At 31.6% G+C, this 72,089-nt stretch overlaps 5 protein-coding genes, 1 long non-coding RNA gene and 1 pseudogene across 6 annotated transcripts in view; 4 read left to right on the top strand and 3 right to left on the bottom strand.

The window, feature by feature from the left end:
- Positions 1-9,873: 9,873 nt before the first annotated feature.
- Positions 9,874-10,874, top strand: LOC146887862 (uncharacterized; annotated as a pseudogene).
- A 16,974-nt stretch (positions 10,875-27,848) lies between these two features.
- On the top strand, positions 27,849-30,179 carry LOC114177602 (PPR superfamily protein). Its single transcript, XM_028063016.2, has one exon. The coding sequence runs from the start codon at positions 27,930-27,932 to the stop codon at positions 29,898-29,900; it is 1,971 nt and encodes a 656-aa protein (XP_027918817.1). The 5' UTR covers positions 27,849-27,929; the 3' UTR covers positions 29,901-30,179.
- A 299-nt stretch (positions 30,180-30,478) lies between these two features.
- LOC114177140 (Pectin lyase-like superfamily protein) lies at positions 30,479-34,981 on the top strand. The gene is made up of 9 exons (XM_028062394.2): positions 30,479-30,803; positions 31,033-31,161; positions 31,231-31,401; positions 31,492-31,512; positions 31,630-31,837; positions 32,113-32,194; positions 32,563-32,671; positions 34,167-34,283; positions 34,446-34,981. The coding sequence occupies exons 1-9, from the start codon at positions 30,552-30,554 to the stop codon at positions 34,734-34,736; spliced, it is 1,380 nt and encodes a 459-aa protein (XP_027918195.2). The 5' UTR covers positions 30,479-30,551; the 3' UTR covers positions 34,737-34,981.
- A 16,444-nt stretch (positions 34,982-51,425) lies between these two features.
- LOC114178776 (Pectin lyase-like superfamily protein) lies at positions 51,426-56,342 on the top strand. The gene is made up of 7 exons (XM_028064866.2): positions 51,426-51,842; positions 52,866-52,997; positions 53,735-53,959; positions 54,115-54,159; positions 54,253-54,460; positions 55,034-55,224; positions 55,701-56,342. The coding sequence occupies exons 1-7, from the start codon at positions 51,426-51,428 to the stop codon at positions 56,091-56,093; spliced, it is 1,611 nt and encodes a 536-aa protein (XP_027920667.2). The 3' UTR covers positions 56,094-56,342.
- Positions 52,772-55,119, bottom strand: LOC114178777 (uncharacterized). The gene is made up of 3 exons (XR_003603378.2): positions 54,980-55,119; positions 53,128-53,216; positions 52,772-53,006 (listed from the first exon to the last, which is right to left on the bottom strand). It is a non-coding gene; the product is annotated as an uncharacterized LOC114178777 (long non-coding RNA).
- A 6,674-nt stretch (positions 56,343-63,016) lies between the features above and the next one.
- On the bottom strand, positions 63,017-66,143 carry LOC114175432 (uncharacterized). Its single transcript, XM_085670442.1, has 6 exons — positions 65,747-66,143; positions 64,443-65,663; positions 64,134-64,352; positions 63,979-64,062; positions 63,202-63,870; positions 63,017-63,114 (listed from the first exon to the last, which is right to left on the bottom strand). The coding sequence occupies exons 1-6, from the start codon at positions 66,141-66,143 to the stop codon at positions 63,017-63,019; spliced, it is 2,688 nt and encodes an 895-aa protein (XP_085526568.1).
- A 3,914-nt stretch (positions 66,144-70,057) lies between these two features.
- The window catches only part of LOC114175433 (uncharacterized), a 2,573-nt gene continuing 541 nt past the window's right edge, over positions 70,058-72,089 (bottom strand). The window contains exons 3-12 of the mRNA XM_028060191.1: positions 71,829-71,885; positions 71,584-71,683; positions 71,320-71,452; positions 71,177-71,235; positions 70,981-70,999; positions 70,876-70,890; positions 70,624-70,794; positions 70,474-70,533; positions 70,313-70,372; positions 70,058-70,228 (exon numbers count right to left, since the gene is read on the bottom strand). Coding sequence (XP_027915992.1) covers positions 70,058-70,228; positions 70,313-70,372; positions 70,474-70,533; positions 70,624-70,794; positions 70,876-70,890; positions 70,981-70,999; positions 71,177-71,235; positions 71,320-71,452; positions 71,584-71,683; positions 71,829-71,885 — 845 coding nt within the window. The remainder of the gene's footprint in view (positions 70,229-70,312; positions 70,373-70,473; positions 70,534-70,623; positions 70,795-70,875; positions 70,891-70,980; positions 71,000-71,176; positions 71,236-71,319; positions 71,453-71,583; positions 71,684-71,828; positions 71,886-72,089) is intronic.

The following is a 72,089-nucleotide window of genomic DNA, read 5'->3' as shown; positions in this document are numbered from 1 at the left end:
GCGGGGGACACGTACCGCCAAGCGCTGCCCGCTTCCAATCCGCGTGGAAGTTATGATGAGTCGAACCTTGACTCACATTCAATAATTAAATTTTGGGAATTTAGTCTTATTTTTGCGCTTAAAAATCGTATTTAGTTGCATGCTAAATTTATTATTAGATATTCTTGAGTTTAATAATGCAACTGTAATTTAATTTAGGTCCTCAAAGGTGTAAATAATGAATATTTTAATTCATAAATTAAGTCCCAAAATATGAATTTTAGAGAGAAATAGGTCAAGTACTAAATGCACCCCCAATTCTCATGTTTACACCCCCTTTTTTCCAATTGGAATATCTATTTTTTAAATAAAACATTTCTGGAGCGAGTTGCACTCCCTTTTTTCAGGTTTACACCCCCTTTTGTAATAGTAATTCATTTCTGTTCTGCACCCCTCCTTTTTACTAAGCTGCACCCCTAATGTCACTTAAACTCTAGTCCACCAGATTTCGCCACGTAGCAATTATCCACTTACTAAATTAACCAATGACAGTTTGCCACATCATCAATCCTCCACTAACTCATATCACCAATCAATGTTTGCCATGTCATCATCTCCTTTCCAACACAAACCCTAACCCTAATCTCTCTTTCTCTCTCTTCTGCACCAACCCACTCCGCAACCGCCACACTCCGCAGCCGGCACGACCATGTCTGGTCACCACTGCCCACGTCGGAAAGCCACCGCCCGTCGCGCCCTCGTCGGAAACCTTGCCACCGTTGCTGCACCAATGGTCCGCGACAGCTGCGTCTTCTCTGCACGTCCCGCAGCCACCACCACCCTCATCCGCGCCTGCAACTCACGTGAACAGCCTGCACACCACACGCAGCCACCTTTCGCAGCCCTGCTCGACGCCGTCGCTACCCGAAGCCACCACCTCTGCACCAGCACTAGTCGGAAAATCCACCATTGCAGCACTACTCATGGCCTGCAACAACCACCGCGCCTCGCTGCAGTTCGCCTCTTCCCCTCGCGCCACCACCGTCGTGATCTCATCGTCAACAACATCCCCGTCGTCGCTCGCACATCGAACCACCACTGCCACACCAAGACAGCCCGCGCTGTACAACACCATTGCGACATCGCTACAACTCGTCGGAGTTCGCGAGCGTCATCTTCTTTGTGCGTCCCGCTGCCTGAACCACCATTCTCGAACCAGCCTCGCCGCCATTCACTGCGTCGACCACACTCACTCCCGCGCCATCGTCGACATACATCACAACAGGAATAAACGAGACGCCGAACGGGTCCTCTATCGGAGAACTAGTGGCCCTAAACAGAATCTGTGAAACGCCCCTTGCGGCAACCCTCATGGCAGCCAAACCCTAATTGCAGGAAGAGAACTCTGGCTTGTGAGGGAGACTACTCTGACACGTGGCAGTCTCCACTGGTCAGTCAACGAGTCAACACTGGTCAACTCTGGCAAAGATTTGGTCAACAGTGGTCCAACAAGCTATTTTACCCTATTTCTGGCAGGTGATTCCTCTATAGAAACCCTAAATTACCTACAAGAGGAAGAATCGTTTGGCGGTAGTTCATCGCCGACCAAACAATTTCTGGAAATTTCTCAGAACAATAAATTAAAAGGGAAATAAAATATCAAGCATGATATCACCAAATTCATACCTCATCATACCATTCTTAGCATGCCAATCAGACTTAAGTTAATCAACACATGAAATTATCCTATTTAGCATATCATTCCAATTTAAATTATAGGTAACGCATAAGGTTACTCTTTTTAGCATGTGAATCAATTAAAATAAGATTAGCACGTAAAAGCTCCCCTAACCTAGTCTTCTTTGCTTAGAACTTTGAAAATTCTCCCTTGATCACCAATGGCCCTCTTTGGTTCTTCTCAACACTCTCAATCCTCACAAACACTAAACTTTCGTTCTCCCTTCTGCAACCATTATAACAGCCCACCAAAAAACCCTCTTTCTTACTTCTAATTAGCCTTTTAAAAGTGCTCTTAATGTGGTTTAATGGTCTAAAACGAAAATCCAATTAAATTATGGTTAATGTCCTTTAATTGGTTGTCTTATGATGGTTTTCCAACCGTCTTTGGCTGCTAGGGTTTTCTTCTACCCTTTCATATTCAATCCAAAACTAAGTTTGGCAAAAATAAAGTTTAATTTGGGTTCTCCAAAACTTGAACCCACAACCATGTCAATACCAAGTCAATGTTAAACCATCAAGCCAATTCATGTTTCTTGCTAACTAATATAATTCACATATTATATTATTCCACAACATAATTACACATATTATTAAAACAATAATAATTAATTAATACCCAAGTCCTCTCACACAATTAAAGTACTCTCAACCACTTGAGCTAATACTTTTCCACGTCATACAAACGAGAATTAAATACCATAAATGTTCTTCCTACCCACATTTATTAATTATTTATTTATTTAATTATTTAATTTTTACGGGTCTTACACGAATCGCTGCACTTGGTTGGCTGTTATGGTGGCTAGCGGTTCTGCCTCGATCCACTTGGAGAAGTAGTCGACGGTGACAAGAAGGAATTTGACCTGCCCCTTTCCTGGCACGAAAGGGCCGATTATATCCATTCCCCACTTGGAGAACGACCATGGTGATGAGACGTGGTGGAGCTCCTCCTGATGCATGTGTGTTATGGGGCTGTGCTTTTGACATTGGATAAACTTCTTGACATATACGGTGCAATCTTCTTCAATTGTAGGCCAATAATAGCCGACACGTAGTATCCTTGTAGCCATGGTTTTGGGGCCTGAGTGGTAGCCACAGATGCCTTGGTGTATCTCTTGCATGACATAGTTGGCCTTTTCACGGGTTATGCACTTTAGCAAAGGTCTACTGAAACCTCTTCTAAACAATTCCCCCCAATTAAGGTGTAACGTGCTGTTTTCCGAGCACATCCCTTTTCTTCGTTTGCTGGGGCGGCTCCCTCTTCTAAGTATTTGATGAAAGGTTCCATCCAGGTGTCGGTGGTGGTTGTGTTTAAGCATTGGTTATGTTGTTCGATGGAAGGTGTGGTTAGGATGTGCTGTAGGAGTGACTTGTATCGCCCCTTCTTTTTGGTACTGGCAAGCTTGGAGAGGATGTCAGCTCTGATGTTGTTGCTTCGTGGGACGTGTTTGATTTGGAAGGTTTCGAAATACTCGATCAACGACATTACTATGTGGTAATATTGTGAGAGCGTGGGGTCCTTAATTTGGTATTCACCGTTGAGGTGCCCTATTGTGAGCTTGTAGTCTGTTTTGAACAGGAGTGAGTGTTTAGGCGCCGACGTCTCGTGCCAGGTTGAGGCCGGCTATTATGGCTTCGTACTCAGCTTGGTTGTTAGACGTTTTAATGCTGAAGCGTAGAGGTTGCTCTATGAGGACATTGCCGGGTCCTTCGAGTACTACTCCTGCACTGGCACGTAACGGGTTTGAGGAGTCGTCCACATGCATGGTCCACCAGGTGTCTTGGATGGGGGATTGCTCTTGGAGGTCGTTAGCGAAATCCGCTAGACATTGTCTTTGATGGGCCCATGTGGTTCATATCGGATATTGAATTCTGACAGCTCGATGGCCCAGGAGGATAATCGGCCTGCTAGATCTGGTTTTTGTAGGATTTTCTGTATGGGGTGGTCCGTTCTAATGATGATTGTGTGTGATTGAAAGTATGGGTGTAACTGACGTGCTGTCGTTATTATCGCAAGAGCCACTTTCTCCACCATTTGGTACTGCGTTTCTGGGTCTTGGAGGATGTGGCTGGTGAAGTATATAGGCTGTTGGTTATTGTCTTTCTCTTGGACGAGTGCGGAGCTGACTGCGTTTGTTGATGCGGCTATATACATTACGAGGGGGAGGTTGAGATCTGGTTTAGCTAGGACCGGGGGGGTGGTGAGCAGCTGCTTCAAAGTATTGAAATTTTGTTCGCAGGTGTCATCCCAGACGAACTTGGTTGATTTTTTCAGGAGCTTGATTATAGGTTTGGTTTTATCTGCCAACTTGGGGAGGAAACGTGAGATGGCAGTTAGCCTGCCAACTAGCCGCTATACCTCCTTGATGTTTGTGGGACTTCTCATATCAATTATAGTCTGGCATTTTTCAGGATTGGCCTCGATCCCACGTTGTGTGAGCATGAAGCCCAGAAATTTCCCGTCGTCCACTCTGAATGTACACTTTTCGGGGTTGAGCCTAATGTTGTATGTGTGCAGCGCCTTAAAGACCTCTGCCAGATCTGCCGAGTGTTGCCTTGCGTTTGGGGATTTGATGATGATGTCGTCCACATACACCGCCACCGACTTGCCAAGGAGCGGTTGAAAGGTTGGTATGTAGCGCCGACGTTTTTTAGGCCAAAGGGCATGACCTTGTAGTAAAGGTTGGCCTCCTCTGTTATAAACGCAGTTTTGATCTTGTCTTCGTCGGCTATGGGTATCTAATTATAGCCGGAGTACGCATCAAGGAAACTGAGTATCGCGTGTCCTACGGCTCCATCGACAAGTCTGTCTATGTTGGGTAGTGGGTAGGCGTCTCGTGGGCAGGCTTTATTCAAGTCTGTATAATCTACGCACATGCGCCATTTGTCGTTGGATTTCTTGACTAACACTACATTGGCCAGCCAGGTCGTGTACTGGGCTTCGCCGACGAATCCGGCCTGTTTCAGCTTATTGGCCTCTATTATAGCTGCTTGTCTCCTACTTTCTCCAAGCTTCCTCTTTTTCTGGGAGATAGGTTTTGCGTTTGGGAAGACTGATAACTTGTGGGAGGCTACGTTGGGGTGTACTCCAAGGAGATCTACCGCGGACCAAGCAAAGAGGTCGGCATTTTGTTTAAGAATCTGCTCGATGTGGCGTTCCTCTCCCTCGGAAAGGAATGTTCCAATATTAAGAAAACGGTCTTGTTGTGAGAGTGGGAGTTGTCTTGTTTCCCTTACGGGTTTGACCCGCGCTTCTGAGTTTATTATGGGGTCTAAGTCGTCGCCTGCCAAGGTTGTGCTGGCTCGGGATTGTTCAATGTTGTGGGTTGTCAAGGATGGGTGGGGGAGTTTTAGGCTAGCCATGTAACATTCTCTGGCTGCGCGTTGGTCGTCGTGCACCGTGATGATGTCGCCTTGTGGGGATGGGAACTTCATGGTGAGGTGCGGAGTGGATATGATGGCCCATAGTGTGTTGATGGATGGTCGCCCCAGGAGAATGTTGTAGGATGTGTGGTCGTCGACAACTAGATAGCGGATTGGTATCGTTTTCGTTTGTCTCCCTTCTCCAAATGTTGTGTGGAGATCTATGTACCCTTTGGTTGGGACTCTTTCACGAAGAATCCGTATATGGGTTCGTTGTGGGGAGTTAGGTTTACGAGAGGTATTTGCAGCTTGTTGAAGGTTTTCCAATACAGAATGTGTACAGAGCTTCCCTGATCAATGAGAACCTTTTTCACTGCGAAGCTCTCGACTTCCACTGTTATGACCATGGGGTCGTCTTGGTTGGGGTCGGTGCCTTGGAAGTCTGAGTCGGAGAACGTGATGGGCGGCATTCTTCTTTGCGTTCTGCCAGATACCGTGTGTACTAGTTGGATAGCTCTTAGGTGCTTCTTTCTAGAGGAGGAGGATCTCCCTCCTCCTACGAATCCTCCAGATATTGTGTTGATTGTCCCGCGTAGAGGTGGTTTATCGTCCGCTCGTCTGGGTTGTGGCTACGTTGGTGCCCTTTGTTCCGTATTTTGTGTTCTGGTCGGCTCTCTCCTTGGTTCTCTGCGTTCGACTCTTCAATCACCTCGTCATTCAGTTCGTTTGTGATCATTCCTATCATACTGGGGTCTGGATGGGCCCTCCCCCGTTTCCCTTACGTAATATTTAAGATGCCCAGCTCACACGAGCTCTTCTATCTTATCCCGCAAGGTGTCGCATTCGTCGGTGGTGTGGTCGTTGTTGCGATGGTAGTGACAGTATTTGCTTAGGTCCGCGTTGGGCGGGTTTTGGTACTTTCTGGGTGGAGGAATGAGTTCTACTTGTAAGACTTCGTCAAGTATGCGGGATCTGGGTGCGTTTAGGGGGTCATAATTTGAGAACTTTGCTGGCCTCCGTTCTGAGGACGACTCTGGTCGCGCGGGGCAGGTTCTTTGTTGGTCCTCCTGATATCTGTTCGCACCAGGGGGATTGTGCGTTGCTTTGATAACGCCTCATGTCTTCAACTCTGATAAATATGGCTGCTCTCTTTCTAAGGTCCTACATGCTCAGGGGGGGCGCATGGCCAGTTCGTCAGCGAAAGGTCCTGGCCTGAGGGAGGTCATCATATACATTAGGATGAGGTTCGGGGTAAGGTCCTTGATCTTCATGGCGATGGTGCCGAACCTATCGATGAAGACCCGGAGGGGTTCTCCCTCTTCTTGTCTGAGGTTAAGGAGGGCAATCGTGGTGAGGTCGTGTCGAACTGGGTGGTGAAGGTAGTGGTGAGCGTGGTGAAGGAGTCGATGGTGTAGGGGGGAGGCTCATGAACCACTCTAGGGCCGACCCCCTGAGGGCCACTAAGAACGACTTACACAGCACAACATCGTCCGTGGAGTATAGGCCCACTTGTTGGTGTAAATGGACACAAACTCGTCTGGGTCCGTTGTCCCATTGTATGTGACGGTTGGTGCCTTCCATTTATGGGGTAGAGGTGTCTCTGTGATTCTGTCTATGAAGGGGTGGCGGCGGTTCCTCCTTGAGGCGAAGGAGTTGTAGTTACCGCCTGTTGTAGGCTCGGTGGGCTTGTACTCATTTTCGTCTTTGGTAGGGGGGATATCAACTCTTGAGTGGGGGGGACAGGGTTCCCCAGCCACCTTATCCGCCTTGATCTTCTGCCTAAGGCGGGAGTTCTCTTCCCTCAGCGCTTCCATTTCATCTGCATTTCTCTTCTTATACTCGGTGAACTCTTGCTGCATCCTGGCTTGAGCTTCCAAGATGCGTGAAATCTCCGATGCGGGGCCGGGATCCCTAACTTCAACAGTTGGTACCACAGGGGGGACATCCGCTGTTCTGCTTTGCGTGGACACCATCTCGTTCTGGGGTTATCGCTTTGGATCTGTGAAATACTCTTCGGCCCCACGGTGGGCGCTAATTGTTCTTACGAAACTGAAGTCTGTAGTCCTCAAATCAGTCAAGGGTCTTGAACGTCTGATCTCTTGTCGGTCTTCTCTTGCTTCCAAGGGAATTTAGGGGCGGCGTAGTGGACCTGCAAAAGACATTCTGATGCCTAAGTCAACACTGGTGATGTCAGGGTTTTAGAGAATAATTTAACGCGTAATCAATGCATAGAACAGTGTGCTATTTATACCCTTTTTACCTTTGGGTCCTACCTGAAATGGGCCTTTGGGCCCAATATTCCTCTTTTGGCTATTCTAGGATCCAGACTCAATGAGAGAAATTACCAGGAGGTTCTCCGAGGGTTGGCGATGCTCGGTACTCGGCCATGAGATTCGTTGAAGGCGGTCTACTCTCGAGGAGGGTGTCTTACATAGAGCAAGCGGCTATGGGGTTTTGCTAGAGGTCGTGTTTTCCAGAGGAAGGTGCTTGCATACGATAGGTGGCTGAGACCTATTGAGGGCTGTGTACTTTAAAGGGAGGTGTTCTCGTAGGGTAGGCGGCCATGATGCTTTCCTGAGGGTCGTGTATTCCAGATGGAGGTGTTCTCGCAGGGTAGGCGGCCATCATGTCTGTTGAGGGCCGTGTATTCCAGATAGGGGTGTCTTTGCAGGGTAGGCGGCCATAATGCCTGTTAAGGGCCGTGTATTCCAGATGGGGGTGTCCTTGCAGGGTAGGCGGCCATAATGCCTACTAAGGGCCATGTACTCAGGTGCGGTCGGGACATTTATATTAAAATTTAGTGATCAAAGAATACATTGGCAAGATATGGGTTAATAATGTACAATAATGTAATATGCTAAAAAATCATTTTCAATAAAAAATATTACTATAACATTTATACAAATAATAAATTTGATCTTGAATTGGAGAAAGATAATATTGCTCTATTTTGTCCATCCTCTAGAGTTCCTCTAGAGTTTGTCCGTGGTGCACATGAATTGAGATAAAAAAAAACTCAATCAAAATTTTCCTTAGTGCAAAAGTTCACAACTTTAAAATACCTACAAAAATCCTATAAGGTAGGATCAACACATGAGTCAAGAAGACCGACCTATGGACTTTTTTTTTCAGCATAAAATAATATCATAATATAATACATTTATAGTATAATTTGAAAATTTTAAGGTTTTTTTTATGACATATATAACAAAATTACAAAATATTGAAGAACAACAAATGAAACTCATAATCTTAAAAGGAAATATCCTTTTAAATCAATTTTATAACAAGCCAATTATTGAGAACTTCCACTAAATTTATTAAGTTTTATTATTATTTTTTATCTCTATTGATGTTTCCTTATCCCAATACATTAAACACATAAAATTGGTATTAGTAGTTTTAATAGGCCTATGTAAGCAAGATAATTGTGAGAGAGGGAATGGATATTTCTGTATCAATAAAAAAAACTTTTACACAATGAAAAAAAAGCTTAGTCTAATAGTCGAAATATCAGGAAGTTTAAGTATCATCAAAATTTATACATGTCCCTGATCTCTAACTTCAAAATTCTAAGGTATGTACCAAATAACACTTCCACAATTCACACATGACACTTTCCTTTTACCATCAAGATATTCTAAATTTGTTACCACAGAGCTGCCAAGTTTAATATTATTTGCACTTTAAATTTGATTCTCAAATTGTCGTGCATCTTGACCTCTATTGTTCTTGATTTTTTGCCAAGGTCACCCTTTGATCTTACCTTCTCTATTCCTCCATGCCTAATTGTTGTAGAGGGAAGATTTTTGTGCAAGCATCACCACAGGAGTTTCTCCATCTCACCTGTCAATTTTCTAGAGGCTGCAATTTCAAGATCAACTTCTTCAAACACCCTGCCCTCAAAGATTGATGTTTCAACCCATTGCACCACATAAGTTCCACCCTTGTCCGTGCTAAGTAAGATGTTGAGAAGGAAATTTCTCGGTGATTACCCGTTAAAAATTAAATCATAAGAAAATATTTTAATTATTAAAATAACTGAATTACAAGAACAATTTTATACGTTTTTTACATTATTATAGAAATAATAGTATAAGTGTAGGGATTGTATATATTAATTATAGATACTATCTCTTGTATGTATTTTCTGTTATTCCTTTCAATGAAATACAACCTAGAATTCTTTTTATTTGTTTCCTTTACATGGTATCAGAGCAAGAACGATCCTCTGCTCAATCATTCATTTTTGTATTTTCCTATCTTTGTTTCCATGGCTAAAGATGAAAAAAAATCAAATTCCAATAGTTCTTATTCTCTCCATCATTCTAGCCATCCTGAAATGGTCCTTGTTTCAAAACCTCTAGATGGAGACAACTTTTCGACTTGGCATAGAGCCATGGTCATCTCCTTAAATGCAAAATCCAAATTGGGTTTTGTTGATGGAACTCTCAAGGCACCCTTTACAAATGACAAACTAGAAGAATATGTAGCATGGAAAAAATGCAACAACATGGTATTACTTGGATCATTAATTCTTTGACACATGATATTGTAGATAGTATTATTTTCTACGACACTGCTCATGAAGTTTGGAAAGATCTTCAAAATTGCTTCTCTCAAAGTCATGCACCACAGATTATTCAGATTGAGAGAGATATTGCTTGCTTGACTCAAGATCAAATGATAGGCGCAACCTATTACATGAAGTTAAGGAAATTATAGGATGAGTTGGGCTCATATAGTAATACAACCTGCACTTGTGGAGCAAACAATAAAAGGCGCAAATTGATGCAGTTTATTATGGGGTTGAATGACTCTTATAGGGTTATTCGTAGTCAACTTCTCTTAATGAATCCATTATCTGATGTTACACAAGCTTACTCTTCCATCATTCAAGAAGAAAAACAGTTATATTTGGGCACCGCACGTGACACAATACAAGCTTCAACCATGGTTACTCAAAAGAATGAACCAATAGCCCTTGTTGTTTACCACAAACAATGTCATCCTTCTCGTTTTAATTCAATCGAAAGTCACTGCATTGTTCTCATTATGATAGAGATCATCATACAAAAGAAACATGTTGGAAGCTACACGGTTATCCTCCTAATCACCCAAGGCATGGAGTCACCCAGAATGCTTATTCTAAGCCCAATGAGAATAATCAATTTTCAGCAAATAATGCCACAACGACTCCAGTGATGCAACAGTTGCAGTCCACAATGAATGGATTAACTAAACTACAAGTTCAACAGATGTTGTCTATTATGCAGGGTAATGTATCATCTCCGTCAGCTAATCCTAAGGTCAACAACGTCAATATTCCTTCAGGTTTGTCACCACCCAAACTTATAATTGATAGTGGGGCTACCGATCACATTATTTCTTCACCAATTTTGCTTGTTAACAAAAAAGAAAATACTTCTTTACCACCAGTTGTTATGCCAAATGGTAATCAGGCTCCTATTATCTCTATTGGAACTTTACCTTTAAGTCTAATTGTTTCTTTAACAAATGTGTTTGGGGTACCATCTTGCAAGGTTGATTTAATGTCAATAAGTTAGGTCACGAGAGATTTAAATTGTTCAGTAATTATTTTTCCTTCCAGGTGTATTTTACAGGATTTGATGACGAGAATGACAATTGGTTTGGGTAAACAACAAGGTGGACTCTATTACTTGGTTGCAATGACATCAAATAAGTCACACACTCATGTTCCATCACTTGCAGCCCATGTCACCAAGTCATCTCCTCCTTCAAACACTTCTACCACCTTGTGGCATTGATGACTAGGACATCCATCTCCATCTAGATTAGATTTCATGGCTAAAACTTTGTTAAAATTCTCTTTAGAGTCAAATAAAATTTGTGATGTTTGTACTCTTGCAAAACAGACAAGCCTTCCTTTTCCAAATAGTTCAATTTCTTCCATTAAACCTTTTGAATCACTTCATTGTGATATTTGGGGACCATATAAAGTTCCTTCTTTTTCTGGTGCACGATATTTTTTTTACTGTTGTGGATGATTTTTCTCGCTTCACTTTGATTTTTTTTCATGCATCACAATATATATATATATATATATATATATATATATATATATATATATATATATATATATATATATATAGGTTACATCTCTGTCATGAACTATTACAAAAATATATATTTGTATAATATTAAGAGTTCTACATCAGAATAAAAGATTATCTCTATTTTTAATATCTCATCAATATATTAATATAATTTATCCACGAATAAATCTTCAGAAGATCCACCAATAATATCCCGAACAACTCTCACTGAGCAGGTTCCCCTTCTACTCATGCAACAGGTACATATGAAAATAAATGAAAGGAGTGAGGTTTTTATAAACCTTAACAAATATTACATACACTAGGGCCTAGAATTGGACCTACAACCACAAAATTTGATCTCGTTTTACTAGACATATGAATCCATATTCCACTTCTAATGATCCATTATGAACATCAAAAATTACTTTGGGGAGCGATTAGGTAGTTAAGTATTTCTCATAAAACATTGGTACAATCATAATTATTTCTTTCTCGAGAATATTAGCCATTTATAGACCCATAAAATAGATATATACTCACTACCTAACCTTGGCCATGTTGAGCAGGTATCGGATAGTCCCAAGTTTAGCCTATGAATATCCTAGTCCAGTGCACTATTCTGAACTATCCAGATATTCACCTACTTGGTAAAATTTTCGTAGACCCCATTATGATCCTGGCTTTCATCTCGCACTGTACCAAACTGTGACTTCCCAAATAAAAACACTGTAACACTAGTTTAATCTCAGACTTAATTGACACACTCTTGGATATTTTCAAAGGTCATAAAATGTGATGACTATCAAATCATGTTATTGTATAAACTATACACAAAGAAAATAAAATAAAACAAAACAAAATGTACATGTAATTTTCTTCTATCCAAGTTCACTGAATAAAATAATATTTACTTTTACTTTACATTCATTTATTATTTTTTAATTATAAAATAATGATAAAATAAGAATCAAAGCAAGAACTTTAAATAAATAGTTAGATAAGGATTAGAATGTTATAAATAAATATAATAATAAAAACATAAATTAAACAAAACCAATAAAATAAATAAACATGATCAATGCATAACTGGAAATAAATAAAATAAATTAAATAAATAGGACTTGTACATAAATGAAGATTAAATAAAATAAATTAAATAAACATGTCCAATACATAATTGAGGATAAATTAAATAAAATAAATAAATAGGACCAATTAAATAAAACAAATAAACATGACCAGTGCATCAGTGGAGATAAATAAAATAAAATAAATAAATAGGACATAAATTAAATAAAATAAATAAATAAGACCAATTAAATAAAATAAATAAACAGAATCAATGCATAACTGGAGATTAAATAAAATGAATAATGAGGACTAGTGTATAACTGGAGATTAAATAAAATAAATAATAAATACAGGACTAACAGGAGATTAAATAAAATAAATAATCAGGACTAGTGCATAACTGAAGATTAAATAAAATAAATAAATCAGTGCACAACTGGAAATAAATTAAATAAAATAAGGGAAGGAGATTAGTGCATAACTGGAGATAAATTAAATAAAATAAATAAATATGATCAATGCATAACTGAAGATTAACTAAAATAAATAAACATGATCCGTACATAACTGGATATTAAATAAAATTAAATTAAATAAACAGGATTAGGACCTCTACATGACTGAAGATTAAATAAAATAAAATAAAATAAATAAACAAGATCAGTACATAACTGGAAATAAATTAAATAACTATAAGAGGATAGTAAATGAAAATAAGTTAAAGGGAAGTTAATAAAATAATATATGATTCAAAATAAATAAGAGATTAATATAACACCCATGAATTTATCAATATTAGTAGAAAAAGAGCTTAACCTCACTCTCCCCTCATTTCTCCCTTACCTTATTGATTGAAGGGCACAGTATTAATATTTAATATTTGAAGAGGACTAGGTCTATTTGAATCTTTGCTCTAAACTTTCTCTCTTTGAATTTTTGCTCTAAATTTTCTCTCTCTCTCTCTCTCCTTTTCTTTCTCCCTCTTTCTCCTTTCTTTCTCTTTCTCCTTTCTTTCTTTCTCACTTTCTCACCTAACAACTTCTTCCCTTATATATATATATATATATATATATATATATATATATATATATATATATATATATATATATATATATATATATATATATATATATATATATATATATATATATATATATATATATATGTAAATAAGCCATGCATGTGATCTTTTTTTCCTTTCAAAATCATCATTACTTACATTAATGAAGAGATAATGTTTATCTCTTTATCTTATCTTCTTCTCTATCTTTTTTATTTTTCTTTTCTATTTTTTTTCTTATTAATTAATATATTTTTACCTAATATATATATATATATATATATATATATATATATATTAGTTTTGTTTTCTTCTTATTGTTATTTTCAATAAGTAAAAATTACATCATGATAAAATATATTTTTAATGTTTAAACTACATTTAGATAAAATATGAAACATTAGTAAAAACATAAGATTTTCTAATTTTTTATTTAAAATAAATAATACAGTTTACTAAAAGTAGGGATGTTACAGTAAACTCCCTTCTTATTCACACCTTCGAGTTCAAGTTTTTGGATGTCTTGCTTATGCTACTAATTTTCATGTTTCTCATAAGTTTGCTCCTTGTGCCAAAAAATGTGTTTTTCTTGGTTATCCTCTTGGACAAAAGGCTTACAAGTTATATGATCTCGAAACTCACTAAGTCTTCACTAGACGTGATGTTGTCTTCCGTGAGGATATTTTTTTCGTATGAATCCATTAACACTTCTTTCACCACCATAGACCCTGTCATACCTAATGTTGTCCCAGATAATCCTCTGCCTATGACTCTTCCATACACTCCATCACCACCTATAGAAAACACAATTGTGCCTCCCACTTGTGGTTCCCTTGCATCGTTCTCAACAATCTCATGATCCTCTCGCAGCTTTACGAGATTATATTTGCAATCAGGTAGTGTCCCCTGACCCATTGTCATCCTACTCATCTTTTCCAAATAAAGGTACATGATATCCTCTTTGCAATTTTATCTCTTATGATCGTTATACACCTCAACATCGGTCCTTTATTGCTACTATTACTAATGATATTGAACCTACATGTTATTAACAATCTATTTCACACTCATTAGCAAGAGGCAATGCAATCTGAATTGGTTGCTTTGGAGGCCAATAATACTTGGTCTATTACAACTCTTCCTCTTGGAAAGAAGGTTATTGATTGTCGTTGGATGTATAAAATCAAGCGCAAATCTAATGGTTCTCTTCAATAGTATAAGGCACATCATGTTGCAAATGGATATACACAACTAGAAGGTATCGATTATCATGACACTTTTTCACCTACTGCTAAAATGGTCACAGTCCGTTGTTTATTAACTTTGGTTGCTACTCAACATTGGTCTCTTCATCAGCTTGATGTTCATAACGCTTTTCTTCATGGTGATCTTTCCGAAGAAATATATATGTCCCTTCCTCCTAGTTTTCAACGATATAGGGAGAATCTTTTGTATTGCCTCAACAAGTTCTTGTATGGATTAAAACAAGCTTCTCGCCAATGGTTTGCCAAATTCTCTATAGCTATTCAAGCTGCTAGTTTTATTCAATCAAAAGTAGATTACTCATTGTTTACATGTACAAAAGGTAAGTCACTTACAACTTTATTGATTTATGTCGATGATATTCTCATAACTGGTAATGACCCTATTGCAATATCTAGTCTTAAACAATTCCTACACAATCATTTTTGGATAAAAGATTTGGGTGATCTTAAGTTTTTCCTGGGTATTGAGGTCTTTCGTTCTAAAAAAGGTATTTTATATCACAAAGAAAATACACTTTGGAAATTATCAAAGATGGTGGGTATCTTAAAGTTAAGCCCATGGATTTTCCCATGGAACAAAATACAAAGCTTTCCGTTGAAGGAGGATTATTAAAGGACCCGTCAGTATATAGGCGAGTTGTTGGTCGCTTAATTTATTTGACGATTACTTGTCTTGATATCACCTATGCGGTACACATACTAAGCATATTCATGCACACTCCATGCAAGCCTCATATGAAATCTGCAATGCGTGTGATATGATATTTAAAGAATAATCTAGGTCAAGGTATGTTTTTTCCTCCACAAAATGATTTATCTTTGTGCGCTTTCTGTGATTCAGATTGGGAGGTTGCCCTGTATCTCGAAAATCAACTACATGTTATTGTGTTTTTTTAGAATCCTCCTTCATCTCTTGGCGAACAAAGAGGCAGAAGATAGTTTCTTTATCCTCAGCAAAAGCTAAATATAGAGCATTGACGGGTACTTGTTGTGAGTTGACTTGGTTACGATCATTGTTGAAAGATTTACGAATATTGCATCCTAAACTGGCATTGTTGTATTGTGATAATAAAGTCGCCTTACACATTGCGGCTAACCCAGTATTTCATGAAAGAACTAGACACATAGAGATGCATTGCCACTTCATTCATGATAAGATTCAAGATGGTTCAGTTGCAACAAAATATGATCCTTCCGCTGAACAACTTTGTTGATGTGTTCACTAAATCACTGGGAAAAGAAGCTTTCTCTACCATGAAGCGCAAGTTGGGAGTTTTTTATACACTTTTCAACTTAAGGGGGATTTTTAGAAATTAAATCATAAGACAATATTTTAATTATTAAAATAGCTGAATTACAGGAATAATTTTGCACGTTTTTACATTATTATAGAAATAATAGCGTAACTGTAGGATTGCATATATTAATTATAGATACTCTCTCATGTATATATTTTCTGTTATTCCTTTCAATGAAATACAACCCAAAATTCCTTTTATTTGTTTCCTTTACAGTATCTCAAGTATTGTTGGGAAAAACCCTTGAGAGTTACCATATTAACAAAGAAATAATATAAACACAAAATACACAAAGATATAGCATGGAAACCCCAAAATCGTAGAAAAACCACAAATATTGTCTAAAGACAACCAAATAATAACACAATGTGAAAATTTGTACAATACATAGATTACTCTCTCATGCCCTCTGACCCAAAGTACACCTGCACTATTCAAAGCAAGAATTTAACCCCAACCCTCACAACATTCTATTACAAAAGTATAAGTAATAACAATAAGAAAAGTCAAATACAAGCTTAAAATGTTTTTTACTAGGACAAAGAACATCATGAACTTGAAGCTCATTATATAGTCACTAATACCCACCTTAACTTTATCCCAACTCATTTTATTTTAGGCTTTGGGGGCTAGACCTTTAGAAAAGCTCCATATTCAATAGTCAGAAGGTCAGAAAAATAGGATTTAGTTTTGGAGGGTTCAGGACCAACCCATAGTTCAAGGGCTCAAATGACAACTCGAATTCTCAAATATAATGTTCTTCTTGATATTGCATGAGAAAACTCCATATATATAGTGTGTGAAGAACATTCATGTTGACAAAAGGGAAGATGATCAACAACACATGATAAAAGGAAAGAAAGAATTTTATTTATCTGTATTGTGTATTACTATAAAAGAGGAAAAACAAAAACATATATAGAGAATAAAGAGAAGCAACTAATAAAAAAAAACGACACACAAGCACTATATGCAGCGTTGGGCACCGTGATACATAATAAAGTTTTTTCTTTACTCTAAGACTAATGGACATATGATTTCCTAAATATTCTCGAGGGTACTAAAACATTTTTTTTTTCTTTCTGGATTGTTTAACTCGAAAAAAACATGATACTTTCGAATTGTTTAATTCAAAATGGAACCATGGATGTTTGTGTACGATTCTAAAAAAAATTACAAAAATTTTGTTCAAAAAGTGTTAGAGATTTTAATTGACTAGAGAGATAAGATAAATTTTTAATATATATATATATATATATATATATATATATATATATATATATATATATATATATATATATATATATATATATATATATAAAAGTGGGTATATTAAAAGAAAATGTCTCGTTAACAACCAATTTTAATTTTAGTAACTATAGTGACTAATTTAGATACCAATTTACAAAATAAAAAATTATTGATTACTAAAATAGTCACTATTATGAATAAAAAATTATAACTGGTTTCTAAATTAGTTTCTAAAATTTAGCTATAAAAGGAAATTGGTTACTAAATATTAGTTGCTACCAAGATTTTTGGTACTAAAAAAAATTGTTTCTAAATTAGTCTCTAATTAATTAGTGACCAATTATAATTTTTTATTTATAATGGTAGCTATTTTAATAACTAATAATTTTTTTTATATTTTGTAAATTAATATCTAAATTGATTACTAAAATTGGTTGTTAATGAAACATCAAGTGAGGTTGAGTTAGATTTAAAATTTACTTTTAAATAATATGATATTAAAGTAATGTGAAACATAGTCTAACAAGATTTGTGATCGTTAGACCTGTTGTTTTTATAAAATTAGTTAGACTTAAAATTATTTTAAAAAAAACATTGTTCCAAAAATCTTGTTTTGAAAAACTTGTTACAATAATCTTATTTCATAAATCAAGTTTCATAAAACTTATTTCGAAAGACTTCATAAAAGTAAAATGGTCATTTTAAACTTTATAGAACAGCAATTAATAATTATGGGTGCAGAGAGCAACAGCCTAACACATATTATCGTATCCACTTGTTGTCGAATTAGACATGTGAATAGTTGTCTCAAGGCTAAATGTAGTTACAAGGCAATCCATGAATCTAATACTATATACAATTCTGACAAAAGGTAAGTTTTTCAATTAAATAATATATCTGATCTACTTCTCATTTTAAATTTTTATCTACAAAAGGAATAAACAATGGTGTGTCAAGCTCTCAGAATTTTGAACGTAGAAAAAAAATTGAAAAACAAATTCATCTCTCTCTTTTGTACTTCTCACCATCCGCTCCTCTCCCTCTTTCGTAGATACCACGTAAGGTTTAATTCAAACTTCTTTCTCTCTCTTTCTCTTTCTTCTCACCTTCCGCCTTCTCACTTCTTTCTCTCTCTTTCTCTGTCTCTCTGCCTCCGCCTTCTCACTTCTTTCTCTCTCTTTCTCTGTCTCTCTTGCTCCGCCTTCTCACTTCTTTCTCACTCACAAACATCCTAAAATGTTCATCTTCTTCTTTATCTTCAGGGTTTCTCTGTCTTTCTTAGCTTCTTCTCTAACATCTTCTTCTCTTTTTATATTTACTTTGATGCTCCGTTCATGTTATGTTTCTTTTGTTTACAGGCTTGAACTGAAGAGTACAAACACATGCATCTGACATTTTCCGTTCATCTTATGTTTCTTTTGTGGAGATCTTTTTTTTTTTGCTTTCTCAAGCGAACAAGTATGGTTCTTTTTATATTTACTGAGATCTAAGTGATTCTTGGCTTGATCTTATGTTTCAGTTCTTTAAATGCTTGAAATGAAGAGTACAACTACATCCATCTGTTTTAATCCGTAAAAAACCGAGTATGGAGATGCTTTATATTTTTTTTTAGCTTTCTCAATCAAACAGGTATTTTTCTTTTTATATTTACTTTGATGTTCCGTTCATCTTATGATTTCTTTTGTGGAGATCTTTTTTTTTTTCTCAAGCAAACAGTTATGGTTCTTTTATATTTACTGAGATCTAAGTGAGTCTTGCCTTGATCTTATGTTTCAGGTGTTTAAATGCTTGAAATGAAGAGTACAACCACATCCATCTGTTTTAAACCACAAAAAACCGAGTATTGGTCGAGCTTTATATTTTTTTTTAGCTTTCTCAATCAAACAGGTATTTTTCTTTTTATATTTACTTTGATGTTCCGTTCATCATATGTTTCTTTTGTTTACAGGCTTGAACTAAAGAGTAGAAACACATGTTATATTACACATATGGTTTTATTACGCAGATTTCGTTTTCATTTTGACCTTTCTCAAGCGAACAACTCATATTCTTCTTTTATTTTCTCAGATCTAACTATTTTTTTTCCGATGATGGTATTTTCTAGGGTTGCTACATGTCTAATATGGTTCACTACGACAGATTTAACATCAGGTTTATAAAAAAAATTTATCTAACTATTTTTGGCGTTTATGTACTTTGAACTAACTGTTTCTTATATTTTTCTTCTGTTTACAGGCTTCAAATCAAGATTTCAAACTGATTCAAGAGTCTTTTTCGCTGTACAACTTAACTAGTAAGTAATTTGTATCAAAATCTACCTTTTTCTTTATCAATTTATCTGTATTTTTCCACCTTTTACAAGCAACCCGTTCATCTTCTTCATTTTTCTACCTTCAACTCTCTTGGTGTCATTTTTTTTCGTTCATGGTATTTTTTAATAATGCATTCTATCAGCATATCTCTTTATTGTTACCCGATTTACGTTTTTATTTGGACATTTTTCAAAGAGTTCATCATACACTATATTTTTTCAAAGTTCTACACCAAAAAGAGTTAATCTAACTATTTTTTCTGTTTATTTACTTTGATCTAACTGTTTTTCTTCTGGGTATAGACTTCAAATCAAGATTTCAAAGTCATGCACGAGTCTTTTTCGCTGTACAACTTAACTGGTAAGTAATTTGTATCAAAATACCTTTTTCTTTACCAATTTATATGTATTTTTCCACCTTTTACAAGCAAACCCTTCATCTTCTTCATTTTTTTACCTTAAACTCTGTTTGTGTCATTTTTTTTCGTTAATGTTATTTTTTAATAATGCATTGTATCACCAAATCTCTTTATTTTTACCTAATTTTTGTTTTTATTTGGACATTTTTCAAAGAGTTCTTCACATTTTTCCAATCACCGTTTACTCCATCAAAACCATTTCGTTTACAAAACGTTTTGTATTCCAACCCCTTCAAATATTGCTTCGAATTTTTTCCAAATCAACATGTCAATCAGTATTCAAACGCATTAAATTTTGCACTGCTCAAGATAATGATGAATAAACTGCTCCATCATATGCCACTGCTCCATCATCTACCACACGTTATAATTATTAAACTTTATTCTATTCCAATATTAAATACCCCATCCTGAAAAAAATCAACATTAGTAAATTACATTAAATAATTCTTCTTATACTTTTACGACGCTTCATAATTCTTTTTTTTTAACGTATTATTTTTTAATTCGTATTTATTAACCTGTACTTTTACCAGTTCAGACTGTCCAGTATGTACAGATACTTCCAACAGCTATGACTTCTTAATATTATTTAAGATTTGCATTCCTTTCTAATAATTAATATCTCTTCACATTATTTTTTTAGTATTTGAAAAAAGAGTTTGCGACTTATTTTGAAAAGAGTGGACTTTCTTCTGTTGTTTTACATGGACCAAGGGGCGAAGTGGAGTGTAAATTGATAATAAGACCTAGGTCTGTTAAGATAGGATCTGGTTGGAAAGACTTTTGTGCTTTTCATCAACTCTCTGCAGAGGATCACCCTGAATTGTTTTTTGAAGTTGAAAGTGAAAGAACAAGTAGAGATATCAAAGTTCTTTATCCATTTTTTTGGTATTAAAGTTGAAAATTTTGTATGTAATTTTGTTTGAACTTCTTATATATATCAATATATAAGAAGATTTCAATTGACTCTTATTTTGTATGCAGTTATTATATATCTCAATATAAAAATTATATTTTATTCTCTTTTATTATATGTATTTTCCTTTTTTGTATTAGAATTTGTTCGACTTCATTTTAGTCAATATAAATTATTTTTAATTAGAAATTGAATTAATTAACATTAATTACCATTCCATATAAATTGGAAATTTAAACGTCAATGAAATACAATAACTATTACTTATTAATTATTCTTATTAAAATAATATAAGTTATAAAATAATTAAAATATTTTTCACCATTGTCATACTCAGAAGAATTTAAGATCAAGTTTTATGGAAAAATAAATTTAAAATGACCGTTTAAAAAAACGTTCTGTATTCCAACGCCTTCAAAAAGTGGTTTGAATTATCTCCAAATCAAAGTGTCAATCAGTATTCAAATGCATTAAATTTCGTACTGCTCGAGATAATGATGACTAAACTGCTCTATCATCTGCTATACGTTATAATTATTCAACTTTTTCATATTCCAATATTAAATACTAAATCACCAACCAAGAAACGTTTTATTTTTTTAAATTTCTCTTCATAATGGTTTTCACTTCTCAAGATAAAATTAATTGCACTGTCCAGAGTTATCATGATTGTTTTACGTAATATTATTATCACTAACACGCTTTGATTGCCGGTACCTCTCTTCATATTCAAAGAACGCTGCTACGTCTACAATTTACAACTTATCTTCTTTCAAGGATACTCGTCTGGGTTCATCTGTGTAGATCAGATTTCCAGATATGTATTGGAATATACATCATTCATTTATTATAGTAAGAGAGTGTCATGTCCCAAAAAAACATAATTGGTGGTCTTCATAATTAATGTTTTGAAGCAGAAAGTATCATAAGATGACATTTTAGGAACCTTTACAAAGCTTTTTAGAGAAAGTAACTATTGCTTTTAAAATAAATTAAATTAAAAATGGTAATACAATAAATTAATTAGGATTTGGTGTGGAATTTACAAAATATTACACGATATTTACTGAAATGTTTCGTAGTTTTGAGACTGAATACTTTCAAATATAATTTTCATGTTATTTGATACAATAATATTTACTGTTTAAGAATTATAATAGTGAAGTAAATGGAAATCATAAGTTACAATTTATTTTTAAAAGTATGGTTTACAAGGTAAAATCTAAATTTTCTAAATTTTTCAACAAACAAAATTGAAATAAAGCTCATGCTTCAATAAATATTTATTAAAGTTTAATAAGTTAAATCCATGAATGAAATATATTTGTTTGCTTCCTCATTCCACTCCCACGTCTTAAAAATTTCAGAGTACAAAAACGATTTATAATTTAAAATTAAAAGAATACATAATGATAACTATCAAATATTTTTATATAAATATTAATAGTTTCTCCTTTTTTATAGACAAAATTAGTTATTTTTTTAATTTTTGTTTTAAAAATAATATTACATATTACACTTTTTTTGAATCTGATTAATTAATAATTTCTTATTAATAAAAAATGCAAATAAAATTATTTACTTTAAATACATTTATTTACCAAATTAAAAATTAAAACTTTTTTTTACTTGGCTTGCTAGATATGCTTTTAATAATTTTCAAAAAATACTTTTCATCTTCCAGAAATTAAAAGATGTTGAGGAGAATAAAAACAACTTTTCAGTTTCTTTCAACACTACTTTCAAGATAAAAATTTGTCTCTTCCAACACATCTTTATAATCAATTAGCATTAATTATGAAGAAACCAACAACTTTTTTAGTGTCTCAATACAATGTTATATTTGAATTTATTGTATTATAATTTTAAATGGAAAATATTTTAAAAACTCTACATACCTTCTTGAAAAACTTTTATACGGGGTCCAAAAATCTTCTCACATTTCCATAGAGTAAAAGTCATTTTGAATGACCAAAATCTCTAATTTTATCTAATCTAATATATAATTATATACAATTGCAAAGCTAACAATACTGTTTTGAGTTAATGTGCATTGTCCCAAAATATACATCATTGGTGGTCTTCATAATTAATATTTTGAAGTAAATATGATAAAATAACAACTTTAGAAACTTTTACAAAGTTTCTAGGAGAAGGTAGCTAATTTTTATAAAATAAATCTAATTAAAGAACGTAATATAATAAATTAATTAGGATTTTGTGTGAAATTTAGGGATATTACATGACTGAAATTTTTTGTAGAATCAAGAGTGGATACTTTAAAATATAATATTAAATCTTATTTGATAAGATAATATTTACTATTTCAGAATTTTTATAGTGAAGTAAATGCAAATCATAAACTACATTTTATTTTTATAATAAATACAAATTATAAAGGCATAATCCAAGTTTTTAAATTTTTGAACAAACAAAATTAAAATAAAGTTCTGACTCCATGAATTTGTCTCATTAATGATAACATAGACTTTTAAAAAGTTCAAAGTAGAAGAAAGATTTATAACTAACAAATATTTTTTATATAAGTATTAATATTTTCTCCTCTTCTACAGAAAAATTATGTATTTTATTAATTTATTTTAAAAATAGTCATTACATTTTCCACTTTTCCTAAAATCTGATCAGTTAATAGTTTCCTAAAATTACTTACCTTAAATATATTTAATTACCAAATTAAAAATTAAGACTTTGTTTTTTTTTTACCTAGCTTACTGAAAAATATATTTATATTTTTCAAAATCTACTTTTCATCTTCCAAAAATATAAAGATGTTAAGAATTAAAACAATTTTCCAGTTTTTTCCAACACTACTTCCAAGCTATATTTTTTCAACCTCTTAAAGAACTTTTCAGTTTCTTCCAACCTACTTCCAGGATATATTTTTACGGCTTCTCAACGATGAATGTCTTTGTCATTAAATAACATTAAATATTAGAAACCAACAACTTTTTGTGTTTCTCATTGCAATGTTATATATGAATTTATTGTATTAAAATTTTAAATGAAAAATATTTTAAAAATCTACCTACCTTTTTAAGAGAGTTTTATACAGTTTTCAAAAATCTTCTTAAATTTTAACTAGCTTATTGAATAAATTTTATAGATCAACACTTACGTCTTTCAGTATAAATCTAAAAAAAATATAAAGAATAAATGAAAAAAATTTAGTCTTCCAAGAATTTTGCATTTTGAATTATGACTATTTATTATGAACAATAACAATCATGATTTGTGAGACTCAATGAATCATGAAGTATCAATAAAACACATAATTAGAGTTTAAGACATTCACGAAATATATTATTTATCAATTTTAAGTATATAAAAAATATAAAAATTTTATATCATCATGTTGTTTTTTGAGATGTTATATGCTTCTTTATTTATCGCTAATGATTAATACAAAATGCAAAATCTTCTTTTATTAATGTGCTTGAAAACTGATTGATCTAATATTACTTATTATGGTTGTATTCTTAACTTTATATCAATTATGGTTTTAAAATATTGCATTGAAAACCAAAATCTTCTTCTATTAATGTGTTTGAAAACTGATTGATCTAATAGTACTGATTATGGTTTATTCTTAACTTTATATCAATTTATGATTAAATTTAAATATTAATTTAAGAATAAATTTATATTTATGTAGGATTAATGTAATATTATCATTTTATATTTTTATATAATATTACATTACATTGAATTTACATTGGAAACTATTTTTTTTCATTTAATGTACTTCGAAACTGAACTTTTCTTATAGTTGATTTTTGTAAATTTCAAAATATTAGGTAATATATTCCTTCCGTGTGTTTTTAGAATAAATTTTAAAATTAATTCATTGAAAATAATATCGTTTTTAAGTTGTGAAAAATTAATCATAATACATATAATAATATTAATAAATTTTGGATTCAAATTTGAAAACAGTAAAAGAAAGAGAATGTGATAAAAAAAATTAAATTTAACATTTAAAATGAAAAATATATACAAAAAGTTAATTTTTGTAATAAATACTTTAATATTTCTGATAAAAATATATAAATTCAAATATTCAAAAAATTTGATGACCCATAATGATATAATAATATATTATAAAATATAATAATATGTAATAATGTAAATATAAAATATAAAATATAATAATATTAATAATATTAAAATATAAGGTAAAAAATAAAAATTATAAAATTTTTAAACTTTTAAAGATATGGAAATAATTAACTATTTCAATTTCAATATTATTGCAAGATTAAACTGAAAGCAATTATCAAACTGAAACTTTAGAATGAAAGTGGTACTATTTGACTAATTAAACAAAAAATATACCAATAAAATTTAAATTTTAACATTAAAAAAAATTGTAAAATAGTGTAGGTTTTTCAATAGATTCTTATAATGTCTCTAAACAACTTTCAAATATTTTTAACTTATAAGAAAGGTTCGTATTTTATATATTATCAAAATCTGAAAAATGATAAATTAAAAAAATTTAATGGAAATACATTAATATTCACAATTGAAAACAATAAAAGTTAAAAATATGATATAGAAAATAAACAAGTAATATAATATTTAGGAACAAAAGATCTATGGTTCTTAATAATATAATAATATATTAACATATTAGTCCTAATATAATAATAATAGTAAAAATAATTAAAATATGGTGTAAAATAATAAATAAATAATTGTAAAATTTAAATATGAATTTTTAAATAGTTTTAAATATTTTTCACATATTTTTTGACATTTTACACAAACTTAAACAATAATTTAAAAAATAATTTTTATAACATAGATATCGGTATATCATTACAAGTTAAAATTATACATTATTAAAATTTTTAAAGATATAAAAATCACTAATAATCTCGATTTCAATATTTTTTTTTTCTAAATTAGGATATATATTGTCAAATTTGAAATTCAAAATATATAATAATAAAGTTTGAATTTAAATTCTAAATTTTAAAAGCTATGAAATATGGGAGCAAAGTTAAAATTTGAAATTCAAAATCCAAAAAAATTGTAAAAACAGGACTCCAATAGAACATTACATTTATATGCACGATCTATCATTTGTAGCTTTATATCGTTTACTCTTCACATCTTTTGTATCGTCTAATGTTTGTATCTTTATTAAGTCTACTCAACAATTTCTATATCGTCCATCATTTTTATTATTAGAGAAACAACTATTATATTTTTCTACATTTTTACTCAATATTTCATTCAAAATTAAATTTGATTTCTTAATTTTAATTATCTAAATCTTAATATATTATTTAAAATAGTTATATATAATACATTTTATTAAAAATATATATAAATAACTTAAATACATTTTTATTATAAAATCAATTAAAATATTATTATTGAATTTTATAAAATAAAATTTATATTAAATTTAATTATACTTTTATAATTTCAAATTAATTTAATAAATATACTATAATTTTTAATTTCAAAATTCGATATCCCGTGCGTTGCACGCGTAAAAATACTAGTTAATCATGTTTCTTATATTTTTTGGTACCATGAGAAAGATACCATGTTTTTTCCATTCATAAACAAAATCATGAACAATTTGCTGAAAATTTCAGAAAAATCTGGATCACCGTTAATTCTAAATGCTCTGTAAATAAGTTTCACACACCACCATTTGTTCAATGTGGTTCTCTATTGGAAGGAAGCGTAAGGAGTGGGTTAGCATGTCTTTTAGAATGTGAATGCCATACAAAGGCTTAGGTTGGTGGTAAAGTTATAACATACTTCACTGATTTATCTTCCAAGCATGGTAAATGATTATCACTTTTCTGTATTTACATTGATCACATGAAAATTTTTTAAGTTGATATTGAATTTTTTTTTACTAGAAAGGTGTTGATTATTATATAATTAACATTTTAATAAGCATTGTTATTGATGTAAAGGCTTTTATATTATCAATCCATCATAAATATACTTTTATTATGAAAATTTATTTATACATAATGAATTGGAGTACATTATTATGAAAAAAATACTTACATGCTTGTCGTTTGTCTATTGTTCTGCCTATATTTTGACATTGACTTGAAATATTAAGCATGTACTAAAATATCCCATTAACACTTTTGTCTGAGAAAAAAATGTAAAATGTCATGTTAGTGTAATAATAAGGTGAAATATTAGTATTTTTATTTCATATTAAACGAATATATAAACATATTGAAGTTGTATTGATTAAGGTCCTGTATTCAACTTTAGCATATCAACAAAATCTTTAAGAAAAATTCTCATAAAAAATTTGTTATTTAATTTCTACCAATCTATCATTGACAAAAAGACATATATTAATGAAATAAATGAGAATAAAAACACAGCAAACTTTTCATATGAAAAAAAATGGACTTATTGTAAAAAAATATTTATTTTATAAAATTGATTTAAATATACAAATTAAATTAAAATATGTAAAACAAATTAATAATTTAATTTCAATTTCATGAAAATATTAACTTTTTTTTGTCAATGTTGGAGGAATCAGATTTATAAATAAGTTAACAATAAAACATAATTTTTTTTCCAAACATTAAAATTTAAAAATTATAATAACTTTACACTTAAATCTTTAATGCGTGTTTTGTTTTTCTTTAAGATGAGTTGATTCTTCTATAATTATCAAGAGTCAATTTGATTCTGAGATCATTCAAGATGGATAGAAAATATATTGATCAAAATTTAAAGACAAAAATATAATTTTAAAATAGCTATTTTATTTAAATTTTAATTATTAAAATAAAATTAATTCCAATTTTTAATTGGAATGATTTGATATAAGAGTTTAAAAAATTTACTTTAAGTTAGATATATAATAGATTTATAAGTTATAATCATTTTAAAAATTGTATCCACTCAACACTCCATGAAATGGAGTAATCCGAGATAAGTTGACAGAGGTGTTTGAAGTAAAATTGACTTGTTTTAATTTAACGAGTTATTATTAAAAGGATTTACCATGTTTGTTTTGATGATGTGGTTGCTGGTGAAGTTTTCAAATAAAAAAACTAGAATCTTCCCATTGCAGAGTGCATGTTGTGAGTTACTCATGGTCGTGTTCGTGTTCGTTTTCCTTCACAAAATTTTCCAATTCTCTTAGTCCCAATGTTGACTAAAGCGTGGTGTCAGTGTTGGATGAAAAAGCCTCAGTTCCTCTCCTTCCTCAGACCCATAACAACTATTCCACACACGTTTCTTCCCACTGATTATGTCTACTTAAAGAACCGCGAACTCCACGCTCTCATAAAAGGCAGGGACACCAACGCTGCATTCTCACTGTTCCACAACATGCCATTGCGTGACACTGTCACCTACAACTTGATAATTTCCGGGTTCCGCGAGCAACCAGAACACGCTCTTCGTTTCTACGCCCAAATGGGTTCGCTTGGAATAGGAGAAAGCTCGACCACGTTCTCCTCTGTTGTAGCGGTTTGCACCAAGGCCGCTTTTTTCAGAGAGGGTGTTCAGGTGCATTGCAGGGTGGTCAAGCTCGGATTTTCATGCAACGTGTTCGTTGGTGGTGCACTTGTTGGGTTTTACACGCGTATGGGGCTAAGCGGGGTGGCACTGGAATTGTTTGATGAGTTGCCGGAACGAAATTTAGCTGTCTGGAATGTGATGCTGCGTGGGTTGTGTGAGCTGGTTAGTGTGAAATTGGAAGACTTATTGGGGTTTTACTCTCGGATGCGTTTTGAAGGTGAGGAGCCAAATGGGGTTACGTTTTGTTATTTGCTTTGGGAGTGTGGTAATCAGAGACGGTTGCATGAAGGAAAGACGATTCATGGGTGCGTTTGGAAGGTGGGTGTGGTGGAATCGAACGTTTTTGTTGCCAATGCTTTGGTGGATTTTTACTCTGCGTGTGGGTGTTTGGTTGGTGCAAGGAAGTGTTTTGAAGCCATAGAAAATGAGAATGTTATTTCGTGGAACTCGTTGGTTTATGTTTATGCTGAAAACAGTTTGTTGTGTGAGGCTTTGGAGGTGTTTAGTGTCATGCAGTTGTGGGGGCGAAGGCCATCAATTCGTTCGTTGGTGGGTTTTTTGAATTTATGCAGTAGAAGTGGAGAGCTTTGTTTTGGAAAGCAGGTACATTGTCTTGTAATGAAGATGGGTTTTGATGAAGGGAGTGTGCATGTTCAGTCTGCTTTGATTGATATGTATGGAAAGTGCAGAGACATTGAGGGTTCTGTGGCTGTATTTGAATGCCTTCCCAAGAGAACTTTGGAGTGTTTCAACTCATTGATGACCTCTTTGTCTCATTGTGAAGCCGTTGAGGACATGGTTGAATTGCTTCGTTTAATGGTCGATGAGGGTCTTGTGCCGGATGAAGTAACCATATCAACCACGCTGAAGGCATTGTCAGTGTCTGCTTTATCAAGTTTTACAAGTTTCCAGTCACTGCATTGTTATGCATTAAAATCTGGACTTGGAGGAGATGCTGCAGTTGCCTGTTCCCTCATGGATGCATACTCAAGATGCGGGCATGTGGATCTTTCTCATCGAATTTTCGAGAGTCTTCCTTCTCCAAGTGCTATTTGCTTCACATCCATGATCAATGCGTATGCTCGAAATGGAATGGGAAAGGAGGGAATTGCAGTGCTTCAGGCTATGATTAAGAGGGGACTAAAGCCAGATAAGGTTACCTTCTTATGTGCTCTAAGTGGTTGTAACCACACAGGACTAGTTGAGGAAGGAAGGGTAGTTTTCGAGTCGATGAAATCTCTACATGGGCTCGATCCAGATCGCCGCCATTTTTCATGCATGGTGGATCTTTTATGCCGCGCAGGACTTCTCTATGAAGCTGAAGAGTTGCTTCTACAGGCACCAGGAAAAAGAGACTGCTTTATGTGGAGCTCTTTGCTTAGAAGTTGCAGGGTCCACAAGAATGAAGAGGTTGGAACAAGAGCGGCAGAAGTCTTACTTGAGCTAGATCCAGATGACCCTGCAGTGTGGTTGCAGGCTTCTAATTTTTATGCTGAAATAGGGAAATTTGACGAGGCAAGGAAAATCAGAGAAGTTGCTCTAGCAAGGAAGATGACTAGGGAGATTGGTCATAGTTTAATTGAGATAAGACAGTGACGGGAAAATAGCGTTCCTGAATTGATGAAGCATTTGACACATTATTCACACACGATAAGACAAAATCATGTCAATTTGCTGAGCTGATGGAGATGTTTCCTGAGATAGTAAGGTCTTGTCTATTTGGGCAATCCTACAATCTAAGGGAAAGGTTTCCTTTGGGAGGAGTTCTTGGTGTGAGCATGCCAAATAAATGAGGGTCGGAATTTGGGTTCCCATGTTTAGTGTAACTAACTGGCAGCTTCCAAAAATAGAAAAATATTTTCCCCCTTTTGTGTACCGCATGTTATTATGCCTTTATACTAGTGCAATTTGAGACACAGTGGAATATGCAAAATAGAATCTTAGATTATATTGTCATTCACTTCTCTTTCAGGGCGGCAAAGTGGGATAGTGCAACGGTGAATATTACTTGTGACTTTTGTAATTGGTTGATGAGTAAAGCAAAATACTACAAAAATATTTTTCCTTGTACTTTAAGTGTGGGCATGTAGAAAATGTTGCACGTTCATCCACTTTCAAGCCAAGCCATAAAGCCTCTCCAAATCCTTCATTTTTCAGAGCTAATCTACGCGTATAAATTATAACCAAATATTCATTCGCATTAATCAAATCAACCAATCCTTGCTATACAACCAATAGGAGCAAAACATGGACAAATTTTTCCTTGTTTCTTTACTCGCTTTGCTCATTGCAGCTCATGGAGTTGCAGGAAGCATGATGTGTGACAGCATTGGCATGCTTGAAGAACTTAAAAGCTTGGAGTCCTTTGACATAGAGGAAGAACCTGAGGTAGAAGAACTTTCTGACATCCCTTCATGGAGAAGCGAGCATGGTGGTAAAGTTCTTGTTAATATTGATAGCTTTGGTGCTGCTGGTGATGGAGAATCTGATGATACTGAGGTAACTTCTTGCATTATTGTTGTTGAAATATGTATTATATACCAGGGGCTTGCAAATGCATATCTCTTTTTTACTCTTCTGTTTTGCTCAAGAGGCACTTTCATTCATTTGACAATGTTGAACAGAGACAAATTGTTTTGCTGAGCTAATCAATCAGGTCAGGCATCATCGCAGACCAGACAAATCATTCTGTAATAATGTTTTGTCCATTGCTTTTCATGATTATCAGGCTTTGCAAAAAGCATGGGGAGTTGCATGCTCTACACCAAAATCTGTTTTGTTAATTCCTCAAGATCGCCGTTACCTAGTCAATGCAACAAGATTCAAAGGGCCTTGTGCAGACAAGCTCATCATCCAGGTAATCAAACACAAATATATAGATTTAACAATTGTCCTGTGATTATTGACATAGTATCTGCATTTCCAGATTGATGGTACATTGGTTGCCCCAGATGAGCCTAAGAACTGGGATCCAAAACTGCCACGGGTTTGGCTTGATTTTTCCAAATTGGATAAAGCTATTTTCCAAGGTTCTGGAATCATTGATGGCTCAGGAAGTAAATGGTGGGCAGCATCTTGCAAAAAGAACAAGTCAAATGTAATTTTCGCAAAACGTGGTCTTGGTTATTTTATAAGTTTATGAAACCTTAATGATAACTTTCTAATTTTCCTCCTATGTTTTCCACAGCCTTGCAAAGGTGCACCAACAGTAAGAACCGCTTTCTTAACCTTGCTTGTACTCTATTTTCAAAGAGAAGGTTTTGCAAGATGTGAAATCAAGTTCATTAAATAATGAAGTAGTTTAACATTGAGGGGGTCATTGCAGGCATTTACCATTGATACAAGTACATCCATAAGGGTGAAAGGACTGACAATCCAGAATAGCCAACAGATGCATTTTACCATATCACGATGTGATTCGGTTAGAATTAATGGAGTTAAAGTGTCAGCACCTGGAGACAGTCCAAACACTGATGGAATTCATATTAGTGAATCAACAAATGTCATAATCCAAGACAGTAAAATTGGAACAGGTTCTGAACTTGTTCTTCTTCCTCAGCTTAAAGTTCCATTTTGCTGAACAATAGAAACAGTAGTATGGTTTACCCTTAACAGACTTTAAAACAAAGAAACACAGTAGCTAACTTGGAAAAGGAATTTCAAAAACACACAAAAAGAATAAAGAAAAATGAAAAGTGAACTTTACTCTTGTGCTTAGATTTCTGCCATTTATATACAAATTAAAAATGAAGAATACTGACCAGTTGTTTTTTGGCCTTTTCATCATAATCGCACGCAATATATTCAGGGGATGATTGCATATCAATTGTCAATGCTAGCTCTAATATCAAAATGAAGAGAATTTATTGTGGACCAGGACATGGAATCAGGTATCATGTATTCTTCATGCCCCCATTTAATTTAAAATTACACGGCACTCTTTGTCTGGTACATTAAAATTTATTTAGTATGGTTGTTTGTGCCTATTGCATACTTTCCTCCACAAAACTGTCATAACCTTTTAATGAACAAATGAACTTTCTATATCTATTGGTTCACTTTTCCCTTGTCTCTTGGACAAGCGTGAGTTACATGAAACATAAAAGATGATTTCATTATTTCAATCTGTTACGTTAAATTTTTTTCCTTTTCTTTCTTTGATCAAATCAAAGTTAAAATAAAAATTGTATCTTTTTCTGGAACACTTTTACGAGTAAGGTAGTTTATACCTTTTTCTAACTGTTTCTTTGTTTTTCAGCATTGGAAGTCTTGGGAAAGACAACTCAACTGGCATCGTCACGAAAGTGATTTTGGATACAGCAGTTCTTAGGGAGACTACCAATGGTCTCAGAATTAAGACTTGGCAGGTAAGTAACATTCTTAGGTCTCAAATCTCACATATAAATTACAATCCTTGAATTAACCCTACTCACCGTCACGGGTATAAGTTAGTTCGGGTCAAAAGAAATTCAGTTTTATTAAATGTGAATTAAGTTGATCACTTAATCCTTGAGATAGATGGGTTAAAGTTGAGTTGAAGATGGGTTGATGTATAACCTGCTACCATCAATTCTTTATAAGTTTTTTTACTAATTTTTGATAAGTCTTTTATTATAATTATTTACTATTATGTAGATTGACGGTTTGATAAATTGTTCAAAATACTTTCCAAATTATCTGTTTATTAAGTTATATAGGTTGACACTTTAATTTTTAATTATTATTTTTATAATAATGTGTGGTGAAATAGATAAACATTTTCATTATATCGCTGTAAAAGAAATGAATCGAGTTAGTTCATTTTGATTTTTTTTCAACAAATATATAAAATAAATCAAAAGAACAAAACATCCTTAAATGAGTTAATTGTCAATCTGTGATAGGTCGAGTTGAGTTACAAAACTTTTGACTTATAAGAAAAAGTAAATCGAGTTAAATAGATTCATTTTTAGCTCAAAAACCATATGAGAGAACGCACCCCTTTTAATCTTTCAACAATATTTTTATTTTCAGTCAAACATTTTTTTATTATATAGTATCATTGTTTTCAAGTAGATATTAATTAATTGCCCATTATAATTATTTAAAAATTTGAATAAAAATTGCAAAGTAATTAACCTTTTGGACTTAATTTATTTTCATTTAATGCTAAAGTTATATTTTGAATACTAGTGATACAATTTTGATTTCCAAATATTACATACTTTTCCTTCAAGACAATTTCTTTTACTGTAATGTAACCATATAATAAAGCTGATAATTATCAAATATTAGTTTAGTAATATTACTATAAATGGTATGTTAGTTCCATAAAATAATACATGTGTATATACGTCCATCAACCTAGACAGAAATTTATCTGACTTTAAGGACACATATGTAGTCAAATTTAGATATATCGGTTGTCAAGGTAATATCAAAATAAACAAAATTAATAGTATTATATGATAAATAGTTTTATATTTTTATTTAATCAGAAATAATCGTTTATATAACTTTTAAAATACTTATATAATTTATTCTCTCAAACAAATGTTAGTGTCTTCACTCAGCAAAAAGAAAAATGGCAATGCCTCCTAACTGCTTTGGGACTGAAACTGATTTAAGGAAAAAACAATTGATAATTTTATCATATGTGACCTTAATATCTGGTAACTGGTGAGGGATTCTGAAAAGGAAAGTCACTGTGTCTGACACATGGCGTACAAAACGATGCATGCAAATATATGCAGTAGGAAAATTTTCCCTGCTGGTAATTTCAAATTCTAGAACCATCTCTAACCTGCATTTGGAAATTGTGGAAAATAATATATATTTGAGAATGACTCACCGATGTTTATCTCTTATTTTGCTGTCTCATAGGGAGGTTCTGGATATGTTCGAGGGGTGCGTTTTCAGAATGTGAGAGTTGAAAATGTGTCCAACCCCATTATCATAGACCAATTTTACTGTGATTCACCGTCCAGTTGTCAGAACCAGGTACAGTCTACCAGTTTTCTCTCTCAAAGCTTTTTATTTATATGCCAAAATTACACAATTAAATTTCATAGATTAGACTAATTGTAACATTATGACATGACAAGTTAAAGTTATCTTTTATCTCTAACAATGATCTTATTGTGTTATGAACTCTTGGTGCAGACATCAGCAGTGGAGATAAGCGAGGTGATGTACCAGAACATTAGTGGCACTACAATGAGTGCTAAGGCCATTAAATTTGACTGCAGTGACACAACCCCGTGCAACAATCTAGTACTTAGCAACGTTGACTTAGATAAACAAGATGGCACAGTTGAAACTTATTGTCACTCAGCTCAAGGTTTTCCCTATGGGGTGGTGCACCCTTCTGCTGATTGTCTCAGTTCCACCGACAAAATCTCTCAAGTTGCAGAGTCAACTATGGAGGAGGATATTCGTCACACTGAACTATAAGTTTCATATCAACCTCTCTAAAGATGCATTATACTGTAACCCTTTTATCATTATAATTTTATATCATATGGGGTACTTAAGAGGCTTGTTTTATGTGAAGTAGCAGTAGTATATGTGGAGGAGGCTTGAGGTGAGATCATAGACAAATCAAGGGATGTAATGGTTATTAAATAATTAGACATTATAACATAATTGATTCCAAAGAGACATCGAATTTATACTATTGATTGAGATTTTATCTTTAACAGTAGTGTTCTGTTCACATAGTGATGTTTGATGTTTTATGTACTCTTGTTTCAAATTTGTCACTACTCTGTATTAACATGTTCTGAAAAAAAAAATTTCCTGGTACTTGCAGGAAGTAAATATTTATAAATAAGTCCAACAAAAAATTAGTAAACTTTTCAATAAATGGTAGTAACAGTTTTCTTCTTTAACATTCATAAATGGTAGTAACATAATTAATAACCCTCACATCATATCTATTATTACTATATGGTTGCAAACTCTGCGATCACTGGCATGGACAAATAATGTTAATATTCGATTTCCAGACACTGCAAGACGACAAACATATGAATTCTGAAGAACAGTTTTTACATGCCTGCAAGTGCAAGGTGTTGACAGTGTGGTCCAAAGACCATTCAAAACAATCGATTGGGACAAAAAAGAGACTGAAACGGAAAAAAGACAAAGATGGAATTATTTCTTCGTTACTCTCTGTTATTTATTTCTTTGCCAAAGCTAAAAGCAATAGGCCAAGGGGTGGCATCCTCAAAATAAAGTTGGTTCTTATAAGACAATCGCATATCTATCATAGAAAAATGATGATACTAATAGAATGTGTTGTTGGTAGTGCTTCAAAACCTCAACTTTTTGAAGTCCCATGTTGTCCCAAAGAAAAATTATTTTGTTTTTTGTTTGATAACAAAATATGTGCCTTGGCATTCTTTTGTAATATAAAACATTTTCATGGTATGGGCCATTTTTGTTGTGCATGCTGTCAAAGGATATACTTTGTTTTTTATTTAGAGTTAAATTTTATGTGATCTTAAACTTATAATTTTGAACATGACTTTTACAATGGATACGAGACTACGAAATTAACTTTGTGTATATACAAGCAAAGGTTAAAATTTAATTTTATGATTGTGTTTATTTAAAATGATTTATTAGTTTATATGAAGTAAATTAAAATTATTTAGTATAAAGTAGTGTAAAATGACTATTTTTCATCGACAAATAAAATTCATTTAACCACAATTGTTGTAAATAAAAATATGATAGCAATTGTGTAACATGTGAGGAAGATTTTATATCAATTTACAACATTATTTGCATTTAGTATGTTGGACCATAAAATTAATGTAATTTTATTTTAAGTCAGATTTTGCATCGGTTTGTATAAACGATTAACATAATATATCGGCTTCATTACTTATTTGGTTGTAAATTTAATTGAAAAACTTCAAGTTGATTTTTATCTGAGATGATAAAACTACTTATATCCACGAAGATTCACAGATAAAATTCATGGTAGAAGATAATTGGTATCCACAAATATTTATTATTCGAGAATAGTGGATAGCAAGTATTTTAATATTTGTTTATAAACGAGTAAGGTGCAGATATCATATTACATGTACCAAGAAGTATCCATCGTCCAAAAAAATTAAAATTAAAACTTAATTTATATTTTATTAAATAAAATTTAAATCTGATTTTTACTTTATTAGGTTAAATTTAATTAAAATTAAAATTTTATTTAATTTATTTTACATTATATTTCATAATTTTTTGTAATTTTATTTAGATTTTATTATAAAATGTCTTTTTTTTTAATATTCATGGATATCCACGAATACTCGCAAATTTAAAAAATCCACAGTATGTTTTAAAATGGTATATGGCGAGTAACATATTAAAATTTTTGTGTTGCGGGTCGAGCAATGAGTAAGCATTATCCGTGCCTAATCTTATCGGTTGTCATCCCTAGTCCCCACTTAGTTTTTTTTTTTTTTTGTTTCAACTAAGTTTAAATTTTTGAAAAATTGATTCAATTAGGTCCTTTCCTAAAAAAATTACAAATGACATTAATGACATGTCATGTGTCAATTCAATTATTTTAATCTTTTCAACCTTTTTTAACTCTTTTTTATTTTTGTAAATGTTTTGTTTTTTCACATGTCAGGTCACGTGGTATGACACGTGACACTATCAATGTCACACGATAGGACAGTGTGATATGTTAATGTCATGTGTCATTCTCTTCTTTTAATTCATTCCTCTTATATGTCTGTGTGATTCAATTTAGTCTCATTTCTATAAAATAGAACATAGTTGTCTATATTTTAATAATGGCCAAATTTATTATTTATATAGATGTTATAATATATATTAAAATTAACTAAATATTTTTAGAATTATTTTTAAACCAACTCTAATGATATTATTGGGTTCTATTTAAATTAGTTTTAATCATATAAAAAATGGATTAATAATATATTAATTTTAAATACTTACTCTTTTTTAAATGAAACTTAAATTTATTTGATAAATATAATAATAATATGATAAAAAAACAAAGTAATGTTGAATATAAAATAGAATAAAATGTAGAATAAATATTTGTCTCACTTAAAAATATGAAAATTTAAAATGAAAATAATTTAGAAAATAATTTTTATTATATAATTAAAAAAATAAAAATAATAATAATATAATATGTTAAAAATTCAATTTTAAAAATATCAGTATAACATTTATACAAATAACAAACTTAGTATCAATTTGGAAAGGGACTCTCAGTCAGCCTAACCTATCTCGACCACCAACCTGAGTTGGCCCGTCTCGATTGTTAGTCCATGCCGGCCCATCTCAACCAATTGTCTGACCTGACTTGTCTTGCTTGTCTCAACCATTGGCCCGAGCAGAACCGTCTTGACCATCGGTCCAAGCTGACGAGTCTCAAATGTTGGCCCAAAACAACTTGTTTCGACCGTTGTCCTGAGTTGCTTGTCTCGACGGTTAATAAACCCTTAATCTAGTCTGGCCCATCTAGGGATGGCAACGGGGCGGGGCGGGGACGAGTTTCGCTATCCCATACCCATCCCCGCATAAAAAACTCATCCCCATCCCCATACCCAAACCCAACGGGTATCAAACTTTTTTCCCATCCCCATCCCCACCGGGTAACGGGTATAATCTCGTACCCATATCCGTACCCGCGTTCTAACTACTTCAATATTATAAAAGAAAAAAAATTACGGTAAAGAAAACATAATATTATGAAATATTCAATATTAGGAGGATTTTCATCGATGTCAAATACCTTAAAATAAATTATAATTGTTTACATTTTATATTAGAATACCAAATAAAATTTCATGTGAACCAAAACATTTATTAAATTTGCAAACTACAACATTGATGGACTTAGTTGATAAAATTAAAAAATATTTCAAAAAAATATAAAAGGAAAACAAATATTCAAATTAAAATATATTTTAAATGTTTGTTTACTTCAATTTTTTAAATTCTAATGAATCTATTTTTTATACACTAATAAAAGTTATAATATATCACTTGATCAAAATGACACAAAGAACAAATAATAAACATAATAATAAAAGGAAAACAAATATTCAAATTAAAATATATTTTAAATGTTTGTTTACTTCAATTTTTTAAATTATAATGAATCTTTTTTTTATACACTAATAAAAGTTATAATACATCACTTGATCAAAATGACACAAAGAACAAATAATAAACATAATAATAAAATTTTGACATAGATTTTGTATCTTGTGAACTTCATTATATGTTGGATAGTGACAAAAAATATTCATAGAAATTACATTAAATTTTTATATTGTAGTAAATAAAAGTTATTTATACAATTAAAGTGGAAAAAATTACAGTATGATTAATAGTGAGTTATAAAATAACAAATAATTAGATAGAATATATCGAAATATTATTCTACATGATGAAAATAAACAATAAATAAAAATATTAAAAAACTAACAAATGTGTGTTTTAGAAATAATTTGAGAGACTATCGAAAGAAATCGCACAAGAGAAATCAAATGTATAATTAAGGTATGATAAAATGAAAAATACCTTAGAGAACTAATTATTAAATTATGTTTGAAGTGGTTAAAATTAAATAGAAATATCATTAGTGACCAAAAAATTTGTCATTAAATTACAAATAAATTAGTAATTAAATTGGTCACTAAATCAAGTACCGTTTCGATCATTGAATCGGTCACTAATTTAGTCATTGATTCAGATAATAAATCAACTACTACCACCAACGACGAAAAATAGTGACTGATATGGGTTACTGACTAAATCAGTCACCATTTCATGTTTTTCTTGTAGTGAATTATCATATATTATTCCTAAATATCATTATATATATATATATATATATATATATATATATATATAATTTTAACCACTTCAAATAGAATTTAAAGTGAAAAAATTACATTATGATTAATAATGAGTTATAAAATAAAAAATAATTAGATAGAATATAACGAAATATTATTCTACATGATGAAAATAAAAACAATAAATAAAAATATTAAAAAACTAACAAATGTGTGTTTTAGAAATAATTTGAGAGACTATCGAAAAAAATCACACAAAGGAAATCAAATGTATAGCTAAGGTATGATAAGACGAAAAATATCTTAGAGAACTAAGAAAACTTTTCAAATATCAACATATATACCTAATGGTTGAAAAATAACGATAATTATTTTAATGAAACAAAAGAGTTCTTCAAATTAAACAAAAATTAATAATAATAATAAGTAAAGAATTTTTTTTATATTACCTTAAATTGAGAGTATAAACATTCTCATGTGAAAGGAAAATTTATAATAAATAAAAATATTAAAAGTAATATAAATATTCAAATGTGAGGCATAATTTTTTTTTATTAACATACATCATTTTAACATAATTACATAAAGGTTATGATAAGATAAAAAATATATTGGAGATGAGAATGAGGTTCATGACAAATGAAATAATTAAAAGAAATAAAAAATAGAATATATATATATATATATATATATATATATATATATATATATATATATATAGGGGTGAGTTGATTAATTGTGAATATTTTAATAATTTAAACGAGAATAGAGATATGACGGGGACGGGTATTATGGCGGGTATATGTATATCTCCATACCCATCCCCATACCCAACTGAAAAAGTCGGGGATTCCCCATACCCATACCCATACCCAGTCAATGCGGGGATTCCCCGTCAAAACGGGGACGGGTTCGGGCAATACCCACGGGGACGGGTTTATTTGCCATCTCTAGGCCCATCTAGATCATCGGTCAAGCCCGTCATGTCGAGGTCGTTGTCCTGCTTATGCCCTTCTCGATCGTCGACATGGGCATACTTGTATCGATTTTTGACTCGTCTCGACCATCGACTTGGGTTAGCTTGTCTTGATCGTCAGCCCGACCTGTTTGGATAATTGATCGACTTTGTCGGTCCGACTAGACCTATCTCGACCATCTGTTGGGCCCGGTCCGTCTCGTTGGCCTAGCCCTTCTCGACTGTCGACTTAGGCCTGACCCGTTTGGATCATCGGTCGAGCCTGTCTTGTTTCTCTCGACTGTTAGCCCAAGCCAGAATGTCTCAACAGTTTGCCCGACCTTCTTATCTCGACTATCTGACCGGGCCGACCCATCCCAATCGTAAGGTCGGGCTGGCTCGTCTCAACGGTTCACCTAGGCCTACCAATCTCTGCCTTTGGCTTGGGACATTCAACTTGACCCATCCTGTTTCCATCGTCAACCCAGGTTGGCCTGTCTTAAATGTCAGCCTAGGTCGACCCATCTTGACTTTCGGCCTAGGCCGACTTGTCTCGACTTTTGACCTAAGTCGGCCCAAGACGACTAGCTTCGATCTTTGACTCAGACTCAAAGTTTTGTTTTAAAGAGTTAGTTAAAATATTTTAGTGGAGTCAAACCCACATTAGCTTTTAGTCCTAACCCACTTAAGAAGAAGTTTTGGGGGTTGGAACTTTTTTTGGTCGCCTCATTTGAATACCCCCTAAAAAAGAACTTAATGAAAGATAGGTCAGGGTTAACCTATAAGCTTTTGATTGACAACTCTACTTCTAATTATTTCTGTCAAGTTTATTGGTAATTTTAAGTGTTTCTAAATAACTGATTACCATCATGCAACTATATATATATATATATATATATATATATGTGTGTGTGTGTGGTATATCCAAATTATATTTGTACTACAATGATAATAATTAAAGCAAAATGATCGGTTGTAGTAAAAAAAAAATATGATACTCACAAAACAAATAACATGTTTAAATTAGAAATTGCACGATATCACTTCCTACAACTACCTTGAGTTGTTAATAGATTCTTACTTAGAAAAATATTCTATCAAGAAATTATCTATAAAAGATATACACTTCAAAATACTCAACTTTTGTGAACCAAAATCACAAGTTATTTGCACAAAACTTTTTATGAACACTGTTTTAGAGAGAGAAAAAAAAACAAAGACTTTATTAAGAAGCTAAACTAAGTTTCACAACAAGTTAAAATTAATAAAAATAAAAAATTAGAAAAAGAAAACTATGAGCAAATTTCTATCAATTAACTTGTGCATATGTACTAATATTAGCTTTTGAAAAAAAACATTTCATTTTCCCACTTGCATTTCCCTCCTATAAACAAGTAATATAAAGAAGTTTTCCAAACAAATCCTTAGTCTATATGCTGAATAATATTATCGCCATTTAGATAACATCAACAATGCATTAGTTCATTTGAAGAAACTTGGCCCGAATTGAAGATGCCTTAAATTATTTAGAGTAATTTAATAGTGCTTTTAAGTAGTGCAAACATCACAAAGCGAGTACATAATGTACCTAGGAAACATCAACAATGCATTAGTTCTACTTTTTGTCACATTATATGGCCTAGGAAACAAAAAGTTCACCCATAACCGAAGATTCTAGGCCAAGCTAGTACACATTCCAAACGAAGATGACATTACTTAATATAAATTACTTTCGTGGTTGCCGACGTTCGGATCGGTTATTGATAGTGTCTATCTGTTATCTAATCCATACAAAATAAAATTTATTTGTTATTTATTTGTTTATTCATTAAATATTCGTTTAAAAAATGTCTATAAATTTTTAAAAAATTTACAGGTACATGTGGATATTTGCATACCTACAATATTTAAAAAAAAGTATATATTATAATTTTTTTAAATAAAATTATAAAAATATAAAAATATAAAATATAAATTAAATTAAATTAAATATAAATTAACTTTAACCTAATAAAATATATATTAAATTTTAATTTTAATTTTTTGTGAATAACATGTATACATATCTACATGCAAGAGTAGTATGATAACTACATCTAATTCGTTTATAAACGATATTAAAATAACTGTTATCCGTAAATAATAAATACAGACGAATAGTAATTATTTGCGGACACAAATATTCTGATCATCTCTACTCGCATCTATAGATATTAGAACCACCTTCATAATCGGATAGCTGATTTGATCTTTATAAAATTACTAACTTGAGCAATAAAATCAAAATTACCAATACACCATATCAATTCTAAGTTTGGCCTTATATTATTGGGTTAGGTTCTCAACTTTATGTCTAAAAGAAGTTTAATCTAATCAAACTCATTTGATCTTACTACTTAATCTAAATGGAGAGAGATTTTGTTAGGTTAAAAGAGAGCGCTTAAGTTGCGGTCCTTGCGAGATAAAATTTTTAAAAAAAATTGTATATTAGACTTCTGTGTAAATAAAATTACGATTTTCGCTTTCTTCATTGTGATATCAGAAATTTTGATAACAGGTTCGCGACACATGACTTCTATTTTGACGGGTGGGATCACGAATTGGAGGTTTGTGAAATGAGAAATCGGTCTCAGAAAATAATTTAAATTTCTCATCATTTTGTCCATACTGCACCCATTTTCTGACATATGTATACCCGCAGTTATCTTAGGCTTTAAAAGCCTGCTCTTGGTTTCTCAGTTTCCCAACAAAAAGTTTGTTTTGTGGCTTAGTTTTGAACTCATAACTGAGCAGCAGAAACCTAAAAGCAATAGACTGATGAGGCCTGAAATGTCCGTGATGGTCCCTGCCACATGCCTTTTCAACTACACGCTCATCAATTTCAGATCTCACCATCTTCACTTAGGATCACATTCTATAGATATGCCTGCACAGACAAAAACTCAATATTCCATGTCAAAATTTAAGGCTCTTGTTTTGTGTATCTGTTATCTATCAGATCGATGCTATTTACTTTTTCACAATACCTTAGGAGGGAATTTCTCTCTGCCTTTTGGATCACCTTATTGTTACGATTGAATATTTATCGTTAAACAAAAAATTATAACTATTAATCAAGACGTAATTCTTTTAATTTAAAAGTGTAACATTTTAAGTATTATAATTTGATTGTAACCTGACCTATTTTACTTCCTTTATATGACAATTGATGCTACATACAACATTTATTTATAAAGAAAAAGTTATTTTGACACTACTATTCCCAAATAACTATTATTTAACGCCAACTTATTATTTAGATAAAAATTAATTTATATGAGTTGTCAAATGATAGTATTAGTGTCAGGTGTCAAACTACCATCGTCCTATTTATAATAATTCAGATACCAAAAATGAAGAAACTCAAAAATGCAAAGTATAAATCTAAATTCTTTAGGTTCCGAATATTTGAACATAGACTACTGATTAATTCCCCCATATAAGCAAACAATGAAAAATGTTACCAACTTGTTTTCTCTTTTTTAACACAGATTTTTGGTTATTATTAGTATATCACACTAAGAGTCTAAAACTCATGGTCCCCTACTTTTTTGTTCTATAAGCACAGCACATTATATAATAAGGTTTAAATCAGTGATGTAGGTATGGTTTTAAACAATTGAAAACACAACAATTTCAACTGGTATGGTAGTAGTAAGTGTCGTATCCATGATTATTATGTAAGAAATGTTGTTGAACAGGACAAAAATCAATGTTGTTTTGATTAAACAATGATACCATGTTTTTTGTTAAAAAGTTTTGTTATTAAAAGAAGCCATTGTTGTTGTGCAGGTTCTTCTTCAAAACGTTCTAGAACATATTTGGTGTCATAGTTTACTTATTATGGAAGCTCTGATCTAAAGTGACACGATGAACATTCCACGGAAGCAAAAACTAAAAGGGCACATGGATGTGCATAATGCAGAGTAATGATAGCCAGAATGAAGTTATTGTGTGAGTGTGAGAGTGTGACATTTTGAGCCGTGGGATAAGGGTCATGTTACAGGCCAAGAATTAAGAGATTAGATTTCGCTCTTTGAAATTATTGAGAAAGCAAAAAAAGCTTTTGGGGCTCAAAGTGATCCGTGAATATATATTGCTAAAATAGGTTTTTGTATTCGATGATCAACACCAAGGCCTATTGGGATACAAACAAACCGATGGGGACAAAACACTTTTGTCTCTAGTTTTTCTTTATTTCTTTAATCAATATTTTGAACATCATTCACATGGACAAACCACACTTTCTTCCAACTAAAAACTCACATGCACCACAAACTGTACCATCAACACCAACACCAATAGGGTAATTTCAACTAAGTTCAGGTTTTCGGTAGAGTTTTTAAAAGGAAAATAATATTTTGACAATTTTTTTTTACGATAGATAATAATATTTAAACAATTTTAAAAGAAAAAGTTATCAAAATTATTTTCCTTCTTAAAATTTCAACTAGGATTGCCTTCGGCATTGCTCAATTAATAAAGTGAAATCATATCTGATTTTTCGAAAACCAAAACGATTTAGTTAGTCTTGAAATTCTAGAAAGATCCGTGAAGCAAAAGCTAGAAAAGGAAGTAGCTCAAGTGTAGCACATATTACACAAACTTTTGCATTCATTGTTTTGGGAATGAGGAATCGAATTGTTGTTATAATGAACCAATTCCTTGGGTGTCCTTTTGAAAAAAACCATTATGGCATCTTCATCTTAAGAAGAATGATATCATGTATGGACTTTCCACATCTATGTATATATGCTTTTTTAACCAACCACACTCTCGTGCATCCCAAGATCAATGGAAATGCAATGCTTGCTAACTTTTGTTTTTAGTTAATCAAATTTGAACCTTGTTTTTAACATTAATTCTTGAGAATCCCAAATGAGTGAGGTAGGGTGGTGAAAATTGAGAAAATTGGAAAAGAAAAAAAATGGAAAATCAAATTGTGTATACTAAATCAAAAGAGTGAGATTATCATTAATTATTAATAATTTTATTTTTTTTATTAATTTAATACCATTTTTAATTATTCATTATTATAATAAAAATATAAATTTTAATACAGAGTAAAAAAAGTTTTTTTTTTCTAAGTCCAACAAGATTAATTAGATTACTACCTTAGAAAAACATTAAAGAAAGGAAATTTTATGGTAAAACAATAAATTTATGATTAAAGCCACCCAATTTGTCACATTATAAGTCTTTTCCGTCTCGAAATTATGTCTTTGGATTAGCCACCAAAATTAAAAACAAAAAGTTGGTGGATGTATATGTATACTATCTTTTACCTTCTAATTTTCTTCATTAAAAATTATTGTGCATTATTTAGGATAGAAAACGACAACGTGGCCCTACCATTAACGAGTTGCACAGTATTTAATGAATATTAATCTATACTCAGATGCATAATTAAACAAATTTGTATCCAGGGAAACAATAAGAGACAAAAACTTTATTTTTAATATGTGTGTATTATATTATATTCAATTAAAGGACATATTTTTGTTAGAAGGATACGAACAAGTTGTACTAAATTTCAACAACATTTAACAAAATTAAGTTATAACTTTTTAAAATATTTTTAAACAATTAAAATATTTAATAGCACTTATGAGTGTTGTTAATATGACATGATTAATTTTAAAATCTGTTTGGTAAATTTGAGTATTTCTCAATTTTAATTTATTTAGTACTTAAAATTGGAGTATTTTTCAATTAATTTTTTATTATTTAAATGTGTGATACGAGTGTAATATTATCCTATTATGTATGTTATCTCTGTAATCAAGTAACTCTTTTTCCACTACATTAAAAACAATAGAAATCATCATATTCGTCTTACATTAACTAAAATATTAAAAGAATTATTTCTTAACATGTCACGTCAACCAATTAATGATAAAAGTAAATTATGAAAACTCAAGAAAAGAATATAAAAATTATAAACACTTAACATATAATTTTTTTTAATAAAATTGTAACTAAAAATATTCAAATTTATTAAAGCTTAAAACTTAATTAAATAAATAGTATATTATTTTGTTATCGTGAAAGGCTGCATGTAGCAATTTCTAAGTATTTTAACGAATTTAATAAAGTCATAGTTTGTTAGCTTAATATTCCTAAAATTATGTGAATGAATTATTAATTTAACTATTGAATGTGTGATGGAATGATAATTTAGCTAATAAAAAAAAGTTTGAGTTAGTACTTAAATATATAAAAAAAAATTATGAATTAATTTATAAATATTATAATTTAATAGCAAAATAATCACTAATATATATTAAATTAGCCTTGAAAGTACACCTTAACAATGAAATCATCTCGCCAAAGTTAACAATATTATAACTTTTACATATTTAAATTAAATTTTCCATTCTTTTGTTGGTGTCTTACTCTATTGAAGTATTATTTATTTTAATATATATATATATATATATATATATATATATATATTAACCATCAAATAAATTAATTAAAGTATAGTTTGTATCAATTAAGATACAATTTGTGCCTTACACACACAATTGGTTCATAACAAATAAAGTTAAAAAAATTAATTAATCTTATTTATTTTATGATAAATTTGAAATTTTGTAACCCATTCTAAGTTATCACTTAGATAATTTGACTTACATTAATATATTTAGTTCTCAACTTATTTTATATTTTATTGTAATATAAAGTGAGTTACTCGACCCACATTTTATTTATTGTAGTTGAAAAAAATGTTAGACTAAGAAAATGATTCAAAACTTTTATAAAAAAATGAATAATGGCCTTTAACTTGAACTCATTCCGCTTAAAAAATTAATCGAATATAATTCATTTAACTCACAATTTATTGGAGATTTCACATTAACCAAAAATAACATAAATTTATAATATATAAGTGAGTGCAATCCTCAAATTAGGTTTAAAGTTCATTTTTTAATATGGTATCAGAATCATATGAGGTCTATTCTAGTCAGATTTGTTGTTTGTGAATCTATCATGTCACTTTTTATTGGGTCGTCATTAGACCACTCATTAATGTTTAGTTTAGTCTCATGCTAGAGATGTATATGTCCCAGTATGAGACAAATTATGGAGATCTTATATCGACTAGAGATAAAACATATTTACGAGATATAAGTGAGTGCAAATCTCATGTTACTAGCCGATTTTAATTTTGTAAAGTTGAGTGGAATTTGTCACTTTTTAAGATGATATCTTTGTCGGTGTCATTCGTTATCGGGTTGCAATTGGACTATCCATTAATGTCTAAACCTATACCGTGAGAAGGTTGTGTTGAATATCTTACATCGACTTGAGATAAGTATATTTAATGTATATGAATGATTTAAAGTTTGATTATTAAGTCAGAGTCATTTGAAGCCTAAAATTAGGCCCAACAAATTTATTTAAAGTAAATTTGTTTTTCTAATTTAATTGAACCATAATTCAAAATATATTTATTTCGTTAAACTTAATTTGTGGAGTATCAAATTATCTTATAGAGTTAAATTCATTTAGAAACATTTGATCTAAATAATATGGAAGTAATAATATTAATAAAATAGGTACATATTTGACAAATAAAAAGAAAATAGTTTGTAGGCATATGAGTATGTAAGAGGTTGGTGGAAGGTCATATAGGAAGGAATAGAAGTAGTATTTTGTTTGGGCCATATTATATGATTGATAAAGGGATGGCCACAGTTGGAAGCATGAAATTGTTTATCACATACATAGTTGGTCGTTGAAATATATTCACAAATAATGGATGAGAAGCAAAGCTAATCATGGTTGTGTGCGTGAAGATGAAGTTCACGAGAAGACTTTATAGTTCACGAGCACACATCTCACAAAAGACGGCTAAGAATCTTGTGTGGTACTCCTTCTTCCCCACTCTCTCATCTTCCAAGATAATACAAAGTAAAAATCAAAATTAACCCAATTAATAATAATTGTCACTTAGAACATGTATGAGATAATAAAACAATATATCTTTATATCCCACCTGCCCTCTCTATAGACATAACTATGTCGATGTCTGGGGTTGGGCCCTGTTTTGTAAATATTTGTTATAATAGATTATATATTGTGGAACAATTTTTTATGTTAATATAGATAAATTAGTTAGTAAATGATAGATATATTTAACTAGATCTATAAAAGATTATAATAAGAAGATATAAGATTAAAAAATAATAAAGGTAATTTTTCATATTTTATAAATAAATTATAAAATTCTTAATGTTTTACATTAATAAAATGATTTATTTAGTAAATATCCAAATTAATTCCTAAAAGAATGAATGTGTTAACTTATACGTTTTTTATCAATTATGTATTTTACGCATAAATGTTTTATAAGTACAGATCCAGCTTCTCATATGTTTTTGTAAGATAACATTTATTAATGAACAAATGAAAAGTTTGAAGTAGATTCACATATAGAAAACTTATGCACTTTACTACGTTTAAGTAATTAATACATTGAAAAAAAATATTAAGTATGTTTATTTATTGAACCAATTGTATTTTATATAATTAACCGTCTCTGTTCTCTTACCATGTCCTCATGTTTAGGAAACATGTTACAATTGCATACGTGGGCACAATCAAATTGTGCATTTTGGGTATTAGTAAGAAAGTAATATATTTTTGCGGATAAAATAAAAAATAAACAGTTGAAAGTTTCGAATTTTACTATGTATAATGCACATTTTCGAAAGCAGCAAAAATTTGTCACGAATGTGAAAAACAGAGTAACATACAGGTAAGAAAGGTACCATAGTTGGTAATGGTTGAATATTATAATGTGGTTGAACTCAAGTTCATTGTGAGTTGTCAAAAAGGAGAAATGTACCTAAATTTTCTTTGCTTATATCTTATACCTCTAATTTTTGGGATCATATTATTTGTAGAATTTATTCCCCATGTAAGTTGTTCTGCGTTGTCGTTTTGTCAGATAAATTTTCATGTATAATAAGATCATTCATTTTATAATAATTACTTCAAAAAGAAACCAAGACTGATTTGTAACAACACATAAAAATTTAATCTCTGTTTATCATATATTCAACAGTGAAACTGATTGATGAACCATTATAAGAAGATTAATGGTCATGTGAGGATAAAGAAATGGTTGGAAGCAAAAGAATAGAAAAAAAGTCAATGAAATTACAGATAAACACTATTGAGTGACACTATGAAGCGGTGGTATTTGTGTAAATGTGTCACTGCCAGTTTACTGTACAAAGAAACTCACAGGGAATGAAGCAAACACATGTAAATAACAGAAACCCATATTTGATGTTTGATGATTGCATATGATAGTCCAATGCACCTCGTGCCCATCATTGTCACCCAAAAGAAAAAGAACATATATATTTTATAATCTAATTTTGATCCAAATGTAATTTTTAATTTATCAAATAACTTGAACAATTTTACCCCAGATGTGGTTGAATGTTAATTAATAATATGACTACAGTAACATAATATTTCAGTGGCACTTGTTGCCTAGCATTTTCAGTACTTTACTTCAATCTCACTTCACGTGACTTGTATAGTTTACATTAATCAGAATTTTCCCTTCCACCCAGTTAAGGATATGCAGAAGAAAATTTCTGTGCATATGTGACTCTTGATGGCTATGTAAAGCGAAATTGATCCTGAATTATCTTTGCAACAGTCACAGCGTACAAACTAAAATTCAATATATGCATGTAAATGAAGAAATGGTAATTGTTTGCAGAGCGGAAAACTCATTATGCAGAAGACGTACACATGGTGGAGGGTGTGAAAGAGAAGGAGAAAGAGAAACTTTGGTGGTGTAGTTCCTTAAATTGAGCAACAGTGAAAAGAAATGAATGAAAATTGATTACGAGATCCAACTCTGAATTAGGTTCAGTAATTGATACATTAAACTAATGTGACCCCCACTCACATTGGGATTTTGACATATGATCTAATGAAAGTGAATTTTCTTGTTCACTTGTCTGATTTTAGTGAACCTTTTTCTATGCAATATATTTCACTTTTTTCTGTTTTGGGGGCCTCAACAGATATGAGAACCTCACGCACAGAAATTCGTGCAGGAGGAGCATGATATCGTACTTTTTCTTTTGTTGTTATTCATGTGTGTGTACAGAAAATGTTGTGTTGCATAAACATGAAAAAAATGCTGCAAATCAGTGGGCGTGAAGGATGGTTTCACACAAATCCATCCTTGCTGGTACAATACCTTGCTTCCTTTTTTTTTTTATTCGTTAACTTCACTTCCCTCAATCTCTTGTGCTTCAGCACCAATTTTTTTCCCTTTCGGTTAAATAAGGAAAAGAGGAACACAAAATGCTTAATTGGAGGGTTTTTCTGACCACATAGCTGTGGCTCATGGCTTAACAAGACAAAGTGACAGAACTCTTGGCCCGTGAAGGTTGCACGTGATCATAAAAGACCTGTGACAATTTGTGTGCCATTGACACCTTATAGACCCATTCACGTGGTGTTTTTTGGTTTGGATTTCCACAAAATCTTGTTTTATGAAATTAACAATGATACATGTTTAAAAATTAAGGCAAAATTTGGGTGGAGGAAGAATCAAACAAGTTAAATGAGAAAAAATGACGAGGGTGGTAAATAGAATCCACATCAAGTTGTGAACTTTATCTTTGGCTGGTGTGTGAAGCTCTCTCATCTACCTTTAACTTGTCTTGTTACCTAGTGTCATTCTGTGATGCTGAAACATGCTGAGGAATATCTTTGTTTGTGTTCACTTTTGTAATTTTGGATTTAATCTAGTCACAATAATGGTACTGTGATGAGGTTAAGCTAGGAAAGTTTGACAGATAGAGCAGGTAGATTTGGGCTGAGAGTTCCTCCAATAGGGTAATAATGAAGGGCATGCACAAGTCATGGTTAAAAAACAACACCAGTCCCCTTAACTGTCGCTTTGTATGGTCACATGCAATGACATTGTTGTGTATGTGGCAAGAGAATAGCAGCTCCAATAAACAAATTCTAACCAAAATTCACAAAAAGGAAAACAAACTAATTAATGAAAGATAAAAAGAAGAAGAATTGAGAATGAAATCATAAATGCCTGGCATTTTGAAGAATATTTTAATACACTTGTTTTTGCCTGCACAATTATTATTAGCCTTCAACTCTTCTCCTTATATAAACAGAGCCGTCACTTGTTTTTTTGGCAACAACACAAAGAACCTCTCTCATCTCTCTGTGTTGCTCTCTCACCCCTCTCTCTGCTGAATTTCTATTCACATTTCACCAGAAGTTACCAACATGAGTCCTTTGAGTTTCAGAGGTTTCACATACCTGTTTCTCATTGTATTTCTCATTTGGTCTTCCAATTTTGAAGCCTGCATTGCAAGAAGAGGCAAGCACTGGAGGCATAGCACCAGGGATGATGCATCACCTGCTTTGTATAAGAAAAAAGCAAAAAGTTATGGAAATGGTCACAACAAAAACCATGGTGGAGGATCAAAACCAAAGCCTCCATCATCACATAAAGCCACCCCAACATTACCAAAGACTCCACCTCATAAAACCATTCCCTCACCACCATATCCACCACCATCAAATGAAGATACCCCCACAACTCCCCCACCAAAACCTTACAACGGAGGCCATTCTTCCTCCACCACCTTCAATGTGCTAGATTTTGGTGCCAAGGGAGATGGAAAAACTGATGACACAAAGGTAACTCTTTCAACCTCTTAATCTAACTTCTGCTAACTAGTTAACATGTAAGACTCAGAATTTTCAGTTATCATAGAATTCAATGTTCCTTGTACAATTCAGGGAACAGGCATAGTTATGATGAAATTTACTGGAAAAGGGGGTAGTGGCCAAGGGGGATACAGTTTAGGTGGTTTGTGGTTAAAATTTTCTAAAATACTATGTTATTCAAAACTACTTTTGTGCTCACAGTTATGCTCATGTAATTACAAATGTCTGTAAAAAGTGAAGTGGCCCAATTACTAATAATGCAGCAATTACATAAATCTTCAAAGTTAAGGTTATAAATTTCAATTTAAAACATTCCCCATTTAACAAGGCTTTGGTTACGGTTTATGTGAGAATTTTCCTTTTTCTAACTTGAAATGATCTGGGTCCAACTAAACAAGTCCATGGTAATTGGTAAAAATAATAGGCCATGAGGAGCACAGGAAATTGTTTTCCCTGTCTTTTCTGTTTGTGGTGTTGCTCTTCTTCACTCTTCAGTTAGTAATATACCATTAAACAAAGTTTACAGTGACGTAGAATTAGAGCAAAATATATAGTGAAAAATACAGAAAAGTGAAGACACCAGAACAAGCCAAATGGGTGGGACCTACTTCAAAAATGATTCTCGTTACGACAGTTGAGTCACATTTTGTACAACAATTTTTAGTTTATAGAACACACACCAGTGATCACAACTCCACCCATTATTTAATACAGTGATTTTATTAACCCAGAGAAAATTTATTTAAATTTTGAAACTATTAAATTTTATTTGAAGTGTTAAAATTCAATAACGACACACATTAATGAAGTTAAGAAAATATTATGAATCCATCAGAAATTGTTCTGCGTTATAATATTTTTATAATGTTAGTGCATTTTAATTAAATTGCTATCTTGAGTTGGTAGTTGAAATATATTTTTTTATCATACTCATTATTTTATGTGGAAGTTGGTACTGTAATTGAAACAACTATACATTGAAATTGAATGCAGGCATTTCAAGCGGCTTGGGCTGAAGCTTGCAAAGTAGAGGCATCAACCATGGTGATTCCACCAGACTACGTCTTCTTTGTGGGGCCCATTTCATTCTCGGGCCCATACTGTAAACCCAACATCGTTTTCCAGGTAACATATCTACATAGAGTGAAAGTAGCAGGAATGAACAGAGAGAAAAAGAGAAAATAACAGGAAAATAAAAAAAAGGAATGGAATTAAAATGCTAAAAAAAAAAAGTAAAAAAAAAAAAACATGATACCCCACTAGTGTGTTCATGAGCCGAATGTGATGTGGCATCAGAAAATAACATCAACATTTCTGTCATTCTGGTATAGACAGAACACATGCCTGTCATTTTCGTATGTTGTAAATGTAGTTAAAATGTTAAAATTAAACAAAAATATATGACTATGATGATAAAGAAGGTATATGTAGTTTATTTAAAAGAGTTCAAGAAAATTAATTACAAATAACATTACGTTTTCAGGAAGAATAAATTGAGTAATTTCCAGGAGAGTTGTCTAATCAGTTTCGACAAATTAACAGAGTTGATTTTTCGAAAATTCATAATAATTGATACAACTTGTAAACTAATAAATAAAAATTAAGTTAGCAATTATGAGCTTTAGCCAAGAAATCGTACATATCATAGAAAAATATGGCTAAAAAGTTTAGCATAAAAGACAGAATTATGTGAGCAAGGACAAAGTCTTCACCACCACCACAAAATAAACTACCTCTTCCTATTATTCTTTATATTTTCACATATTTACCTTTACACGTGATTGTCCCTGTTTATTATGCATACTGTATCAACCGACAATTCAGTTGAAGTGATGCTAATAAGGTTGGTTATGATGTGTCAGCTTGATGGCACCATTGTTGCACCAACAAACCCCAATGCCTGGGGCAGAGGACTACTACAGTGGTTAGAATTTACCAAGTTGGTGGGAATTACCATTCAAGGAAATGGTGTTATTGATGGAAAGGGCTCTGTGTGGTGGCAAGATCATCAATATGATGATCCCATAGATGATGAAGAAAAGCTCATAGTCCCTTTAAACCAGACAGTACCAAGTCCACCACTGCCGGTAATTTGAAGTTTTCTATAAATTTTAAATAACAATGAAATGTGTTATAAGAAGAATGTTTTGCTAGTGTTGTTCTTACATTTCTTGCTTTGTAATTTCTTACATTACAATTTTGTTACTCACCTGAGCCTTCTATACCTGCGTGATTGTACTAGATTCAAAGTGAGCTGGGAGGAAAAATGCCATCTGTCAAGCCAACTGTGAGGACCATCTTAAACCTTTCACAGAACCAATTTGATTCATGTTTAGGAGTTATTATTGGAATATAATGGAGGTGATTTCTTTTTGCACAGGCACTACGCTTCTATGGGAGTTTTAACCCAACAGTTACAGGCATAACAATTCTAAATAGCCCACAATGCCACCTCAAGTTTGACAACTGCAATGGGGTTCTGGTCCACAATGTGAGCATATCATCCCCTGGGAACAGTCCTAACACAGATGGAATTCACCTTCAGAACTCCAAAGATGTACTGATATATGGCAGCACTATGGCATGCGGTAAAATTTCATCAACTTGTGCCACATTTCCCTTTCATTTGACAATTTATTAAGAGCACAATGTAGTTGATAGGGACAAAATTAAAGTGAAAATGAAAACTCAAGACAAAAAAGAAGAAAACTGAAATAACTTTTATATGCATGTTCTATGATTCTTAAAAGAGCGTGGCATTATCTTATCCTATCCACAACCAGATTGGACACATAGCTACAAAAGGAAAATACCAATGCCTGCTAGTCATAAGCTGCATGGCACGTGTCAACAGCAAAATCAACACTGCATCATCCAACTTTAGAGTACTCAGTTCCATAAATAAGAGCTTTTGTTTTTTCATTTCTTCCATCACTCTTGTCTTATTGGAATTATAACTTCTGCCTCACATTCCTCTTCAGTCCTCCACACACAATTGAGGCTAGCATATCCAGTGGTCCATTACAAGTTACCTAAACTTTGGGGTGGGTTGGGGAATGATTGCAAATGGACAAAAAATAAAAGTAAAACAAACTATGTAGACTTACTGACATATATGGTCCAAGTTGGCTCACTGTATTTGAATTCCAACTATTGTGCAGGAGATGACTGTATTTCCATACAAACTGGATGCTCGAATGTTTATGTTCACAATGTCAACTGTGGACCAGGGCATGGAATCAGCATTGGAAGTCTAGGAAAGGATAACACCAGAGCCTGTGTTTCAAACATTACTGTCAGAGATGTCAACATGCACAACACAATGACTGGTGTCAGAATCAAAACATGGCAGGTAAAATATAATAAACGCAATGCATTTTCCAAGATTAAGCTCACAAAGCAAAGTATATGTTTCTAAGTCAAACGGAAAACTTGACTCCAAAATCATTTTATACCATGAAGTGGTTATCATTTTAAAGAATGGTCATTACAATGAAATCAATAATCTGTTAACTGAATTAGTTCTGGGAGCACAAATGAGTACACAGGAAATCGTTTTAAATCTTCAACTGCATTTTACATGATTTTTCAGGTAACATGAGAAATTACCAAACTTAATAGCTACTCTAAGATGCAGTGAAAATTGTCTTTTCTTGTAGCCTACGATCCAGTTGATCAAACACTTGTGTTTCTTTTAGCAACGCTGAATATGATTCAATCAAATGTCACAAAGTTCTCACTCAACCCAAATTCTGCCATCATTTCCAGCTCTAGAACATGATGAAAATTATGATCTCTAACAAACTAACATGTACATCTGCACTGCAGGGTGGGTCGGGCTCTGTACAAGGAATACTATTCTCAAATATACAAGTTTCTGAAGTTCAATTCCCAATTGTGATCGATCAATTCTACTGCGATAAAAGAAACTGCAAAAACCAAACATCGGCTGTTTCTCTGGCTGGAATCAACTATGAAAGGATAAAGGGGACATACACAGTTATGCCAGTGCACTTTGCCTGCAGTGATAGCCTTCCTTGTGTAGATGTTTCTTTAACCTCTGTTGAGTTGACACCAATTCAAGAACAAAACCATCTATATGATCCCTTCTGCTGGCAGACTTATGGTGAATTGAAAACTCCAACACTCCCACCAATTGGTTGTCTACAGATTGGGAAGCCCACAAACAATCGGATTCAGACAGATCACGATTTATGTTGATCAGATATAAATTAAAATGCTTAGCCTGCTAGATAAAGTATGTATATTATAAAAATCCTACTATATAGGAAATTTTCATCATTAGGGTGATACTGATTTATCATTGTGAGAATATACCGGCCCTGCAATTAGCAAGAGGTCTAGAATAGTATAATAGGTAGCCTTGTAGCTGTGGCATATGCAAGAGCGTGAGATATTATTATACGAGTGTTAGCATTTATGAATAAAACTATCGTTTTTTGCACGTCAGCACTATGGAATTTCAATCAGAGAACAAGTCAATACAACATAATATGCTGTAGTCAATCAGCATTTTGTGTTGCCAAGGTTACATTGGCCATATTTGTCTGCAAGTTTTCACAAATTCAAACTATGGCAGCTATATACAATTTAGAAACACACATCAGTTTTCTGAACTGTTTTTAAAGCAAAGAAAAATTAGTCATGCATAAACAAACACGCAGAAATAACATCAAACATGAGTAGTGCATAGTGAGAAGATTTCAAAGTACTTATTTTGAAGTCCTAGGAAGCTTTGAGGCTGGTGTAACTTGTATAGGGTGTCTGAGCTCCAAGGTTAGTTGAGATGCAGAACTCGATTTCCTATAGAGAAAAGGAGGTATCTTTCTCTATTGTAACATACCTCAGTCAAATAATTAAAATTTAGAGCTGAAAACACATCATTCATTTGGTTCTTGCTTATGAAGTAATTCTTAACCCTTAGTTATCAGAAAAGAAGATAGCAAGACAGCAGAACAAAAAACTACAAACCCTTATTGATTCAGTCTCTCTCTTTATTGCCTTCTAAAAAATCAATTTAAATGTTGTTCAGAGAGATACCTGCTAGGGCAACCGCTCACTACGACTGCAAAACATAGAGGGACTCTATAGTTTATTAAGAAACTACAGGAAAAATTCTTTGCAAAAGATGAGGTTTTTCAAATCTAAATTATGATTCCGGATTTGACTGTGTAAGATACTAGTACTTCTTCTACCGTGCAACGCACGGGCACTAAAATTTTAAAATTAAAAACTATAGTATATTTATTAAATTAATTTAAAATTATAAAAGTATAATTAAATTTAAGATATATATTTTATTTTATAAAATTCAATAACGATCTTTTAATTGATTTTATGACAAAAAATTATTTAAGTTATTTATATGTATTTTTAATAAAATGTATTGTATATAATTATTTTAAATAATATATTAAGATTGAGTTAATTAAAATTAATAAAATCAAATTCAATTTTAAATTAAATTTTGAGTAAAAAATTAGAAAAATGTAATAGTAGATTTCGTAATAATAAAAAATGATGAACAATATAAAAATGGTTGAGTAGACCCTATAAAACTACAAAAGTTAATGATATAAAAAATTGTGAAGAATATACGTTATAAAACTATAAATAATATAAACTGTATATATATATATAAATAGTAGATTATTTAAAAGTATAAATGTTAAACGATGCAAATAAAATATAAATAATAAACAATCAAAAACTATAAAATGTAGATCACGCAAACAAATATAAAGAATAGATTCTGCAAAAATACAAAGGTTAGACTTAGACATTTTGTAGACTCCTCTATTGGAGTCATTTTTTCACAATTTTCTTGAATTTTGAATTTCAAATTTAAACTTTGCTTCCATATTTTATAGTTCTTTACAATTTAGAATTTAAATTCAAATTTTTTAACTATATATTTTCAATATTTTCACAATTTTTTTACATTTTGAATTTCAAATTTAAATTTGCTTTCATATTTTTATAGTTTTTTACAATTTAGAAATTTAAATTCAAACTTTATTACTATATATTTTAAATTTTAAATTTGACGATATGGATCCTAATTTTAAAAAAAAATATTGAAACTAAAATCATTAATGATTTTTATATTTTTAGAAGTTTTAAAAATTTATAATTTTCGCTTTGTAATATACCAATTGTAGTACACCGATGTCCATGTTATAAAACTTATTTTTTAAATTACTATTTAAACTTTTGTGAAATGACAAAAAATACGTGAAAGTTGTTCAAAAATAATTAAAAATTTAATAAAAATTTTTTAATGTTTTACAATTTTTTTGATGCTAAATTTTAAATCTAAACTTTGATATCATATTTTTACCATTTTTTACTATTCTAAATTTAAAATTTAAAATTTGTTACCACATTTTGAATTTTAAATTTCCTGTATTATTGAAAATCTAAATGTTAATTAAAAATAAATTCATTACTTCTTTTTGAAATCATTATAAAAGGAGGTAACTTATCTGTTTTTCTTTCTTTCTTTATATATATATATATATATATATATATATATATATATATATATATATATATATATATATATATATATATATATATATATACTATTTATTTATTTTCATGTTTGATTTTAAATATAATTTTATACCAAATAAATAGTTTTTGTAAGATAATAAATTTGGATAAATATAAGTACCATATTTATCTTTCAAATTAGATATATTTTTTATTTATTTGGTAAAGTTTAATTTTTTTTTTTACTTTAGATTTCAAATTAAAACTTTATTATCATATTTTTATGAATTTTTACGATTTTGAATTTCAAATTCAAATTTTATTATCATATTTGAAATTTCAAATTTGACAATATGTATCTTAGTTATATAAAAAAATTGAAATTAAAATCGCTAGTGATTTTTATATCTTTAAAACTTTAAGAATTTATAATTTTCACTTTGTAATAATACACTTATGTATATGTTCTCAAAATTATATTTTAAATTAATGTTTAAGTTTTTTTGAAATATGAAAAATATGTCACGGTTGTGTAAAAATAAAAAAAATATTATTCTTTTATGAATTAAAGTTTCAAAAGTCAGTCAAAACCTCTAAAGAAAGTAATTGAACCATTTATCATACTTCATCTTTTGTGCAAACTTTAAAATGTATAAAGAGAAAGTAGTAAAAAAGAACTTACTTATAAAGTTGGTATACAATGAACATGAAAACTAGGAAATGAGAAACGAAAAAAATGTGTAGGAAGAGAGTAGTAAAAAAGAACTTACTTATAAAAATTTGGTATACAATGAACATGAAAACTAGAAAATGAGAGATGAAGAATATAATATTATTAATGAGAAAGAAAAACAAAAAACACGATTGGTTATCCAATTAATACATAAGAAAAGGAAAAGTATGTTGGAATGCATTTGTGATGGGGTTAAAGTGTGAGAAATTTTTAAATTTGAAATAGATGTCTTTGTCTAGTCCAATTTGAATATTAATATTAATATAAATAAGTACAGATAACATTTTAAAAGTTATTATTAATAATAATATATTTTACGTGACATTTACATAAGTTTGTTTCAAGAGTAAATATTGAACCACATGTTATTAATATTTTCAAAATTTTAATATTAAGTCATTTCTATTTTCAAAATAAACTAGTGCTATACCCGTGCGTACGCACGGGTGGTGTTTTGTGGTTTTTTTTCTTTTAATATTGTATTTTTGATAGAAAAAAATGTTAATTTTTTATGTAATGGGTATTTTTTTTCCCATAAATATCGTTACAGAATATTATAATTGGGAAAAGTAATATATATGAACTCTATACGTCAAAGTGAATTTAACTTTTGTAGTTATGTTTTAAAATATGTAATTTAAATTGGGTTATATAGGAATTTAGATATTTTAACTCTTATATTTATTTGGATTCTAAGATAACAGACAACATTATATGATAAATAGTATGAAAATTGTTACACTTTTTAAATGTGTTATTTTAGATCAGTAATATTTAGACACAAAAAATAATAATTCTCTTATAAAACGAATAAGTAGTAATCTTTAATTAATAAAAATAAATAATAATAATTAGTAAAGTATAATAAAAGTAAATATTACTAATGTGTGTATTTCAACTTATCATATATTTTCCATTTTGCTTATTTTTTAAAATTATATTAAGGAACCTAATATAATTATGGATGATAAATTTTAACTTCATATCATAATTTTGCATTAATTAGTATTAAAAATAAATAAAACTTTTTTGTTTTCGTTGTAAATAATATAATTCTAATTTAAGGAGGTAATTAATTATTATCAGATGTTTCCGGAACCGTATATTTTATTCAGTTTTTTTGAAGGAACAGCATTAGACTTTTCGTTTGGTTTCATTCTCAGTTCAGTCACAGTTCTTGCCTTCTCTGGTCCGCTGTGTGGGTGTGGGAGAAGATGTCATTTTCGGGTAAATACAGCTTCAAAAATCTGTTCCAAAACTCCATATGCTTGCTGTATCCGGGTGATGTAAGTAGTATTTTACTTTTGCAGTTGATTTGCGTTATTATAGTTATATAGCTTTTTTGCGAGCTTTTATTTTGTGATCGGTACTTGTATTTTGTTTGTATTGATCTTTGAAATATTATTGATGCATTATTTGTTAATTTGTCTTACATGCATGTCTCATATTGTCGTTTCCTCGCATATATTGACATTGCAGGGGTTTAGGGATTTTGAAGATGGTTTTATGCTTGAATGGGGAAACAAACTGACTCTTGGGACCAATTATTTTACTGACCCAATGGGCAATGTTATGAACTTAGAGTCTGAGGAAGATCTGATAAGAAAGGAAATTTTTCGAATACCACCTTATTTCGAGGAATTTTATGAACTGAGAGACTTGCATTATGTCTGTACTGTATTTTGTGGTGATAGATATTTTCGACTGAGGATTTTCGACCTACAATGGACTGAAATAGAATATTGAGGTCTAGCTGATAGTTACATTGCAGAAGAAGATTTGGTGTGGTCTAGGTTCTTGTCTTCTTTCAGGATTCTCTTAACTCCCAAAGAGGTAAATGTGTAGCATTTATCATTCTTGTTTTGTGTAAAAATAACTATTTCATATTTTAGTCTAATATTGTATGATTTTCGGAATGCAGTCTACAATTAGCTTGGATCCTTATTTCCACCTATTCTGGGAGAAGAAAACAACTTTTGACCAGGAGATGGAGTTTGTTGATCCAAATTCTAAAACTTTCAAGTTTAAGTTTCATGTGACCCCTAATGCAACAACGATTTTTTGTGGTCCGATTCGGAAAATGTTCAAGTACTATAATCTGAAGGATGAAGTCTACTTGCATATGAGTTATGTATCACTGAATGTTTTTTTGTATAGGTTATTCTCAGTGGAAGGAATCGAGATTGCCCATACTACAAATGATGCATCTTGTTCTGGTACTGCAAATAATGTTGAAGATGTTGCAGAAGAAGAAAGTGATAATACCTTAATAAAATGTTTGAGTGCTTATGATGTTGGTGCATCGTCGCTGGTATGACTCAATTTTATTTATTACAGTAAAGTTATTTGATCTTCTATTATATTTTGCAGTTACTTATAATCTTTTTAATTCCTCTTTCAGTATCTGAATGCTTCTTTCGTTGCCACTGCATTTTCGAGATCTAAGAAGGAATACCTATTATCAAATGGTAATGGAATGTACTGGCAGTGTTCAATTAGATGGGCTCAGAGATCACGCACTAAATGCTATCTGGGGTGTGGATGAAGGAGATTTTGTCACGGAAAATAAGTTATGCGTTGGTGATAGGATAAAGTTGGAAGTTATGAAAAATGAAGACAATTTAATAGTAGTTCAGAAAATTTAGTGTGTTGCTGGAATATTTAACTGGAATGTTTAACTTATGTATGATGTGGTAATATTTTGGTGCTCTTTACACACAATGACATATTTTTTTGGTTGGCACTTGTATTTTGTTATGTATGCCAACGTTTTATTTAAATGGATGAAGTATGGGTTTCTATATTAAACAATTTTGTTAATTCAGCTAATGACTAATGGAATCAGTTTATATAATTGTAAACCTTCATTTTGGATCACGTGTTGTTATATCAATAAATGTTCCGGATTGAAAAGAAAATTAATTTCCAATAAATAGGATTAATTCGAGTGATTAATTACATTTAGAAACCAAAATGGAACATTACTTAATAACCTATATTTTAATAGTTGATAAAATCTGCAAAAACGAATATTGGGTTTCTACAACGTAAATACGTTTCACGCGCATTGATTCGTGTATATGGTTATGTTTAATTGAATTTATAACTGTGTTGGTGAAAGTGGAGGTGGCGGTGGTGTAAAAAGAAAAAGAGTTCAGTATATAAATGCATTCTTTATTGAAAATGACTACGTGTCTACGATGGTTGGTCTTGTAATAAATGAGGACACAGTTTTTAGTTGGAATAACTATGTCATCCATTTCTGAGACAATTAGCTCATGCAATAATTCATATGATGCCGAAGTTGTTCCTTTTATCAGGTATCATCCTTTTTTTTTGTTCTTTGTATCTGAAACTGTATAACTTCAAAGTCATTAGATAATGGACATGGAATTTCACATTAATTTCACATTAATTTTTTATACATTTTGAAAGACTTCTTTAAATACAACATTTCTCGTTGAAGACAATGATTTTTTGTCAGAATCATGGATTAAAATTTTTAATCCCGATTTGCTCTGAACCCTAGAAACTGCGACATATAATTGATCATGGCTAAAGACTGGTTTTGGCAAATATAATCCAACCGAACACAAAGATTGCCCATGTGATTTGTTAATTGTCATTGCATAAGATAACATTATAGGAAATTGCCTTCTGATTAGTTTGAATGGCCAAGGAGATTGAGATGGGGACATAGACATACGTGGAATGTAAACTTCGTTACCCTTTCTATTTCCACTTAGAATCCTTGCTGTTATTACATGTTTTTGCAACCTTGTAATAATTAATCTGCTTCCGTTGCACAGTCCCTCTGATTGATCCAAGTTTCTTAGCAACATTATAGGAGCTCCGATTTTGAGGGTTATTTGATGACTTGGTAAGCCTGATATAGTTAATGAATTGTATCTGGAGTAATAACATCATATTCATCGTTTATTGGATTATCTGTCTTATCAATTGTATCTGCACTTAGGTATTCTTGTTCTTGTCCTGCAAAATAGTCATTGTATTAGTTACTGCATATATAATTCATATTCAATATCTAACATATGTGACTAAGAGTATCCTAATAATTACCTAGAATTAAAGATAATATGTATTTGTTGATTTCTTCTACTGTTTCTATTCTACTGGCCAGTATAGCTCTGCTCTGCAGGAAATTATCATTTGTATAGTTCTCCAATAGATTAGGATATGTGCTTAATACAATAGCTTCAATTGGATCGTTAAAATTAGAGATCAAAAATTCTGGTGGTATTTCGATATCCACAACACCATCATTGGGTTCGCACAACATACCATCACCAAGTTTTACAATCCAATCGGAGAATTCCTGAATTTCGGATGTTGAACTTCTTTGTAAACCTGGTTGTAGAAGTCTCATGTTCTTTGTCAATGTCAAAACTTGACAATGCTGCCATAGGTATGAACCATTGATTGTTGCATGTACAATGTCTGATCTAGTACCTCTAGGAATGATAGGTAATATCTGTCTGAAATCACCTCCAAAAACTACTACCTTTCCTCCAAATGCTAAATTTGGTTTCATTTTGTCTTTCATTATGTCATTTAAGGTTCTGTCTAGAGTTTCAAAAAAGAATTTGTGTGCCATTGGTGCTTTATCCCAAATGATAAGGTCAACTAATTTTAGTAGCTCTGTAGCTTCAGAACCCTGTTCTATGTTACAAATTGAGTTTTCCATGGTTGGAATTGGAATTTTGAACTTTGAATGTGTTGTCATTCCTCCTGGTAACAATAAAGATGCTATATCACTTGATGCAACAGTTAATACAATTTTTCTCTTAGATCACAATGCTAAAGAAATAGTTCTCCACATGAAAGTCTTTCCTGTACCCCCATAGCCATATAGAAAGAACATTTCTCCCACATTTTTAATAACAGCTTCAGTAACTTTTTGAAATATGTCCTTTTGTTCCCCTACAATTGTAATTCAGATATTAATTATTCAAAACAAAAAATGTACTCAGGAATTTTTAATTAGGTTATACCTGTCATGCAATCATAATTTTCCTGAAATACATTTGCTTCAGTGACAGGATTATAGTCAAGTTTTGAGTACACCAATATGTTCCCACATTGAGCTATAATATAACCATCTGGATATGGCATTGTTGGAAATTGTTTTAGGCTTCTTCTATTAGTTTGTAGGATCTCTTCAATATGGAATAACGTCAAGTTTCGCAATATATCATCTGATAATTGCAGTTCTGCATTTACATACAGTGACTTAAGTCTACATTTTGCTTAATTCAGTAACTTATTTCTCTTATAAGTTTAGAAATTTAAGTGAAACGTACCTGGATTGCCAGCTTTTATTCTTTCCCTATATAATATGTCATCACATAACCATTTCCAAGTTTTTTCCCATAGATCTAGTGGTTTGTTAACACTATTGGACAATAGCATTGTCACGAAAAGTTTCCTTAGATAATTTTCACTGCCCCAATCTTTGGCTTCTTTGATTGCTTCTACATATTCTTTACCATCTGCTAAAAATCCCAAAGATTCACATGCTTCTCTAAAGGTTGAATACAATATATTGTCCACCGTCCTGATATCTTCATAAGATAAAGGACCTTTGACAACAGTTAGCATCCTCCTTAGATAGTATAATTCACCTGTTGATGGTGGAACCCAAATAAGTCTTCCAATTGTGTTCCCTATTTTCTTGGGTTTCCAACATCTGTCTTTCTTGACATAGACAAATTTTGACATAATCTCTGGGTATGTCAAAGTTCTTGCCAGTTCATACTTTTTATTACATTCCATCCAACTTGTGAACATTGATTCTGCGACAGTTGCTTTTCCTATGACTTCGTCAATAAACTCATCATCTTTAAAGTACACTGATTGTTCTCCGGGAAGATGGAAAAATAATCGTTCAATAGCTGGATACCTGCCATGAATAGGAAATGAAAATATTCTCCAACAGGCCTTAGATGGTGATATATATCTACAATCAAGATATTGTTTAATTTCATCTCCTGACTGGTCATGAAGAGAACATCGATTGGTATTATTAACTATAGCAGCTGTAATTCTGTCATAACCCTTGTTGATGTATTTGAATAAGTACTTAATTGAAGTACTTCTGTTGCACCATTCAACATTGATATGACCTTCATATTTAAGTAACAATTTAGGATTATATGGAACCACAGATCGATTGTCTAAAGAAACATGATTCTTGACCACACAGACTCCATTGTCTCTTCTTCGATATTGTGGAAATCCATCTTCTGAAATAGTTGTACTACTCTGAAATTTTTTAGGATAAAACCGTGAGCATTTCCCATTCTTCATGCAAGGAAGGGATTTATTTACTACTCCACAAGGACCATGAATCATATGATCCTTCACACATTGATGTAGTTTTGGATTTTCAATTGGGCACGAAATTTCTGCTAATATTACTTTATCAATATCATCAGCGGTTGGATATTTGTCATTTTGGTGCATAAAAAGAAGTAGATGAGCATGAGGTAGACCACGCTTTTGGAATTCAATAGTATACATGTCTGCATTGTAAATTCATTCCATTAGTATATCAACGAACAAAAAAAATTTTAGGTTATCAAATAATAGGAAAAAGAGAATATACATCCAATGACCTTGCCCAACAAATGATTCTTCGTAAGATCTGCTAGAAGATTATCAAATTTTATTCGGAAAACCCTTGCAACCAAGTCTGGTCTATCAGATGCAGATAAATTTTGATGTGATAAAATTCTGTGTATTTCAGGCCACTTCGGATTGCATGTAAAAGTAACAAACAAATCTGGAAAACCAGCATTACTGCAAATTGCCATTCCATCAAAATAAAGTTGTTCCATAAATAGTGTCCCACCAACAAAAGTAGAAGGTAGTACAACTCTTTTTCCTTTTGTAGATCCTTCTTCTTGGGTACTTGATTTTGATTGGAAGAGGTTATCGTACTTGTCCACTCTAAGCTTGGACTGGTTTTTTCTTATGAATGATAACCTTTCAGACTCTAGCATAGTATATCCATCAACAACAAATTGTTGGAACAATCGCCTAGATCTTAGTAGTGTTTGTGCTTCTAATTCTCTACTCTGAATTCGGAAGCAAAATCATTCCCTTATTGTCAAGCGATTTCTCTTCATGTTTTTTGAAGTACTTGTGACTCGATGATTAACATCATGCCTATTACCATCTTCCCCATATGAGAATAGTAAAGGATATTAGAAGCCTAGGTAGCTCGTGTGAAGTTCGTTAATTCTCTGCAATTTTCCACTTCTATTTTCCATTATGATATCTCTTGGGGAAGCATTGTCAACGTCACCAACTACTAGTGCTGCTACTTTTGAAACGCTAGGAATATTATATAACCTTCCATCCTTATTCCTAGCAGCAATTAGCCTTAATTTAAGGTCATGGAAAGGTTGTTCTCTGTAACGGTCTCTAGCAACTCCAAATAATTTGGCATGAACATTGTATTCATCTAACATTTTTGTTAATTTTTTTACAATATCTACATCAATTTTGTTGTCATTGCTGAAAATTAATAGAATCTTAATTAATACAACATCCAAAATATCAAATTGGTATTTTAAAGAAACTTTAGCTTCACGTACCTTAAAGATTGGATTTTGTTGTGTGTTTCATTTTCAGTATCATAAATATATAGTTGGGCAAACTTAGGAATTTGTCCTACAAGTGGGAGCAAACTACCTATTCTATGACAAGCTTGGCCTTGGATCCTTAGATTGGGTGGACCATGACCACTGTTATAGCTGTTATCAACTTTGACACCTGGTGATGTAAAAGCAAACATCATATTATATGTACGAATATGTTGTTGGAAATTTTTTCTTTCTTTGCTGTTGGAATCAAACAATAATTGCTTCAAAACAGTAGGAGCATCCTTCAATAGAGGTAACTGCACTTTTCCATTTCCACAACACAAATTAAACTTTGAAATTGCATAATGTTTATGCTTGTCTATCCTTTCTTCATACCACATGTATGCTTTGCAATAGGGGCACGTGTAAATTGGGTCACCTATATCTGCATAGGAAGTGAATGTGTATTGTTTATTTAGTAAATAGTCAAGTAAGGATGTAATTAGTAATATCTTATCTTTCGTCAAATTGTATGGAATAGTCAGAGTCTGAAGTTGTATATGTTTTTTGCTTTGGATGTTGTTGTCTGCAGTATCTGCATTAGTATATGAAAATGAGATGCAGTTAAGGAAGACTGTTCACAACTACTACTCTTGTTCAATGAGCATTGATTATCTTTTTCCTGCTCTGAAAAAACCATCTCAAACCTAGGCAATAGATTTTGTCGATGAGAAACATTACTATCTGGAACTGCATGTGTATTTTTATGACATTGTACTCTTCTAGAAGTGTTAAGTCTTCCTCCAGGCAAAAATTGAGATGTAACATCAGACAGTGGAGTACACAATGTTCTACCATGTTGGCTTTTAGAAAATATACCACACTGTTTAACACGTTTCTTAGTCATCCTGTTTTCTTTTAATATCATTTTTCGCTTCAATCTTGCTTGGGCGCAAGCAATCTTCAATATTTTTTTTATCAGCCTCCATTCCTGTGTTTTTTAACATCCAACACAATCACTTCAGAAAAAATTTAACAAAATTGGATTCAAATAAACTCAACAATAAATGCATCTTGTAAAATGTATAATTATATTTAGGAAGAAAAAAAACACCTCAAGGCTGTGTAGTATTACTTTTTTATTTTCATAAACATTGGAGTAGTTTCATTCTTTTTGTTGCTTCTGCAAATTATCATCCCTTCATTGCAGACCACATAACTTAGATGTTTATGCTGTAGTTATTGCAATTAGTCAATTAAAATGGCGCCAAATAAAAAAAAGATTGGATTTTTTTGCACATAAATCTATTTGATATATTGTCGTGTCAATTTAATGAAATTAGTATATGCAATGAGTGCTTCGTATTTTTTTGGTTTTTAAAACTTAAACTAAATAATTAAAAGGTTAGAGTATTAATTACACTGACATTTCATTACCAACCGTCATTTGAAACGATAATTTTTTTTTAAAGTTTAATATTTGTCATGTCCTTCGAGTTCTTTGGTTTCCATTGTCCAATCATTCTGCACTGCATTTCTCAAATCCTTTCCAATGGCTTCATCTTCCCAGAAGGCCATGATGTACTGCCATCCATTCTGGGTTTCAGTCTTTAATCCAACTAAGGTAACTTTTTTATTTCTTTGCTTTAAAGTATGTATCATCTGTTTTCAACCACTGATATGAGAAAGCAAATGCAAAAGGTGAGTATATGTAGGATTTATGCAGAGCAGCCATTATAATATGCATTTTGTAGAGAAAATATTATAAACTGGAACCCATTTGGAAAGATTGTTTTTTTTCTGATTTATTATATGCACAAATAAAATCGGACACTTGTAGTACATCCATAATGTTTCATTCCTTAGTTCATACATATTGCAGGAATACATTCAATTTGACCCTGCTTTCGTTGTTTACTGGTCAAAGGAAGTTAGACACAATCTAAACTACTTAATGGACCCAAGAGGAAATAAGATAGTTGTCCGCATAGGTCAAACTTCAGTGCTTGAAAACTTCTTTTGTGGAGGTTATGAAATAGCAAGTTTTTACAAGTTCAAAGACAACTATTTTGTTGCAGTCAAATACTTAGGAAATAGGGTGTTTGACTTAAGGATTTTTGACATAGACATGACTGAAATACAATATCCTGCCCCAAAAAATCCGACTGATGTCCCACCAGAAATCCCATTGCCCAGATTCTTCAACTGTTTCAATGTCAAATTATCTATACAATAGGTAACATTATCGCATACATATAATTCATATGTAACTGGTTTACAATTATTTCAGTATAAACATAAAGATTATTTATTTATGCTACAGGAATCTATAACACTTGCTGATGCATTTTCACGGTTTTGGGGTCCAACATTTGCGTCTGATAACTTTGAGATGATTGACCCAGTAGGAAACATCCACGAAATTATCATTGCAAGAGGATTCTTGCATATGCGTTTTATTACAAAGGGAATTCCACAGTTTATTAAATACTATGATATCAAAAATGATCATGTAATGAGGCTAACTTACATGGGAGATAAGAAATTCATAGTAAGGATATTTGATCTGGCTGGTGATGAAATCACTTACATCAACAAATCAACTGATACTTGCAGTACTACAATGGAAAGCAATGATGAAAATCCTTTTTACTTTTCAACAGAGAAAACATTAACTAAAAACGATATTCGCTCATCATCACTGGTAAGTTGCATTCCTTCTGAAATGTTTTTGTTACATGAATTTATAAAATTACTTGACATATTGTGAATTTCATTTACAGTACTTGGATGCACAAATTGCTGATGTAGCCTTGGTAAAGAATCGAAAAGTGTATAACCTCAGCAATGAAAATGGTGATTTATGGGAATATGCACTGGAAGCTGGAAACAAACTGATGTTTGGAGTTGACAAAAACCGTTCAAGCACAATTCATGTTTTAATCACTTAATGTAACTACGAATATTTATAACTTAAGTTTGATAATAGTTTACATCCTTTTTTTATTTGTTTTTTGAAAGACTATATATGTTTCTGTATGTATACAGATCTACTTAATCTAATTTCCTTTATTATCAATCATGTATATCCTTTGTTTGAATGTTAGTAGCTATAATTTTATCAATCGCCTATTATATAATATTGCAAGATGTTTCCATTCATATATTCGGGAATGAGTCCAACATCAAACAAAACACAAGAAAATGAAGGACAATGTACTTTAACCTAATTTACAGAATATATATGGCTAAAAAAGTGCTTAACCATAACTGTTCCAAAGCACCCAAAATTATATACATCAAACATATACAAATCAGAAAAACTTAATTTAAGTTTTCTCCTTCTTAATAAGCTTCTTCATCTTAGTGCTGGATAGTTGAGCAGAATCCATGTCCTGAGAAGATTCATTGCAATTTTCACTACATGGCAATAACCTCTTTCCTGGAGTTCCAATTACAACATAATCCGACTCATTATCACCAGTTGCACTTAAACTCATCTACAAAATTAAGAATAGAAAATTGATCATATCAAATACTCTATAGTTTTAATTATGAATAAAGAAAATTGAATAAGAATATACTATATTAGTATCAGTGTCTGCAGCCAAATTACAAATAGATTTCCCACGTAATTCTGAAATCTACAAAACGAATAAAACTACATATCAATTTCAGTAATATCTACTTAAACTCTGTGATTTGGATTAACAAAAAATCGAAAAATGCATCTTAATATACTTACCATAACACTGGAACTCTCAGAAACCAAATCCATACTGCATTTATCAGTACTATCACCAATCTACATATACAAATACAATAAAAATATTTTACATTTACATGTAATTCATATGCGAAGAAATATATAAATCATTTCAAAAATAATATTTACTTGAAGTGGAGGAATAAGACTTTTAACATGTGCCACTATTTCTGAAACATTTGAAACTTTAATGACAGATGCACACTTAGTTCTTGGTTGGGTTCGAACTTTAAAAGCAAAGGTACAACCTAGCATTACATCCAATGCATCGGGAAAGCAAAGGGAATCATCTTCACCAGCCTATTGTAATTAATAACAATGCAAATATAAACAACACTGATAGCAGAAAATATAAACGATGCAAAATATAAAATTGTTGACCTCAATCATTCGTTTCTGCAAATCAGCAGCAAACAAGCCAATAATGTTTCTACATTATTGGTCCCATACAACAAAGTTAGCATAATTGTTTGAATCATCACAGACCTGGACTTGGAGCCTATACCTACAAAGTATAGAAAAATTACAATTAACAACTAACATAGATCACAAAATGTAAAATACAATATAACAATATACCAACTTGAAAACAGGTAGTGCATTATCTTTATCACAATAAGTGCAATTGAAAGAAACTGCTTCATAAGTCCTTTTGTTGGAATTGTTGCAAACCAAATAATACCAGCCCTCATTATCTAAGTTAAACTTAACAGTCGTTGCAACAGTCACACATACAACTTCCTATATCAAAAGAAAAAATTTAAGTTAAAATACAATAAACAAAAGAAATGAAATAAAGTAATTCCTCAAGACTTGCTTTCATACCTTCTTCATTGATGGGATTTCAGACAAACTTTTTACTAAACATTTATATACAAAACGTTTAGTATCAGTATATTGGGGAGACTGAGTCAATTGACTTGCACACTGACTCAATATCACTTCATCGGGATCCATTCTGCAAATCAAATAAAACATACAAAATCAACTACAGTTTTTTTGCTATATGTAAAATAATTCCAATACAAGACAAATAATTAACATGGTTTAATATTTCCAACTTTTTATTTGAGTATTCGGATAACTTACAACTTCATTTGTTTCTTAAAATCAACTATTTGAGGAAAATCACTTTCCATTATCAACTTTGTACCATTCCACGTATTAGAAACAGAAACTGGCCATTCACCTACATATGAAATCCAATGTTAGAAAAAATAAACATCACACTCAACGAAGAAGATGTTTCATAAAGATATGTACATGCAGCTGGTTTGATTTTAGCTTGAGTAATGACAACCACAAGCTTTTCCGAATTAGGTAGCTCATTGTACCTCTGTATAAACTTCTTGCAATATTCATCCCACAATGTACAACAAATAGCAGCAGCACTGCAACAAATATAAATTTTTCAGTTCAAATAAATCAAAATATTAACATAATATCACAGTACAATTATATTACTTTACTTGAGATCCACCAAAGTAAACATCAAGTTTTTTTACTCTACAGTTTTAAACTGAGGCTTGATTCTCACATTCTCAATGAGACCAATCAAATCTCAATGAAAAAATATATAAAATAGGGTTAGTATG

This window comes from Vigna unguiculata, chromosome 3 (genome assembly GCF_037176805.1).
Source record: "Vigna unguiculata cultivar grain cowpea cultivar isolate G323 ecotype 2 chromosome 3, ASM3717680v1, whole genome shotgun sequence".
Lineage (NCBI taxonomy): Eukaryota > Viridiplantae > Streptophyta > Magnoliopsida > Fabales > Fabaceae > Vigna > Vigna unguiculata.
Note: the sequence above shows the minus strand (reverse complement) of the source record. Positions and strands in the feature narration are given on the sequence as shown.

Coding starts and splice junctions, on each gene's coding strand:
- LOC114177602 (XM_028063016.2), top strand. CDS start 27,930: ATGTTGACTAAAGCGTGGTGTCAGTGTTGGATGAAAAAGCCTCAGTTC.
- LOC114177140 (XM_028062394.2), top strand. CDS start 30,552: ATGGACAAATTTTTCCTTGTTTCTTTACTCGCTTTGCTCATTGCAGCT. Junction 31,838..32,112: donor AGACAGTAAAATTGGAACAG/GTTCTGAACTTG, acceptor CAATATATTCAG/GGGATGATTGCATATCAATT. Junction 32,672..34,166: donor TCAGAATTAAGACTTGGCAG/GTAAGTAACATT, acceptor GCTGTCTCATAG/GGAGGTTCTGGATATGTTCG.
- LOC114178776 (XM_028064866.2), top strand. CDS start 51,426: ATGAGTCCTTTGAGTTTCAGAGGTTTCACATACCTGTTTCTCATTGTA. Junction 52,998..53,734: donor AACCCAACATCGTTTTCCAG/GTAACATATCTA, acceptor ATGATGTGTCAG/CTTGATGGCACCATTGTTGC. Junction 55,225..55,700: donor TCAGAATCAAAACATGGCAG/GTAAAATATAAT, acceptor TCTGCACTGCAG/GGTGGGTCGGGCTCTGTACA.
- LOC114175432 (XM_085670442.1), bottom strand. CDS start 66,143: ATGCTAGAGTCTGAAAGGTTATCATTCATAAGAAAAAACCAGTCCAAG. Junction 64,353..64,442: donor AATAAAAGCTGGCAATCCAG/GTACGTTTCACT, acceptor ATGTAAATGCAG/AACTGCAATTATCAGATGAT. Junction 63,115..63,201: donor CATATTATCTTTAATTCTAG/GTAATTATTAGG, acceptor ACTATTTTGCAG/GACAAGAACAAGAATACCTA.